The sequence below is a fragment of the Phoenix dactylifera genome, unplaced genomic scaffold, assembly GCF_009389715.1.
Source record: "Phoenix dactylifera cultivar Barhee BC4 unplaced genomic scaffold, palm_55x_up_171113_PBpolish2nd_filt_p 000631F, whole genome shotgun sequence".
Classification (NCBI taxonomy): Eukaryota; Viridiplantae; Streptophyta; class Magnoliopsida; order Arecales; family Arecaceae; genus Phoenix; species Phoenix dactylifera.
Genome location: NW_024068024.1, coordinates 1,833 through 73,921, shown reverse-complemented (window position 1 = coordinate 73,921; position 72,089 = coordinate 1,833). Strand labels below are relative to the sequence as shown.

The following is a 72,089-nucleotide window of genomic DNA, read 5'->3' as shown; positions in this document are numbered from 1 at the left end:
TGAGACTAGTTGGTTATGGCATCGTAGGTTAGGGCATGCTAGCATGGATTTAATCTCTAAATTAATTACAAAGGATCTAGTCAAAGGACTACCAAAAATAGACTTTGAAAAGAATAAAATTTGTGCTGCATGTCAATTAGGGAAACAAACAAGAAGTTCTTTCAAGTCTAAGAACATAGTCTCAACATCAAAACCCTTAGAACTAATTCACATGGATTTGTTTGGACCCACTAGAACTGCTAGTCTAGGGGGTAAGAAATTTGGTCTTGTAATTGTTGATGATTTTTTACGTTTTACATGGGTTTCATTTCTTGCACACAAAGATGAGTCCTTTCCCGCTTTTATCAAGTTTCATAATAGGGTTTCGAATGAACTCAATCTTAAACTAAAAGCAATTAGGAGTGATCATGGTACCGAGTTTGAAAATCAGTATTTTGAAAAATTTTGTGAAGAAAATGGTATCAATCACAATTTCTCGGCACCTAGGACACCCCAACAAAATGGGGTGGTAGAAAGGAAGAATCGCACACTAGCAGATATGGCTCGTACCATGTTGTGCGAATCGGATCTACCAAAGTATTTTTGGACTGAAGCAATAAATACTTCATGTCATATTTTAAATCGTGCTTTAGTTAGATCCATCTTAAAGAAAACACCTTATGAGTTGATAAAAAGTAAGAAACCAAATATAAGCTATTTTCATGTTTTCGGTTGTCGATGCTTTATTTTAAACAATGGAAAGGACAATCTAAGTAAATTTAGTGCTAAATCAGATGAGGGGATCTTCTTAGGTTATTCCTCATCTAGTAGAGCATACAGGGTCTTCAACAAGAGAACTCTCATTGTTGAAGAATCCATTCATGTTGTTTTTGATGAAGCTAATGGAGATTCTTCTAGAAAAGAAGAAGATGGTGATGCAGGTATACTTGAAGACCGAATGAAGGAATTCTCCATACAAGACAAACAACATGAGGATGAGATCAAAGAAGATACAATTCAGCAAGATGAAGAAGATCAACTTCCATCAAGAAATCAAGATCTTCCTAAGGAATGGAGGTATGCACATGGTCATCCAAAGGATCTAATCCTTGGTGATCCTTCACAAGGAATAAGAACTAGATCCTCTTTAAGAAACACTAGTAACTATCTTGCATTCGTTTCACAAATCGAGCCTAAATCACTAGAAGAAGCTGAAAAAGATGATAATTGGATGAATGTTATGCAAGAGGAATTAAACCAATTTGAAAGAAATGAAGTTTGGACCCTAATGAAAAGACCCCCTAATGTTTCAATCATAGGCACCAAGTGGGTGTATAGAAATAAACTAGATGAAGATGGAATAGTCATAAGAAACAAAGCTAGACTAGTTGCCAAAGGTTATAATCAGGAGGAAGGAATAGACTTTGATGAAACTTTTGCTCCTGTTGCTAGATTAGAAGCTATTAGACTACTTTTGGCATATGCATGCTTCATGGATTTTAAACTCTATCAAATGGATGTAAAAAGTGCCTTTTTAAATGGTTATATAATGGAGGAAGTTTATGTAGGACAACCTCCAGGTTTTGAAAATCACTTACATCCATATTATGTGTATAAATTGCATAAAGCATTGTATGGACTTAAGCAAGCCCCTAGGGCATGGTATGAAAGATTAAGTAATTTCCTAATTGAAAATAAATTTAAGAGAGGAAATGTAGACAAAACCCTCTTCATTAAAAGAAAAGGAAATGACTTATTGCTTGTACAAATTTATGTGGATGATATAATTTTTGGTGCTACTAATGATAGTCTTTGTCAAGAGTTTGCCAAGCTTATGCAGGGAGAATTTGAAATGAGCATGATGGGTGAGCTCAACTTCTTCCTTGGGCTACAAATAAAACAATCAGAGGAAGGCATCTTCATCAGTCAGTCCAAATATATCAAGGAAATGTTGGAAAAATTCAAGATGAAGGATGCAAAGGAAATCAGCACACCCATGGGCTCAAGTTGCAAGCTTGACAAAGATGAAAAAGGTAAAAGTATAGACTGCAAATTGTACAGAGGTATGATAGGCTCTTTACTTTACCTTACTGCTAGTAGACCAGATATATTATTCAGTGTTTGTATGTGTGCTAGATACCAAGCATGTCCTAAGGAATCACACTTACAAGCTGTTAAAAGAATTTTTAGATATCTAGTAGGGACATCTAATGTAGGCTTATGGTATTCTAAACAATCTGACATAAATTTAATTGCTTATTCCGATGCTGATTTTGCCGGGTGCAAACTCGACAGAAAAAGCACAAGTGGCACATGTCAATTCTTGGGTGCTAATTTGGTTTCTTGGTTTAGCAAGAAACAAAATTCAGTTGCCTTGTCCACAGCTGAGGCTGAGTACATTGCAGCTGGAAGCTGTTGTGCCCAAGTTCTTTGGATTAAGCAACAACTTGAAGACTTCGGTATCAAAATGGACAACATACCAATTAAATGTGATAATACAAGTGCAATCAATTTAACAAAAAATCCTGTCCAACACTCTAAATCAAAGCATATAGAGATTAGGCATCACTTTATTAGGGATCATGTGCTGAAAAATGATGTGATGATTGAATATGTATGTACTGAAAATCAATTGGCCGATATTTTTACAAAGCCCCTTTGTAAAGATAGGTTCAACTATTTAAGGAATGCTTTGAGCTTGTATGATCCTAGTAAATAAATTCAACTTGTATTGCAATGCTTTGCTAGTAATCCACCTCAAGGTCAACATAAGTGAAAGCATGAATCCATCTAAGCTAAATGACGAACTGTTTGACTTTCCGGAGGATGGTTACCCTCCCTTGGACTCTTCATGGAGATATTTTCAGAGCCTATTTCATAGGCATTCGAAATTTGGTCAAACATTCCTCATTTCAACATTAATAATTCAAAAATCATTATCAAACCTCTATAGGATGTATTATTAAGGGGGAGGATCACAAACAAACTCATTCTGTATTCACCAAAAGAAATCATATTGATTAGTGTGATTGAATGAAACAAATTGGGAAAAGATAAAAATCAGTCTGAAATTTTTCAGTGCCGGAGACGCCTCTGGCAAATCGCAGAGACGTCCCCCCGGCGAGACGTCTCGCCTTAGTCGCGGAGACGTCTCGGGGACCAAACGAGGTTTTTTTTAAATAGGTCGAAACAGCTCGAGCCGACCCGAGCTATCCCTTTCATCCCCGACAAAAACAAAAACCCTAGCCTCCATTTTCTCTCCAACGCAAACCCTAGCCTCTTTCTCCTCATTTCCCTAGGTTTTCCATTCAATGGCACCTAAAAGAGCTAGGAGGACTGGTGGGAGGCGTCCTAGGGCAGCGACCGACGGTGAGGAACGGAGGGAAGAGCCTCCCGCGCCGTCTCCTCCGGTTGCTCCGCCAACCACGACCATTTTCTGTGCAAATCGCACAGTAACGACCGGTAGGTACATAGATTTTGCATTTCTAGATAGTGAGGGGTTCTCTATTGGAGAGAGACTCCGTGCCCAAGGGTGGGAATACCTCTGTACCCTCAATACCTCGACCTACCCCGGCCTAGTTAGAGAACTATTTAGCAATATGGCCTTACGGGACTTAGGGTACACTGCATATGTCCGGGAGACATTGGTAGAAATTAATGAGGATATTCTATCCACTGTTTTGCAAATTCCTAAAGATGGTGAGGCTCCGACCTCACATCCCCAAAGGGAAATAGCCCTAAACTTGCTTCTAGGAAGAGAGGACTGCGGCCCTCTTGATGTAGTGAACTCACAAGACCTAAATGCCGAGATGAGATTACTTTTAAGTATTGTCAACCGGGTCTTGTTTCCTAAAACCGGTCGCTTCGATTTCGTTTCGGAGCGAGATTTAGTTATTATGCACCATATCCTACTAGGGATTCCCCTAAACTTCCCTAGACTTATGTTGAACTACATTGCTACATGTCATAGGTATTCTAGGTTTAGCATACCTTATGGGATGATCCTTACCCTACTCTTCAAACATTTCAAAGTACCCATTCCAGAAAATGAGCCCGCAAAATCCTTGAGAAACACCGACTATTATAATGAGAGCACAATGCGTAGAATGGAGTTTCACAAGGTAGATGGGTCATGGGTCAAGGTACCAAAGAGAAAAGCTCAAACCCTAGAGCCTGAGATCCCACTTCAGGAGCCTGACCATCACTCTCCTCCACATAGCCACATGGACTATCCTGATGTACCCTCCAGCTCAGCTGGACCTTCCACATCCATGCCACCACCTCCTCCAGTCAGTGGGCCCTTCTCCCTATCCGAAGACCAGATGTGCACTTTAGCATCTGTGATATGCCAGCAAATGAGGGAGAAAATGAGATCGATGATCTCTACTGAGTTGGCCCCCATCAGAGCTTCACATGAAGGGATTCTACAAGAGCTGAAGGAAATTAGAGCTCAGATAGAAGCTACAGAGCAACAACTAGTGGGTGTGAGTGCCACCCAAAGCTTCAGATCAATTGAGCTACAAGACAGCTTGAGGACCATTTCAAAGAGTCTTCAAGAGTTGACAAGCCCAGGAGGAAATGTGGGCACTTTGGTTGCCCAACTTAGAGGAAGAATTGAAAGGGCAAGCTTAGAGTTTGAAGCACTTGTGGCAGCCTTTCATCAGTCCCAGGGTGAACAGTTCAGAACACTGCTAGATTCAATCAATGCATTTATAGATGCAGCTGCTAGGATCTATGAGCAACGTCGCCGATGAGGGACATTTTGTAGACATCTAGGGTGTTGGGAACCCGCCCATGCCGCTGATATTTCAAAAATTTTCAGATGGCAGCGGAATCGGCATGCACGGGTTCGACGTTCATCGCCATGAACGTTGTTTCGAGACCTTTCGTAATTAAGTAAGAATTAAAACTTTTTAAAACTATTAGGAAGATCAAATCTTCACCTTGCGCGGGTAGATGATCACCGCAAATCTGAATTCGTGGTTTTGGAAGAGGGTTCGCTTGAAGCCGTTCAAACGTCCGGCCTCTACGGGTATCCACACGAAGCAGGATCCGATCCAAGCTCTCTATCTCACCGGGGTGCTAGCTCCCTTGCAGAGATAGCTTTGATGGCTGATGTACTCCCTCTCAATCAACTCTTGATTGTGCTTAGAAGGAGGAAGAAGAAGGATGAAGAAGAGGAAGAAGATGATCCCCTACGCAGCCTTCTCTTGTTCCTTGCGTTGGATGAAGGAAGGGAAGGGAAGGAGGCCGCCAACACTTGGAGATCTCTTCCCTTGCTTGCGGCTGCAACTAAGAGGAGGAGAGGGGGCTTCCACGGCTTGAAGAGGAGGAGAAGACTCTACTAGGGCGCCGGCCCTAGTGCCTCTCTTATAGCCATCAAGGGCTCCTCCAAAGTAGGAGCCCTAGATGATTTTCCAAAGAGGGAAGGGGGGCGCCGGCCCCTCTCTTCATGCCGCACACAAGGAGAGGAGGAGGGGCGTGATCCCTCCTTCTTGTGATGCCCTAATCCTCTTCCAAAGAGGATTGGGTGCCTCTCTTATGGTTTAATCCCAATCCAATTAGGATTAGCCAAATTGGGTTCAATCTATGCTAGTCCTAATCCAATTAGGACTTGAATGAATCATGACTCAATTGAACTCTTCAATCCTAATCCAATTAGGAGTCATGTTGATTCATTAGATTAATAATTAATTTAGACTTAAGGAATCCTAATCTAATTAGGATGTATTTAATTTTAGTCCTAATCCAATTAGGACTCTTATTTGAATCCGAAGTCCTAATCCAATTAGGATTTCTAGGAATCCTACTCCAAGTAGGAATCCTATTTTAATTCAAAATTCCTAATCTCATTAGGATTGTAGGAATCCTATTCCAAGTAGGAATTCCAATCCTACTCCAACTAGGATTCCCAGTCCTAATCCAATTAGGACTCTAGGAATCCTACCCGAAGTAGGACTCTTGTTTCAAGTCCAATTAATTAATTCCCTTGGTTCCTTCTTCAACTTCTTATCAATCAAATTGATTACTTGTGATTCTTAATCATGATTTCAACCATCGGATCAGTCAATACTTCTAGTGTGTGTGACCCCATAGGTTCTACTCTGACTGGTAGTGAGATATATTGTGATCTCTATCTCAATATCATTGAAAACTCCTTTCAATGGGTTGGAACGATTCCAACTCAACTCATTAGGGTTTATCGATCATCGAGATAATTCCTGTGAGTCCCACCATCCACCAGTGACACCTAGCAGCATGTAGTGGCTACCCAGCAGAATGGAATGATGAACCTCTAGGTGCAGTTAACATGTGATACAGTCCTACTATCGTGGATCCCTACAGGACGGAGGTCATGGACAACTCGTCAAACTCCATCGTCTGTCATATGTCAAGATTTATTCGACTCGAGTTCGATTGTGGAAAACTCTTTTTCCACTTTATATTACTGCCCTGGCCAAGGTCTTAGAACTCAGTCTAACAAATCACATAGGATCACTCCTCTTCTATCAAGGTCGATAGATTCCTTATAGGTGCATACCCTACTCCTACAGTGAACTTACTGCAGCCAATCTACACTGCATGGACCCATATGGCTAGAGACCATGTATGTGTGCAGTCAAACTACAATAACCTCACTGTGAGTAGCCGAAGCACCGCAGGTCAAAGGACCAGTCACACTACTGCAACATCAAGCAAGTCACTGACGAGTGGATAGACATCCAAGTGACTTCTTGTCTTGGTCACGCTCAGTACCCTTGTTCTCTAACAAGCACCTGCACTATCACTTCAGTGTCCCTACACTGTGGACTCAAGTCTCGTCCATCCAGAAGGAAAGTGATCTGTGCACTGATCGGATCGATCACCGTCCTCGTGATGATCCATTGATCAGGAGCATTTAGAAATTAATCACCAATGATACATGGCTCAAATTCTCAACTCTTGAGAATATGTATCATCATCTTATTAATTTCTTGGACGATTCATAGACACATAAACAATATGAATGTAAAGATACCTTTTATTTATTCAATAATAAATAGTCAAGTACAAAATTATGTCCCTAGAATCAACAATGTGTCAGCCAATTTGGCTTCTAGGGCATACATCTAACATAGGGATCTTCTTTTTGTAAACCCTAGGCTATTTTGAAACACTTTTTGTATTAGAAATCAATACTTGTAATGATTTCTTCTTTTAACTTTGTACTGACTTCAAAAGTTTACAATGATACATGAATACAATTTCTTTTGACACTTTGTGTACATTGCTAACTCTGTGTATGTGATTCTGTGATTGTGTATGTGATTCTGTGATTGTGAATGTGCCTCTTGATGTGCCATAAGAATCTCATAACATACCTTAAATGTTCAAATTTGACACAATTTATCAATGCATATAAAACAGGGGGAGCACAACTTGAATATCCTTGAGTGGCTCATGAAAATATGCTGAATTTTACTAGGAAGTATGCTTTAAGCACCTAAGGATAATTTGTCCCCTTCATTGTTGATGACAAAAAGGGGGAGTAGATATAATAGAACTTAATTATGAAATGCAGAAAGGGGGAGTAGACCCAATATGGATATTGGATATATTGGAATGCAAAATTTATGGTGGAATGCAAAATTGAAGAATTAGAAGAGATAAAATTGAAGAATATTGGCTTTAAGATAATTGTCCTTCTGGAAAAGAAAGGGGGAGTCACAAAGAACTTAGCCTTCAATTATCTTTAGCATCAATATTTCATTTTAACTTGATTCAAATTCAGTTGATATGCTAAAATTGCTCAAGAGCTATTAAGATCAATTTTATGCATAAGGATAGAATTGAAAATTGACTATTTTGAATTATGCACATTGTATCTAGCTCCAATCAAAACATTAGACTTGTATATCTGATCAAATACTGTGTATATGGTTAAATTTCGAATTTTGCATATACTCAGTGTTTTGTCATCATCAAAAAGGGGGAGATTGTTGACCCCCTAATGGATTTTGATGAATACAAAACACTAGAATATAATTCCATTTATCTTAACAATTTACTTGAGAATTTTAGGTGATTAATTAAGAATATTGTTAAGAAATGTCTAGGCAAGTTCCCATAATTTTTATGAATTTATTGAAGATTTTTTTTGAGTTGAAGAAAACAGATCAGGGACAGCCAAGACGTCTCCGGGTTGTCTCAGAGACGTCTCTGGCACAAACAGGAAGAACTGGCATGTCGGGAGACGTCCCCGGCACCTGGCGAGGCGTCTCGCAGGGTCGGAGTCGACTCTCTCAGCAGCGGAGTCGACTCTCTCAGTGGCGGCAGAAAGGCTGATTTCAAGTGATATGCGCGAGCCGTCCCCACAGTATGCGGAGTCGTCCCCGCAAGTAAAAAGCTGAGTTTCCGAGTCGTCCCCGATGTAGCGGAGTCGGCTCTCTCAGGGTTTTCCAGAGGATGTCTTTTTCGGAGTTAAGGCAGCGGAGACGTCCCCTGAAAGAGCGGAGTCGACTCTCTCAGAGAATTCCAGAAGACATGTTTTTCGGAGATATAACGGCGGAGTCGTCCCCAAGGCAGCGGAGTCGTCCCCATGCAAAAAGTGCAAACAAGCCGAGACGTCCCCGTAAAGCGCCGAGGCGACCCTCTCAGAAAAATAGAAAAACAAGGATTCAAACCGTTCATCATCGGAGTCGTCCCCGTAAAGTGCCGAGTCGACCCCAAACAAAGTGAAAAGTAAACTTATACAGCCGAGACGTCTCGCGTTGAAGCGGAGACGTCTCCGGAGCGCCTGGGACGCGACTGACAACTTTTGCAGGTTTGGTTTGAATTTCAAATCTCTTTTACTTTATCTCTAACGGCTATATTTGCTTTTTGGGCTATAAAAGGGAGCTCTTAAGTGCTTCTCAACAACTCTTACCAACCCAAAAGAAAGATCATTCAAGAGAGAAGAAAGAAAAAGAGGTTCAAGGGAGTTAGTGCATTCAAGTGAAGAAATTAAGTGCTTTCAAGATTCCCAACTGATTTCGTACTCATCCACTCTCTTCCGCTCGGCATTCAAAGCTCACACTCAAGCCTACGCGATCCACATCGGAAGAATCATCATTTCCCACGCTTCCAACGGCAAAAGGATTCTTCCGGGTTTTATTGCTTATCATTGTCATATTTGCATATTTAGAGCTTTCCAATCTTTTGTAAAACTCTTTCAATATTGTGCTTGTTCCAGTCAAGGGACTTGGAACAAGGAAAAGGCGTCCCAAGCCTAGGTGAAATTGGGGGTTATAGGGTTTGTTGTTAGCCCGGTGTAAAACAACGAGTTGGGTAGTGCACTCGCAAAACTACCGGACTGTAATCTTGGATTATAGTGAAAATTCCCAAAGGTGCTTTGGGGAGTGGATGTAGGAGCAGTGGAAGCTCCGAACCACTATAAAACCTTGTGTTTGCGATTGACTCTTCTCATACCTCTTTCTTTACTTTAGTTCATACATTTGTGTGTTTTACTTTTAATTAGGCGAAAAGTTTTAAAACACCCAATTCACCCCCCTCTTGGGTGACCATCTCTGGGCAACAACAAGCTTATAAATTTAATGCCCCATTAATATTTTTGAGCTGGAACAGCCTTGGGATCAGCCATTGAAGCTTGAGTTGTCTCAAGGGAAACAACTAGAGCCTGAGCGGCCCCCCAAAAAGGCTGCAAAAACTAAGACAACCACAAGAGCAACTACAAAAATGACCTTAGAAGCGCCGAGTGGGATTGCTTCCCGGAAAGTCTCCGAGGTAGGTGGACGATCAAAAATGGAGAGGGCAACAATCACCTCCACCTCGGGTGATCCCTTCTCATGGTCCTTTCCTCAATCCGAGTAGCTTCTATCGAGCCCAATGCGATAGGGAGCTCAGCCTCAGTAGCAAACAAGCTTGTCACCGTCTTCTTCTTCTTCCTCTTCTTTGATGGGTAGCTTCACTAGGCCTCTTCTTCGAGATGTCGAATAGCTCACCAATGTTGAACTTCATCGCTACAAGGACAAAGACAAGCAATTTAGTCAACCAAGCATCTATATTTGGAAAGAAACAAAAGCAAAGAAAGTTACCCTTGCTAGAAGCAGCGCTGAGACCGCCTCACAGAGCAGCTCAGCCAAGGCTAAAGGCTTTATCTGACAAAGGATGTCAATTGATGCTTGCTCCTTGTTCGATAAGAGGGGAAGAGGCTCGGTGCTTTCATCCTCCGCATCTTCCTCCGTATCGAAAAGCCCCACAATCCTGTTGAGGTCATGAAGAAAATTTGGCCCTTCTAATCATGTATAAAGGAAGGGTCGAACAAAAAGATGTTGTAGATTTTTTTTGCAGGAAAAGTGCCACCATCTCTTGTTTCAAGGATGTATCTTCACTTGGAAGAAGATTTGGAATAGCCCTATGGATGGAGCAATCTCATGGAGCCTCAGAAAGCTAAAGAACCTAATGATGATCCTCCAGGCATTGAGGACGAGCTAGAGAGGCATGAGCTGGTAATGAGCTAGCAGCTCAATAATGATCAAAGAAATTGGGAGCCTTAGCTCCGCCCTTGGATTCTTCTTGTAGAGGAGGAGTTAATTATCCCAAGGCAACATCACCTGATCAGAAGAATCGATCAACTCCAAGGAGAAATTCTGAGGAACGAAAAACTCAACTTGGATCCGGTCAAGTTCGGGACTCTTTTAGGAAGATCTTTTCAACATTAGGACCGAGATGACCTCAGACTGGGTTCCACCTAAAGGCACAAAAGTCTGGTCAAGAGAGCCCTGACTCACTCTCTCATTTTTTGTGGACCATTCCTCTAGAGACGAATCCATCATGGCGGGATAAAAAAAAAAAGAGGAAAAATAAAAAGTCTTGAAAGGGCTGAAGGAAAGGTTGGAAGGAAAGCTTGGAGGGAAAGCTCAGAAGGAAAGGAACCTATCGGAGACCTACATAGGTAGAAGAACTCCAGTGAGGCAAGGAAACTCCGGTGGAAGCATGGGAAGGAAGTAGCCACAGCAACTTGGTCGCAATATCTCCTCTCTCTCTCTCTCTCTCTAAGTACCAGAGTGCAGAAGATCAAAATGGGTCACCACAGTTGGTCAACATCACCAACAGATCTACATCTATCGCCCAAGCTAAGAAGTTAGCTTGATCTTAGAAGTAGGGGGCATGTGATACGTTGTGGAACCGACTATAGATGATGTGGTAAACAGACCAATCAAAGCTCGCCACAAAACCTTTGACCAACTAGTCAAAGCCCATCATATGAACAACCAAGAGGCATGCGTCTCCCTCCCATAGCTGGTGATGCCTCAACCACGATTGCAAACGGTTTCTATAACAACATGACGAACGAGCGAGATGTGGAGAACCATAATGCATTACCAAAAACAATCAATCCACACTCCCGAACTCTTCGGCGACGAGTACCAAACTTCATCTATATATGCCTTTCTTGTGGAACCCTCCAGGTAGTGCTCTTAAGTCCTCTTACGCCCTTTTGCTACCACTCTCACAACACCTTCGTTGTTCCCTAAGAGTTTGTCTGGCTTAGGCATCGAAAGGTCCCTCCTGAACACTTTCTCAAAAGAGGACTTCCTTGTCTTTGCTATGTCAGGCTAGATCATACGTCAGAGTGAAGGTTCGAGCATGGTCTCCTCCTTCCTGCACCACTTTAAGAGCGACCAACATTGGAGCTATCGCCATTCGAGTACAAAGGCCACTACATTGCAACCTTGGAGATACATCGTGATCTTCAATTAATCTCTATTGTTTGAACAGCTGATTGTCCGAGCACTCTAGTAGCTTAGCTAGCTCAACGTATCAGTCGGACTGACTTCCAGTAGTAGTAATGGTATTTTTAAGTACTTGATTTTATAAAAGTATTCTCTATGCAATCTAATTTTATATAAGAGGAGGTGAATAGTTAGCTTTGCGCAAAAGAATCTAAAAGAAACCACTCCCATAGGTTTAAAAAAGTTAAAGGGATGGCTCATAATTTGTTTTTTGTGTAGTTAGATAGGTCAAATATGAGAATATTAATCAAATTTGATGTTATATGGCACAATAATTGGATTTGTTAGTCAGTTTTAGTGCTAAACTTTAGGTAGATATTAGCCTTTAGATTTCATATAGATGAGTCCATCATCATTGGATTTGATAGCCTTTCTAGAGGCTTCCATTGATTTTAACCACCGGACCCAACATGCATGATAGCAATGTCGTTGGATTTGGTCGTCTGTACAGAATGAAGATGGTCTAACGCAGACGGAGGTGGGATGATTGCTGAATTCTTAGAGATGATGCCGGGCTGATTTTTTTTTCTCTCTTTTTTTGCAATAGCAGCTAGGGTTTCTAGCAGATGGAAGGGAGAAAGATGATGGAAGATGGCTAATTGGGTTCAATGGGTTCAATGATTAGTGGTTGAAATGGAGGTTTGGGCTTGATGAGTTGTGGGGCGGATTGGAGTTGGTTGGAAACCAAAGTGAATTGGGTTGGAATGTGAGGCTTGGAGGTGTGAAAGGGGAGTTAGGAGCCCTAAAAGAAGGACTCTAGGATATCCGAGATGCGAGTTTCAGTTGGCGGGGATGATTGAATTGTGTCCTAAAAGACAATCGTCAACCTGTTGATGATTGAATTATATATGAATTAATGAAAGTTATTTGGCAATGTTTCATTACATATTTTACATCTTCGTGAACTCAAGTAATGTAATGAAGTCCTTAGGACTCTATTCAATGATAAAGAAGGATTTATTTACGAATCCTTAAACTAATTCGCGACCAAACGATATACTATCACTAGGACAATAGCATTATCAAGAATAAGTTGTTGTGTGCCATATACGTTGGTTGTCCAAGGAGTGCAGAAACACTGATATGTCACACAGGCAAAGTATAGAAGTACATTTCACTGAACGTAACTAGTTCTGAAACGCTCTAATGTCAAGAAATGTTCCGAGTGGATTTGGATATAAGTCAGACCTGAGATCACCACGGTGACTTGCAAGCAACTCACTGTACTTTGGTATCGAACTATCTGAATTTCTAATTTAGTGATGGAAGGCTAATGGGTGCAGTCAAGTACTTGCGAAGTCGGTGCGTGAGTCAAGATGGAATTGATCCTTCCTGGTGATAGGAGAAATGCCCTTGTGTTCAATTTAGCAAAACCTTGGCCAGGGTAATCCTTGTGAGGAGTCACAGAATTTGTAAAGTTGAAACACATTTTGGATGTACTGATTAAAGAGTTGACAGAACTCTGAAGTCATCCTAGGCATTAAGAGTCATAGGGATTAATTATAAGGTAACCATAGTCCAAGGGTTCCAGAATATCGCTTTGCAATTATTCGGCCTATCCAGACGTCGGGTACCATTGTTAGATGGTCACTTCGATTAGTACAGAAAGTCGTTCTTATACTACCGGCTTACGTTCGAACCTATAGGATCACATGCATAGAAGTTTCTAGGTTGATCAAATGATTGATCGACGATTAAGAATCGTCCAAGGGTACATTGGTCAATTCGATTGACAAATTATCCTAAGCAAAAGTTGCAGTAAAATAATTATTGAATTATTGAAGGATTAATTAGCAATTAGATTGCTAATGAACTCAATTGATTGAATGATTGAGCTTAGGTTAAGCAAAATTGAATAAGATTCAATTTGGGCTACATCAGGTTTTGACCTAATTGGATTGGGTTCGATCCGAGTTGATTAGACTCGACCCAATTACTCGGACTTGACCCAATTGGATCGGGCTTGACCCGAGCCTATTAAAAGTCCTTATTTTTGATAAGGATTCTAAGTTCAAAAATTTAGAAATTAAAAGAAGAAGAATCCCTAAATTTTAGGACCCTAGCTTTCTTTCTTAGAGAAGAAAGACACCACATCATTATCCCTAAAATTAGTGGCGCCTCTCCTATTTATTTTTGGCCAATTTTTGGTGTGAAGAAAGAGGAGGCGTGGGGCTATTTATTGAATAAATATGGTGCTCAAACCTTCCTAAAGAGATTAGGATGAAATCCCTAATTTGTAGGGATGTATGGCGCAAAAAGAGAAGGTGGCGTGCGGTTGAAGTTGGGGCGCATAAACCCCTAATTTTTAGGAATTCAAAGTGCACCAAAAAGAGTGATAATCATCTCCTCTTAGATGTCGTATTTCACAAAATTTTTGGGATTTTTATCAGCCAAAATTCATTGGCTAAATGAGGTGTGAGGCGTGGGGGTCTTTTCGCTATAAAAGAACCCCCACGCCTAGGGTTTGTGTGTGAGAATTTTTTGAGAGACCTAGAGGTTCTAAAATATTTTGAAACTAGCTGCCTCCCCTCTTCTCCTTCCTCTCCTTCATCTTCATCCTTCGTCCCTTTGAAGAAAAGTCAAAAGTTGAATGCTTCGAAGGAGAAAGGATCAGCCATTGCAGCACCTCTGCGCGAGCTAGCACTCTCGCGGAGGAAGATCTTCCTAGAGCTTCGTGTGGACTATCTGTAGAGGTCGGATGCGTGTGCGGCTACACTAGGTGATCAAGGCATCATCAAAGTTCTCAAAGCAAAAAGGTATGAGATCTAATCTCATTAGCAATTAGGATTAGAAATCAACTAGGTTGCTGAAATTCTGCATGACTATATGTTAGATATAAAATCATGTATACTTGTTTAGAATAAATGTTTAAAATTCTGGATCTATTTTTGTTGTAGAGATATGATTGTTAGCATGCATAGAAATTAAATAGTTTAATTCATGCTTTCCCTGTAAAATTTTTAAAAATATATGCATGCGACCACTAGGGTTTCCAATAGCTTGGAGGTGTGAAAGGGGAGTTAGGAGCCCTAAAGGAAGAAGGACTCTAGGATATCCGGGATGCGAGTTCCGGTTGGCCGGGATGCGAGTTCCGGTTGGCTGTGAAAAATTAGGATAACTATGAAATGAATGAGAGAGTCTCACCCTCACTGAATCCAATGGTTGGCATGAAGAGTTGGATGGCGTCTCACCTATCTTTCTTCAGCCCTCTTGGCATCGCACTAAGCAAGAAAAGAGTCTCTCCTTTCACATGAAAACTCACACAATTTTTCAAAAACACACTAATCTGAATTTTATTCTTCAACCTCCCCTTTATATAGAGTAAGAGGTTGGAAAAATAAGAACTCTTATAGTCAGAATTTTAGGACTCCAACTAAATATGGACTCTTTTAAATCAAATCAATCATTTGACGAAATCAACTGACGAAATCAACTAACGCAATCAACTGACAAAATCAACTAAACCAACTAAGACTCCCAAATAACTAAGACTATTTAAAGACACATGAACTAAGAGTCCAAATTAGTTAGAACTCTTTCAAAAGACACATGGACTCAATAAACAAAACTCCAAATAATCTAGAAGTCCTCATGTCGCATGGGGGAGAGTCCAAATCAACTAGGACTCTTCCCCAAATACCACATGGACCAAATAGACAACTCCTAATCACTCGATGATCCCTCAACACCATGGACTCAATGTAATTTCATGGTGTTGAAACCCAAACTCCAATTGACTCAACACACCAAACAAAAAGGAGTTAATTTCTATATGACTCAACACAACCAAACTAGAGGACCCAATCCTCACATGCCCAAAGAGATTGGGCTTAATGCTCCTGCATCATGGTCTCAACCTTTAGATTTAATGCATTTTATAGCCTTCTTGTGGGCTTTTAAGATACTAGTTAATCTTGGCCATTAGATTTAGCGCATACAAAAGCATCATTATAATCACGATAGGATTTAATAGTCTTTTAGATACCCATGAGATTAAATTTGATCTTGCCCATTGGTTAGGATATAATGAAAAAATGACAGTTTCATTTAAAGTTGGTCATTTATTTTTTGTGCTATATTCATGATATTTTTAGATCACATCTAGTCAAATTGGTTTAAAGTCTACAATTAAATCTAATCTTTGTTTGTTTTATTAACTTTAAGGACCATTAGATCTATTATTTTTGAACCATAACCATATATTAACAAACAAATAACTTATTATCCACATGATTTGCTTTAAGTTCTATATCAATTAAAATCAATTGTTTATTAAGAACAAACAATCTATAAAAATTAGATAGGCTTCAAGAATATTTCGGTAATAAAACCACATCGGGCAATATAGTAATATAATATATAATATTATTTTTATAATAGATCATTAATAATTATAAATAAAATAGTTATTACATATTTTTTGAGAAATAAATAGAATTTGAACCTTGGACCTCGAAGGAGGCAAGCCTTTAGAGGTAATAATTGTATATTATATATTTTAAATATAATATAAATTATTATAACATTCTTGATATAATATACTAAGCATTAATAAAAAAAATTGAGTATCTATTCTAATGCATGCGATAGTAATTTTATAACCAGCCCAATATGCTAATATGTTGTAAAGTATTATTGTATAAAATAATGTAAGAGTTGGACTATAAATTTTGTGTTAACTATTTATAAAAGGTTTTAATAATTGTATAATCAATAATAGACCGTGTAACTTGCATATCCAAACTATCGAACACAATCTATACTCTAAAAATATCTACAAAATATTATGTATTTTAGTGGTCTCTTACCTTTTCATGGAGAATGTGTTGAGAACAAAATGGTATCAATGTAAACTACAGGATAGTGAACATAAATTGAAATTTTATTTTGGGCATCACGATCCACACATCTTAAAACATTAATAAATTTAAATTCACTAGTTTTTAATTGAAATATATATATATAATATCTAGTTATTAAAATCATCCATTTCGACATCTACTTGATAATTAGGTTAGAGACCAGCCAAACATATAAATTTTAGTTACTAGGCATTTTTATAGTGTGACTATGTTCAAGATTCGTATATTCAATTTGGACGATGAGGATGCGGTGACCACCACATACTTATAGAAAACTCTTCCCATAATCATGCAAAATATCTTATTATTATATCATAAAGGAAGTAGTAGGATTAAATAATCAATTAACTAAATTCTTAATTAAATCAATTAAGATTCAACTTAGAGTATCACAAAATATTATCAATATCCAATACTCTTACATCCAACCACAATAAATTTCTAATATAAAATAAATGACTATAATTCTGCTTCTAATTACTTTCTCTCGAAGTACAACCTCATACTAGATCAATTTTTAGGATCTATAAAAATAGTAAGATATCGAATAATGAGCTTAACAATTCAGTAAGAAATAAACACTTTAAGTAGATAAATCAGAAAATAAGATAAATAATTATTTATAGAAAATAAGTATATAGAATTTATCAGTTTAAATCCAAATTCAGATATGTAGTACTATCAAAATATTATACATGTCAATTTCAATATTTCTCAAAATTCAAATTTTGTTTATAAATCTAAACTTCTTTAAAATGTCAAGATTATCTCATTAGCTATCAGTTATGCCAACATTTTTTCCGTCACAGGGTCATGATACCAAACATCTTCTTGTGACAAAGTCGTTCAGGATCGCATATCTGCTCGCGGGTATACTACGCATCTTCTTGTAGCATAAATCTTTCAAGACTAATCAAGTGCCAACGTATTATCCTCTATTGGCAAGATTCTTAACCTAGTCAGGTTGAGAGTTCAAATCAATTATACCTTTTCATATTTTAATTCGGAAAAAATCTATGTAATCATGTAGTATCGAAACTGTTGCTGGGGGTCCAAACCAAGAACGATTGGCACAGCGGTGTGAACGGGGTTCCCTTGGAATTACTTCGGTTGCGCTCCGCCTTCCGCCGGGAAACCTGCAAGCAAGCCTCGCACCACCACCGGGGTGGTGGGGGCCCTCCGACGATCAAGTTAGGAAAGATCAAAAGAGAAGGAGAGGTAGCAGGTAAGATGATACTCTGGAAAATCTTGCTTCCTCTCCCCCTTCCCCCCCAGCCGCATATATATCAGGCTGGGGGGTTTTTTTGGGGATTGGTCATCGTGTGGCGCGATGGGGTTGCCACTGACATGGTCGTTACAGGGCGTCGTGGGGCAGCGCTGGGTACCGCTATGGCAGGGCGTAGTGGAGCTCCGCTTTGTACGGCTGTTACAGGGATCGTGGAACAGCGCCGGATACGGCCGTTGCAGGGAGTAGTGGAGCAGGGGGCCGGGGCGTGCCTCAGGGGAACAGTCTGTTGTTGTCAGAGATTGCCGACTCGGGGTCGGATTGCTGGATCAAGGGGCAGCCGACTCGGGGTCGAGCTGCGGAGCCGAAGATATCCGACTCGGGGTCGGATCGCTGGATCAAGGGGCAGCCGACTCGGGGTCGGGCTGCGGAGCCGAAGATATCCGACCCGAGGTCAGATTGCTGGATCAAGGGGCAGCCGACTCGGGGTCGGGCTGCGGAGCCGAAGATATCCGACCTGAGGTCGGATTGCTGGATCAAGGGGCAGCCGTAGTCTTCCTGGGCGCGCGTGCCGGTCACGTGGGGCATGGTGGCTAAGTTCCCCCGTAACAGTAGCCCCCCACTTCCGAGCCTGGAACCAGGAGGGGAACGGGTGAAGGGAGTGACGCTTCGAGATTGCCGCCATCCCTCGGAAAGGCGCACGCGCTCCGAGCTCCCCGCCTTCTTTATGGCGTATGGCGGTTGTCGCTGATCTGGCGGTCTGCGGATTTCGGCGGACATCCTTCCTTAATGGCGTCGATTCGCCTTTGGAGCGCGAACGAACCTTCGCCAGCCAGGCGTCCGAGGGTTAGGCCTCAGGGAATTCTTCCGGCGCTAGGCCAGGCATCCGAGGGTTAGGCCTCAGAAAATTCTTCCGGCGCTAGGCCAGGCATCCGAGGGTTAGACCTCAGGAAATTCTTCCGGCGCTAGGCCAGGCATCCGAGGGTTAGGCCACAGGAAATTCTTCCGGCGCTAGGCCAGGCATCCGAGGGTTAGGCCTCAGGAAATTCTTCCGGCGCTAGGCCAGGCATCCGAGGGTTAGGCCTCAGGAAATTCTTCCGGCGCTAGGCCAGGCATCCGAGGGTTAGGCCTCAGGAAATTCTTCCGGTGCTAGGCCAGGCATCCGAGGGTTAGGCCTCAGGAAATTCTTCCGCTGGTCGGCCAAGGCTGGCGCAAGCCGAGGCGACCGGTCGGGGCTTCAGGCTAGTCTGCTCCCGGGATGATCATCGGGTTAGCCTGGCATCCGAGGGCCGAGCCTCGGAAAATTCCGCTCGTTGGTCGGCCGAGGCTGGCGCAAGCCGAGGCGACCGGTCGGGGCTTCAGGCTAGTCTGCTCCCGGGATGATCATCGGGTTAGCCTGGCATCCGAGGGCCGAGCCTCGGGGAATTCCGCTCGTTGGTCGGCCAAGGCTGGCGCAAGCCGAGGCGACCGGTCGGGGCTTCAGGCTAGTCTGCTCCCGGGATGATCATCGGATTAGCCTGGCATCCGAGGGCCGAGCCTCGGGGAATTCCGCTCGTTGGTCGGCCAAGGCTGGCGCAAGCCAAGGCGACCGGTCAGGGCTTCAGGCTAGTCTGCTCCCGGGATGATCATCGGGTTAGCCTGGCATCCGAGGGCCGAGCCTCGGGGAATTCCGCTCGTTGGTCGGCCAAGGCTGGCGTAAGCCGAGGCGACCGGTCGGGGCTTCAGGCTAGTCTGCTCCCGGGATGATCATCGGGTTAGCCTGGCATCCGAGGGCCGAGCCTCGGAGAATTCCGCTCGTTGGTCGGCCAAGGCTGGCGCAAGCCGAGGCGACCGGTCGGGGCTTCAGGCTAGTCTGCTCCCGGGATGATCATCGGGTTAGCCTGGCATCCGAGGGCCGAGCCTCGGGGAATTCCGCTCGTTGGTCGGCCAAGGCTGGCGCAAGCCGAGGCGACCGGTCGGGGCTTCAGGCTAGTCTGCTCCCGGGATAATCATCGGGTTAGCCTGGCATCCGAGGGCCGAGCCTCGGGAAATTCCGCTCGTTGGTCGGCCAAGGCTGGCGCAAGCCGAGGCGACCGGTCGGGGCTTCAGGCTAGTCTGCTCCCGGGATGATCATCGGGTTAGCCTGGCATCCGAGGGCCGAGCCTCGGGAAATTCCGCTCGTTGGTCGGCCAAGGCTGGCGCAAGCCGAGGCGACCGGTCGGGGCTTCAGGCTAGTCTGCTCCCGGGATGATCATCGGGTTAACCTGGCATCCGAGGGCCGAGCCTCGGGGAATTCCGCTCGTTGGTCGGCCAAGGCTGGCGCAAGCCGAGGCGACCGGTCGGGGCTTCAAGCTAGTCTGCTCCCGGGATGATCATCGGGTTAGCCTGGCATCCGAGGGCCGAGCCTCGGGGAATTCCGCTCGTTGGTCGGCCAAGGCTGGCGCAAGCCGAGGCGACCGGTCGGGGCTTCAGGCTAGTCTGCTCCCGGGATGATCATCGGGTTAGCCTGGCATCCGAGGGCCGAGCCATTACGATCGCTCTGAGATCCAGGGCCCTTCCTCTAGCGCCAACTGTTGCTGGGGGTCCAAACCAAGAACGATTGGCACAGCGGTGTGAACGGGGTTTCCTTGGAATTACTTCGGTTGCGCTCCGCCTTCCGCCGGGAAACCTGCAAGCAAGCCTCGCACCACCACCGGGGTGGTGGGGGCCCTGATAAGTGCTAAATAATGTACAAATTTATCTATTTTACATAGCACTTATTACTATTGTTATGCACATATTTTAAATATTAACAAAAGAAAATGTGTTTCCCCTCTCATTTCATTTGAATAAATTATTAGAGGTAATTCAAGTTTGGTTTAATTTTCTATATTAATTTAGTCTAATGTGTGTGCAGGTCGAGTCATCCCATTCACGAACTAGTCTCAATCTGTTCCATGTGTGGACTACTTTCTCCCACATGTGCATGAAGCTACCCATTCCTTTGTCCACGTCATATTTTCCGTGTGCACCAAGCTTCCCAACTTAGCAAAACAAAGGCCTCTCCCATTTTCTCCACGTGTCCAAACTTTCTTTATTTTAGATTCAGAACAAAGCCCTTCCAACTTACCCGAGTGGACCCCAACCACTTTTCTAAAAAAAAAAGAGAAGAAGAAATATAAATAATAAAAAAATTCAAACATCCTACTCATTCCCGTATTCATCTTCCACATTATTTTATTTTATTTTATTTCTTCTCTTCCCCTGTTTCAGAACAAGCCGCATGATCCTCCGCATCCTCCCCCGCTTCCGCGTTCAAAGAACTCCACCCAGCCGTCAGCATCCAAGCTCCCGCTTCCAATCAAGCACCCGAAGAAGGAAACCCATCTCATCTTCTTCCAAATCCTCCGCAATCACCGAACCTCCCAGCCCCTCTTCCGTGATCCCGACGATCCCGCACTGCAGCCAGCGACCATTCCGAGCGAGTAGAAGACCAACTCCTCCGCGATCACCGTGCGTATCAACCAGCAAAGCCAGCAACGTCTCCAGCCAGCCGGGCGTCTTCCGCATCAGGCATCCGCCTGCATCCCCGCCTCCTCACAGCTGCCGTTCTTAGCGAGCAAAATCCGAGATCCACGCCCTCGTCCCAGCTCCTTCCGGATCGGCGTCCGTCTCTAGCTCCTTCCCCTTCTCCGTGATCCAGGCATTCCGCATCAGCCTCCCAGCGATCCCGCGGCACCCCTCATCCGGAGCCATCCCCTTCCGTTTCTAGCCATCAAGGAGCACGAGATCCGGCCATTCTCCTATGGATTGACGCCTTTCGCCCCATCCATCCGCGATTTTCCCTCCAGCATCACGCCCCGGAATCAGCCGGCCGTGATCTCTTCTCCCTTCCCGAACGAACACTCCGGACAGCTATAAAAGGAGGGGGCTGAGGCGTTCGGTGGAGAGGGAGCTTGGGGGAGAAGAAAGAAACAGAGGTCTCCCCTGTTTCGGTGAAGAAGAAGGAGAAGAAAGCCGAGAGAAAAAAAAAATAAAAAAGAAGAGAGAGGGGAGGAAAGAGAAGAGTTTGTGTTATTCTGGGAAGAATGGGAGGTGCTCAATTTCATTTGAAGATGGGAGGTCGTCCGGAAGCCATGCTCGGCTAAACATCTAGTCTAGGGCTGGATGAAGCCCTAGCAATGTATCAGGGCAATTGTAGTTCTTATTTTTTTTATTATTTTGGAGTCTGTTTAAATTCTTATTTCCAATGAAATATTTCTTCATGATATTTAAATTTTGAGCATGCTAGTTACTAATCATGTTTGCTAAAGTAGTCTAAGATGATCCATGCCTAGGAAGATGAAGTGTGCTGCATCCTAGATTAGCATACTTAGGTAGACACTTCATGCTATACCGAAGATGGATCTTCCTAAAACTCTTTATGCTTTTATTTTATAAGGCTTGTAGCCGAAATTGCATGCCTCTCCAAAAGGTAAGATTAAGAACACAATCCTTGATGCAATGCTATGTGGTGGATTCCAAACCCTAGATCTATTTACTTTGATAAAATTTCAATTCGTACTCATAGTTTGATTTAGTTAAATCAAGTTAGCAAATCCTTCTTTTTGATTTATTTTTAAAAGAAAAATAATTTGTCTCCAATCCCTGTGGACCGACACCCGTAATCACTATCCTACAGGATACGTGCTATTGCGTGGTTTATTTTTGAAATTGAAATAACCGATCAATTTTTTGGCGCCGTTGCCGGGGATTGCTAGCATAGTTATTTTTCTTATTAAAAAAAAATTATTTAAAAATTAAAAAAAAAATTCTTAAAAAAAAAAATCTATTATTGTTACTTTTCTTATCTTCTTTTTCTCCCTTACTAATTTTTATTTATTTTTTTTTTATTTGATCAGGAATCGAGGAAAAAAAATCTGGGATGATCAAAAGGAGAACTGCCGGAAAAAAAAAATGCTGTAGAGGTTTGCGAAAAAAAAAAATTAAATTGCTGGGAAAATTCCCTTTGGTAACCTCTAAACTTTTCTTATTTAAATTAATTATTGGTTTGAAATTTTGTGGTGATTGTTTGATTTTAATTATAGCAAAATTGTGAATGCATGCTTGATACACATACACAAATCAATTTGCACATAGTAAGGGCAATCACCCCAACAAGATAAGAGCCGGATTTCATCACCGGACTCTTGCCCAACTTAGGTGAACTCAATCTCACATAGTGTCATCTTTAATTAAAATCAATTAGACGTTGGCTCCTAGGGACATTCGAGCTCAATAGGACGAAGATCACCGAAGGTTGCACCAATTTCGCTCTGTGGCTTAGTTGATGTCTAGGCAAGCTTTGTCCCTATAAGGGAGACAGTTCATCTGTTCGAGGCAAGTGGGTTTTAAGTGGGACCTTTGCGAACGCATCGTGACCCCTCCACTTACCTGGGAGCTTACCTGGTCAACTCGGTTCATTAGACCGGATTGGAGGCTTAGGTGCCCTCTTCAAACCAGTTAGGAGCTGTCTAGTGATTTTAGGACAAAGACTAGGATTGATATGCTTTTCTCTTTTATTGCATGCTTGATTGATCGAGTACTAGTGTATGCACGGTAGTCGTTCTAAAGTACAAAACCTATTACCTTTTGACCCTGAAATAGAACGAACCCTTAGGAACATTCGAGCTAAGATCAAAACATTAGGATCATCCCCACCTCTTAAGATGGCTGAAGAACAACCCAAACTCTTGAGGGAGTACTTTACTCCCACCATTTACACTTCCCCATCTTGCATTCGATTACCTGAAGTAGCAGCGGTACAATATGAAATAAAGTCTAGTGTGATCCAAATGCTTCCATCTTTTTATGGGCTCACCAATGAAGATCCATATAAACACCTAGATGAATTCCTTGAGATTTGCACCACTGTCAAGATTCAAAATTTCACTGATGATGCTTTAAAACTTAGATTATTCCCCTTCTCCCTTAAAGATAGAGCTAAGCAATGGCTGAATTCTTTAGAGGCCAATTCGATTCATTCCTGGGGTCAAATGCAACAAGAATTCTTAAAAAAATACTTTCCCATAGGAAGAACGAACCAGTTTAGACGTGCTATCACAAGCTTCTCTCAAACTGAGGGAGAAGAATTTCATGAAACTTGGGAGAGATTTCGGGACCTAATCCATAAATGCCCACATCATCAAATACCTAAGTGGCAGCTAGTGCAATGCTTCTATGACGGATTGACTGAACGAAACCGTCAGATGATTGATGCCGCATGTGGGGGGACATTCATGCTTCAAAATGAGCATGAAGCATGGAAATTATTTGAAAATCTTAATGAAAACTCCCTCCACCATGCTTCATGTTCTCGTCAAGCACCCCCGAGTTCTCAAAGAAAAGGGACCATTTGTGAAATAAGTCATTCTATGGACCTGTCTAGCAAGGTAGATGCATTGTCCCATAAGATTGACCAACTGATGATAGGTGGGCATTACATGAACTCTTCCCAAGCACAAGTGTGTACTATTTGTTCTAGCCCATCCCACCCTATTCATGAGTGCCCTTCAGCGCCCCAATTTCCCGAACTCGTGCAAGAACACATCAATGCTGCTCAAACACTGCCTAGACCGGGTAATGACCCATTTTCCAATACATATAATCCGGGATGGCGAAATCATCCAAACTTTTCTTGGAAGCAGCAAGCTTTGAATACTGCCCAACCTTATTCCCAAAACTTTCCAAACCCTCAGAATTTTCAAACCCCACAAAATATTCATCCCTACCGTCCCTCGACTCAATTTCAACACACTCCTCCTCCACCCCAAAGAAACACAGCCTTTGAGGAGAAAGTGTTGAACGCCCTTCAAGGTTTGGAAACCATTACACAATTAGTGCACTCTCATACGCAATCAATCGCCAAGCTAGAATCCCAAATGGGTCAACTAGCTAATGCACTAAACAAGCGAGAGGAAGGAAAGCTTCCAAGCCAACCACTAAGTAATCCTAGGGGACAATACATGGCTCAAGAAAATCAACTAAATGCAATTCATCATGAACAAGCCAATGCTTTGACTACCCTAAGGAGTGGACGTGTAGTAAACAATAAGATTGGAGAGGACAACAATAAGGAAGATGAAGAAGAGGATAGAAATATGTCAAATGAAAAACCTTCTTCTTCTTCTTCACCTAGTCCACCTTCTGCCAAAACTCATATCCCAAAGGCCCCATTTCCTGAAGCTCTTACTTCACCCTCTCCATTTGGCAAAAAGGGAACTTCACTAGAGGAGATGATGGAGGTTTTCAAACAAGTGAAGATCAACCTTCCACTTCTTGATGCTATTAGACAAGTTCCCTCCTATGCCAAATTTCTTAAAGACCTGTGCACCCAAAAGCGAAAATCTAGGACACATGTGCCCAGAAAGGTCTTTCTAACTGAGCAAGTGAGTTCTATTCTCCAACACAACACCCCTCCGAAATTCAAAGATCCTGGTGCTCCTACCATCTCCTGTGTCTTAGGAAATAATTTCATTGATCGAGCACTCTTAGATCTAGGGGCAAGTGTCAACCTTTTACCTTATTCAGTTTATGAGAAACTTGGGTTAGGTGAGTTAAAACCAACTTCGGTATCCCTTCAATTGGCTGATCGATCTGTAAAAATACCACGTGGGATAATTGAAGATGTTCTTGTCAAGGTAGACAAATTCTATTTTCCAGTAGATTTCATCGTCCTTGATATGGAACATGAACCTAATCCTAAGAAACAAATCCCCGTGATCCTTGGGCGCCCCTTTTTAGCAACAGCCAATGCGTGCATAAATTGTAGAACGAGGGTAATGAATATATCATTTGGGAACATGAAGGTAAAATTAAATGTGTTCAATGCAGACGACCAACCCGCGAGGAAAGTTGAGTGTTTTATGATAGACAAAATAGATGAACCCATAAAAGGAGATGCAAAAACTACCTGACTGTGTCTGGCTGAAGACAATAAACTTAGCGCTTGTTGGGAGGCAACCCAATTCTCTTAGATTTCTTTAACATTGAGGACAATGTTAGGTTTAGGTTTGGGGGTATTCATCTTGATTTTTATCCCAAAAAAAAAAATAATAATAATAAATAAAAAAAATAAAAAATAATAATCATTTTTTTAAAAGAAAAAAATAAAAAATAAAAATATTTTTTTTAAAAAAAAATGTGTTTATTTTCATAAAATAATAATAAAAAAATTATTAAAAAAAGTTTTGTTAAAAAAAAAAACCCTAATTTATATACATTTATGCGAGAATGATGAACACACAAGGTATATAAAATCTAAAAAGCCCAATGACTAGTGGGAAGTAATACAAATTTAAGTTCTTTTTATTAAGTCTCTCTTAGGGAGTTGTAAGCTAATTAATACTTTGGAATTTCACTACACACTGGCCGACTCTTCTAAGGTCTAGGCTCGACATTATGTTGAGAGTATGGTAGCAACCTTGGACCCTGATGAATCATACTTATCTAATCCAAAAAAAAAAAAAAAAAAAAACCATCAATAAAAATGGATTTAGTCAGGAACATCGAAAAGGGCTACCTATTGTCAAAGGTCAAGTGGGCTTGTGATGAGAACTCCGAGCATAAGTCCGTAGGGGAGTCTTGATGCCCGACACCTTATGCCAACTGGTGTGAGAGTTGTCGACTGATTGCTCGTTACACGGAGAAATCACCACAAGAGTAAAAATGCACAATTTATATATCTTTCTTAAAAAAAAGAAAAGAAAAGAAAAAAAAAAAGGAAGAAATGCTGTATTGACCGAAAAGACAATAGTGTGAAAGCCGTCGTTGTAAAAATTCGAGAAAACTGGAATATTACAGATAAAGCCCGTGAGGTACCAAAGTAAACATCCACAACTCTCGAAATCCTGCAGATAAGATGATTTTGAATCAGTGAACAAGTCCTTTCGACCAATCCTTGGAAACTACTAGTCTTTGCAATATTTTGTTGATCCGAACCCTTAGCTTGTGTACGGTCCAGATTTCACCGAGCACTCCAGTATAAATAAGTCTTACAACTCCCTAACGGAAACTTAATGACTTCAACTTGAATTGCATCTTGACCTAGAATTTGGGCTGATTTAGTAAATAAAACCGTGTGTGTTTTGAAATTCTTATCATTTATGTATCTTGAATTAGATTTTAATATAAAAAAAAAGAGTTTTTGAAATTCTTTACTAGTATGCATTTGGAATTTAATTTTCACTTAATAGATCAAAAAAAAAATAATAAAAAAAAAAGAATAAAAATAATAATAAAAAAATATAATCATAACAATAAATGATTTATTTTAATATTGAAGTTTGTGGGTATCTTCACTGGAAACCCTCACGAGACTATAACTCGTCCACTAAGGTAACCTAGGGGTTTAAAGCCTTGTTGCATATGGTAAATGCAATCGCGATGCCTGCGAAAGTGAGTTAGAGTTTCTTCTTTTCTAATTTTATTTTGCTCGAGGACTAGCAAAATGTAGGTTTGGGGGTGTGATAAGTGCTAAATAATGTACAAATTTATCTATTTTACATAGCACTTATTACTATTGTTATGCACATATTTTAAATATTAACAAAAGAAAATGTGTTTCCCCTCTCATTTCATTTGAATAAATTATTAGAGGTAATTCAAGTTTGGTTTAATTTTCTATATTAATTTAGTCTAATGTGTGTGCAGGTCGAGTCATCCCATTCACGAACTAGTCTCAATCTGTTCCATGTGTGGACTACTTTCTCCCACATGTGCATGAAGCTACCCATTCCTTTGTCCACGTCATATTTTCCGTGTGCACCAAGCTTCCCAACTTAGCAAAACAAAGGCCTCTCCCATTTTCTCCACGTGTCCAAACTTTCTTTATTTTAGATTCAGAACAAAGCCCTTCCAACTTACCCGAGTGGACCCCAACCACTTTTCTAAAAAAAAAAAGAGAAGAAGAAATATAAATAATAAAAAAATTCAAACATCCTACTCATTCCCGTATTCATCTTCCACATTATTTTATTTTATTTTATTTCTTCTCTTCCCCTGTTTCAGAACAAGCCGCATGATCCTCCGCATCCTCCCCCGCTTCCGCGTTCAAAGAACTCCACCCAGCCGTCAGCATCCAAGCTCCCGCTTCCAATCAAGCACCCGAAGAAGGAAACCCATCTCATCTTCTTCCAAATCCTCCGCAATCACCGAACCTCCCAGCCCCTCTTCCGTGATCCCGACGATCCCGCACTGCAGCCAGCGACCATTCCGAGCGAGTAGAAGACCAACTCCTCCGCGATCACCGTGCGTATCAACCAGCAAAGCCAGCAACGTCTCCAGCCAGCCGGGCGTCTTCCGCATCAGGCATCCGCCTGCATCCCCGCCTCCTCACAGCTGCCGTTCTTAGCGAGCAAAATCCGAGATCCACGCCCTCGTCCCAGCTCCTTCCGGATCGGCGTCCGTCTCTAGCTCCTTCCCCTTCTCCGTGATCCAGGCATTCCGCATCAGCCTCCCAGCGATCCCGCGGCACCCCTCATCCGGAGCCATCCCCTTCCGTTTCTAGCCATCAAGGAGCACGAGATCCGGCCATTCTCCTATGGATTGACGCCTTTCGCCCCATCCATCCGCGATTTTCCCTCCAGCATCACGCCCCGGAATCAGCCGGCCGTGATCTCTTCTCCCTTCCCGAACGAACACTCCGGACAGCTATAAAAGGAGGGGGCTGAGGCGTTCGGTGGAGAGGGAGCTTGGGGGAGAAGAAAGAAACAGAGGTCTCCCCTGTTTCGGTGAAGAAGAAGGAGAAGAAAGCCGAGAGAAAAAAAAAATAAAAAAGAAGAGAGAGGGGAGGAAAGAGAAGAGTTTGTGTTATTCTGGGAAGAATGGGAGGTGCTCAATTTCATTTGAAGATGGGAGGTCGTCCGGAAGCCATGCTCGGCTAAACATCTAGTCTAGGGCTGGATGAAGCCCTAGCAATGTATCAGGGCAATTGTAGTTCTTATTTTTTTTATTATTTTGGAGTCTGTTTAAATTCTTATTTCCAATGAAATATTTCTTCATGATATTTAAATTTTGAGCATGCTAGTTACTAATCATGTTTGCTAAAGTAGTCTAAGATGATCCATGCCTAGGAAGATGAAGTGTGCTGCATCCTAGATTAACATACTTAGGTAGACACTTCATGCTATACCGAAGATGGATCTTCCTAAAACTCTTTATGCTTTTATTTTATAAGGCTTGTAGCCGAAATTGCATGCCTCTCCAAAAGATAAGATTAAGAACACAATCCTTGATGCAATGCTATGTGGTGGATTCCAAACCCTAGATCTATTTACTTTGATAAAATTTCAATTCGTACTCATAGTTTGATTTAGTTAAATCAAGTTAGCAAATCCTTCTTTTTGATTTATTTTTAAAAGAAAAATAATTTGTCTCCAATCCCTGTGGACCGACACCCGTAATCACTATCCTACAGGATACGTGCTATTGCGTGGTTTATTTTTGAAATTGAAATAACCGATCAGGCCCTCCGACGATCAAGTTAGGGAAGATCGAAGGAGAAGGAGAGGTAGCAGGTAAGATGATACTCTGGAAAATCTTGCTTCCCCTCCCCCTTCCTCCCCAGCCGCATATATATCAGGCTGGGGGGTTTTTTTGGGGATTGGTCATCGTGTGGCGCGATGGGGTTGCCACTGACATGGTCGTTACAGGGCGTCGTGGGGCAGCGCTAGGTACCGCTATGGCAGGGCGTAGTGGAGCTCCGCTTTGTACGGCTGTTACAGGGGATCGTGGAACAGCGCCGGATACGGCCGTTGCAGGGAGTAGTGGAGCAGGGGGCCGCGGCGTGCCTCAGGGGAACAGTCTGTTGTTGTCAGAGATTGCCGACTCGGGGTCGGATTGCTGGATCAAGGGGCAGCCGACTCGGGGTCGAGCTGCGGAGCCGAAGATATCCGACTCGGGGTCGGATCGCTGGATCAAGGGGCAGCCGACTCGGGGTCGGGCTGCGGAGCCGAAGATATCCGACCCGAGGTCGGATTGCTGGATCAAGGGGCAGCCGACTCGGGGTCGGGCTGCGGAGCCGAAGATATCCGACCCGAAGTCGGATTGCTGGATCAAGGGGCAGCCGTAGTCTTCCTGGGCGCGCGTGCCGGTCACGTGGGGCATGGTGGCTAAGTTCCCCCGTAACAGAAATAAATTCATAACAAATCAATATTTCTGATCATGCATCATCATAATATTTCAAAATAAAGTATATTCAATAATAAAGTATTGTTCAACAAATTCATGCATCAAAATTTAGTAATATAATAATTTTATAATTTGATGATATATCCAAAAAAATACTATATTACTTATCTCATAATTACACCGACAATTTCAAATAATTTCACAAAATTCTTTCTTGTCAAAATCCCCAATTATATATTATATCATAGTATTTCCTATGTGGATTCAACTCTAATAATCAAAGAATATCAATGGAAAATCAGCACAATGATGGAAAGATAAGAAAAAAATGTGGAAAAAAAATGAAGTTGATCAGGCAGCGGTACCTTACGGCATGGGTCGGTCCGATTAGGTTAATCCAATTGATTGAATCACGGAACAAGAGTCATGATAGATACCGACAACTAATGATGGAGTCTGATAGCACGCGCGATAAAAGTTGGGAAGCAATGTGGGCGTGGCAACCCAGGTAGCTCGAAACTCTTTTATCAGAGTTGTTCACGAACATAGGGAAGGGATCCTTGTTGGGTCCACCCAACACTAGAGAGCATAGAGAAATAGGGTAGAGAGAGAAAATAAGAGAGTCAAAAATATTTTCGATTCCCCCTTTCCTTTTTTTAAAAAAAATCAAAGCATAGAAGGGCATCCTCTAGGTGCTTGAAGAGGAGATCGGCCTGGCAATGATAGTGGTAGGTGTTGGCCAGAGTACCGGCAACTAGGGCTAATAATAGTGCTAATAGTGGATAGGTACTCGATGATAGCGTGTGGCCAGGGGCTGAGAAATAGATGAAACAGGGCTGACAAGGTCCTAGATGGGTCCGGGGTGATGGTGAAAGAAGGTCGCAGCCCATGCCGCAATCGGACGGCTACGTATGGCTGGCAACGGCAACAACTAGTGAGCAAAATAGAGGAAAATAGAAACAAAATAAGAAAAAAAAGAGGGGAAAATCTGGTGGGTTGCTGGCACAATCTCGACCGACGATGAACGCAAAAGAAAGGGAGCAGGTCAGAAGACTGAACGGATAGGAAAGGAGGACTTGTTATTTTTTTAATTTAATTTAATTTTTTTATAGACCGGCTCCTCACACTACACGCATATGAGTACAGCCAATAAAGTAAAAAAAAATGCTGACGAAAAGAGTAAGAAACATCTGCCTGATTCACCCAGAGAAAACTCCCTCTTACCTCTTTGCCGGCATAGATTTTCCTTTGCAACCGGCGGTGGCGGTCCGCATCCAAGGAGAAGGGAAAGAAGAAAACTAGTGACGGTCAGACTTGAGGCCGGCGGTATCAATGATGTGGGTCGAAGGCGATGCAGGAGGCTTAAATAAGGCCAGCCAGCTCCCATCGAGAGTTTCTCTTCTCTGGCACGTGCGATGAACGCACACTGCAATTTTTCCTCTCTTTTTTTTTCCAGTTTTGGGCCAAGAAAATCTTTTTTTCCACCTGCCCTTGAGGTGTTTTTTTGCATCTTCTTATGGGACTTTGATATTCAGTAATGTTTATGCCAACCTGCATTCCCACATGGGAATGATGGGAATGAGAAAATGATACCCACTTTTGATTCTTATTCTAGCAAAGCAGACATGGGTAGGTGGCATGGAAGGAGCATCCCATGTAAGGGAATATTTCAGCCGTAGTTGATACGAAGAAATGAGGATTCAGTGGCAACCCTGGGATCATAAGTAAATTGTTGGTTCGTTCCTAGGTACCACAGAGATGAGAATTTGACTCTTTCAGATACAAGAAAGTTGAAACGTGAGATGAGATGACGTCTGCCATCCATTGACGCATGTTTGCAACTTGGCTTTTCTTTGCCTCTGTTCTCTTTATTTATGAGGAAAATAAAAGAGAACTAGCCTTCACAAGCGAGCAAACATTTATCATCTAACATAGATTTAGAAGAGAATCTTTATGTACAGAGCCTTCCATCTCTCTCTTCTTCCACATGAAATGCAAATGCTCAATTCTAGTAGAGAAGGAAACCAGGACTGATGCAAGAAATTATCGGTGGTTCCGAATATACTTTGGACGCCGAATTTTGCTTCAGATTCATGTGATCTTGCTTTTGTTGATTTATTCTACTTCTAAGTTTCTGTTGATTTATTCTACTTCAAAGTTTTAGCTATAAGACAAAAAAACTAGACCATGAGATTAAGATGGATTAAATTTTAATTAGATTGGTGAGTTTCTCTGCTGATTAACGATCCAATATTGAAACACCTTTTCCAGCTAAAGAAAAAGGAACAAAAATAAAGAAACCTTAATTTACTTCAGAAATGAAATTTTATTTAGCCTTGCAGTGCTTGTTTTTGGCTTAACTATGTATTTATTGAGGATAAACTACTCTACTTCTAATCAGAACCCAATCAGGCTTAGGTTGATATCAAAGAGATGGATCAATCTACGTCAGATATTCCTGCTGAAGTTTTTAACATTTTATTTTTTGATTCCCACAGATATATTTATTCTTGATTGGTTTAATAAATTCAGTTTACCAAAAAAGAAAACAGAGAGAGAGGGAGATGGATCAATCAACAAACAATGACAAAGCGAGAGATAATTGCATTTAGCTTCAACATAAATAAGCATTCAAGACAAAGAAAGGTCGTCATCACCAACTGGAAATAAACATGGCTCAAAACATACACATCATAAGTTAATAGAGGATAGAAGCTTCGTGTAGTCAGTATGTCATTTGACTAGGGAGCCAAAACATGGAAGGCAAAAACCAGATCTCATTCACCATCTTCACAACCTTTTTTATTTCACAAGATTAGAACACATCCAGGCTGCGTAAACTCATCTTGAATGCAAGAGGCTTTAGTTGGTTTTGTCACCAGGCAAATCATCTTCATCATGGTAGATGTTCTCCGCCATCTGCCAAATCTGAAGGATGTTATCTTCAGCTACACTGGCAATGACCCATTCGTCGCGTGGGTTCCATGAGAAATCAGATATTTTGCTCGTGTGCCCACCATGAATGAAGAGAAGCTCAGGTGGGCCATCCTCTGCATCTTCTGGTGTTTGTTCCTCATCAATCCTGTTAAAAAAAATGCTAAATTGGCTTTAGCAGTTACACCAATGAAATAAAGATAAAATTATATGACTCCATGTTTACATGACGTACAAATACTTTGAATCTTAAAGATGTTTTGAACAAGGCCTAGCAGGTATGCTGAGCTTAAGAATTAACAAAATGGAGTAACTACTGGTTGCCAGCTTGCTTAGAAGAAATGGTCATACGTCAAAAAGATAATTTCGCATTAACAGGGTACTCAAATGGCTGTTGGATGATAAGAATACTTTGTATCAAAGGCGTGCCCTGATCCAACAAGAAACAGGGAAAATATAGACACTAGCCAAAATATGAATTCTCGAATTTAACCAGATAAATATAAGAAGCAAATATCTTGATGCTGCAGATCATTTTATTTAGAAAAGGTGCCAGATAGACACAGAAATCCAGCATGTTTAAACTAGAATATCCAACAAAACACAAAAGACATTATAATAGTTTTTTGCCTAGAGATAACTAGATCTGAACATCAGAAAGTCTCTACCCATCAAACAAAAACCTCCAAGTTTACAAGATTGAAGATCTTGTACTCCTTTGTCTTTGTGGATCTGTTCCACTTGCCCGATGTAATTAAGTAACCACGAATGTTTAAGTTACTTCAAGCACCCCAGGTACCCTTATAATGGAAGGGGATTGTTGGGCTAAAGGTGGACGTCCACCAACAAGGCTCACCGCCCTTGATAGATTGTGAGACATTGCATGAAGAACATTTTCTACCACATTCATTCAGGTGCTCGTGGAAATGACTTCTTTACAGTCAATTTATAACTGCAACCTTTTTGGATTGTTTAATATCTTAGGCTTTCTTATACCTCCCCAACTCCCCAAATCAATGAAGTTCGTGCTTTGGGCATATTAATTTTTTGATTTTTATTTTACTCGGTTCCATAGTACATCAAGCTTCAGCAAATCACTAATAAAAACATAATACTGAGTACAATTCAAACTACTGATAACATCATGAAAAGAAACTGGCCTTATCCACAAGCCTGTTTGATCACGACGAAGAGACTGTTTATCACCTGCTCTACATCAGTGCCTTTTTGCTGCATCTATTGAAAATCCTTTTTAAGACAACCTGAATTTTCATGAGGAGCCTACTTCCATAATAGTATTTCAGGCTTCATGGAAGAAATCAAAGATCAACAAAAATTTTCAGACTACTTGTTTTGCCGCCAAATCCGGATCGAGGTCGGAGCGCAACTCGGATAACCCTGAGGTTGGCTAGAACCGAGTTGAGCAGACAGGTCGAGGTGTCGGGCGCTAGCCTCCTCCGCCGATGACTTGCAAGAAGTCCGCTTGCCGGCCGGCGGGAGACCCTCCAATACCTAAGTCAGAATAGAAACGCAACAATGTGGAAGAAAGAAGATTTCAACATAGTGTGGTGCTCCGTGAATAATATCCGGTGCATGTTCTTGCATGTGATTGCCTTAGCTGAGGTCTCCCAAGCTCCCCTTTATATAGGGGAGCCCGATTTGTCGTTACCGAGGCTGGCATGATGCATTCCAGGTGCTAGGCAGCGGCCAATAGTATGGCCTTGGCATGGGCAGCGTATGGTACTGACCGCACGCCGGAAACCAAGCTGTTGCAATGGCCAGTCGTTATCGCAATGGTCGATGGCCAGGACTGTCAGTCCTTGTCGGCACGAGTCGATTGATTCGTCGTTTGGAGCCGAGGCTATCCACCTCGATCAGTCGACTCCTCAAATGGGGTCGAAGTTGTCTGAGGTTAGCTTATTCCGAGGTTGCAGTAAGGCCAGTCTTGTCCGAGATCGAGTGTCCAATATTTTTTCCATTACTTGCCCTCCAATTTCAAGGCCAGACTGTTTTCTGGTTCGGGCGATGAAAGTCGAACTGCCTACTCAGCCGAGGACAGAGCCATCATCAAATGGCAATAGATGTGTCGATTGGCCTCCTCAAAGCGTCGCTGGGTACACGTTGCCCCGAGGAACCATTAATTCAGGGTTGTCCCGAGGCATCATAAATGTGAGGCCATTTCGAGGCGCCATTACTACAGCGATCCTGGCAAATCGTTCGCACCATACCTCGGGGTGACACGTGGCTTTATCTGCTTAGGTAGCCGAATCGACGTTCTGATCACGGCCGTTCGAGCCCCTATAAAGGGCGGCCCCTTCCTTCAGTTGGCACTTCTTGCTCCTGGTGCTCCTTCGCCTGCGTACTCGACCGGGTGGTGCTCTAGCGAAGTCTCTCGTTCCTGGCTCCGGCGTCCGCATTCTTCTGGTTTTCGATGGGTACCTACTCTTTGGCTACTCAACCCTTTTCTTTGTCTTCTTCCTCGCTCCCCCATCTTCTCCTTCATCTTTTCTTATCACCATGAGTGGATCCAAGGCTAATGCCTCGGAGGGGAGTCGGTCGTTCGGCCACTCTTCTCAGGGCTCGGGAGTCATCACCTCCGCATGAGGCTGAGTCTGAAGTCCGGTTGGGCCTGGATTATGAGGTATCCATGCTTAGTCAGGAGAAAGTGGACCTCATCCGAGCCCAGCATTTCGTTCCCCCCGAATTCACCTTTGAGCTCGCTAGTCCCAATGTCCGGGTGACCAATCCTTCCCTTTCTCGACTCAGTTTGTACGAGAAAACTCCGAGGGTCGAGCTGAGACTGCCTCTCCACCCTTTCTTTGTCCAGCTGATGAAGATCTATAGCCTCATCCCAACCTAACTGGTGCCGAACTCCTGGCGGATCCTCGTCAGCTTTATTTTCCTTTGTCTCTTATGGAACATCCGAGCGTTGATTTTTCTCTTTCGAGGGTGCTTCACTCTAAAAAGGCACCCTTGGGACAGCAGCTGACATGGAATGCCGTACCGGCCCGTACGGGCCGATACGTACCGGTCCGATCCTAGACCGATACCGGAACCACAAGAAATCCGGTATCTCCCAGTTCTTTTAGCCGAACCGGCCGGTACCGCTTGGTATCGGCCTCGTATCGGTGCGAACCGACTGGTTCGCACCGGTACGATGTTTTTTTTTTTATGAACCACAGCGCGAGGCGCTGTGGTTTCTGAAACCACGAAAGAACGGGCCACTTCTTTCAACAAAAAAAAAAAACTGTGGCCTGTCGGCCACAACTTTTTTTGATGGGAAAGAAAGAAGTGGCCGGAAACAAATAAGTGGCCGAAGTGGCCTCTCAGCCACTTCTTTTTTGTTGTTTTTTTTTTAAAAAAAAGATCTTTCTTTTCACAACACAAAAACCGAAGTGGCCTCTCGACCGAGAGGCCTGTCGCCCTGTCTGCACCTCGCCTTCCTCCTCACTTGTTCGGTTATAAAAACCGAACGAGAGGCTCTGTCCAGAGTAACTCAAATCCAGAAGTGTTTCAGAGAGATTGGCTTGTCCAGTGTAACTCAAATTCAGTGAGCCTCTGAAGAGTAATCAGAGACGGGAAGATTTGAGAGATAGCCCACAAATTGAGGAGGAGGTCCTGTCCAAAAAATCCAGCGAAGACTATTTAAGGTGCGGTTTTTTTGTCTTATGTTATTTCATTAATTTTGTTAATAGATAACTTAAAAATAGTTTATAAATTACTTAAAAAATAAGATAATGTGAAAATTTACTTTATTAGCTTAATTTTTTGATAAGTTGTACATTTATGATAGAAATGGAGCCATCAAGAAAAACGAACCCTACAAAGCGTGATATTGGCTGGTCTTATGGGCGAAGACTTGGAAGAGAGGGGCAACGACACCCGTTTCAATGCAACTTTTGCGACAAGATTTTCAAGGGAGGAGGGGTAGCCAGGTTGAAGCAACACTTAGCCGGAAATTCCGGTGAGGTTGCTACGTGCCCGAATTGTCCTAGCGAGATTCGTGTGCTGATGAGGTAGAATCTCGCTGAGGTCAAAGAAGCGAAGGAGATGGCTTCCAAAAAGAAGGCGGAGGTCGATCGCCGAGCGGCAGAGCCACCTTCCTATCACTCTAGGAAGCCAGAGGAGGTTGAGGATCTAGATGAGGAGGAGGCAGATATTTAGGCGGCCATGCATGTAAGCCTGGATGATCAGTGGCAGCAGGAGGAGATGGCCAGGCATAGGGCTCGATTTGGGCCCTCTGCATACGAGTCAGGCAGCGGTTCTGAGAGCACTAGACAAGATCCAGAGTTCTTGAGGACAACTTCAGTCAGGGAGGGCGTCGGCAAAGAACGTGGCCGGATTGCATCTATGCTAGGTAGTTTTGGTAGCCGAAAGAAGTCATCTAGAGAAATTCCACAAGGAACGACAATTCATGATGTAGATCCGCATGCTCTCCCCAGCAGAGATTCAAGGCAGCAGAGGGTATACACAATGTGGATGAAGGATAAGAAGAAAACTATGTGGCGAGCTATTGGATTCTGGTTTCACTTCAGCCACATCCCAGCGAATGTGGCAGATAATACATACTACAGGTCTGCAATTGCCGCCATACAAGCTGCCGGTCCCGGTGTAGTTCCTCCAGGCTCGAAGGACATATACGGTGAGCTTCTTGACAACAATAAGGAGCTGGAGAATTGGATTGACGCCTACAAGAGCAAGTGGCCCATATATGGACTAACCATCATGTGCGATGGTTGGACCGGTCCGACCAGGCGGAGCATCATCAACTTCCTGACATACTATGATGCTAAGATTTTCCACAAGTCGGTTGATGCTTCGGCTTATGTGCACAACACCGCGTACATGCTGAAACTTATGGAGGATGTGATTGATCTGGTAGGAGAGGAGAATGTCGTGCAGGTTGTCACTGGTAATGGGCCGCAATATAAGGTTGCCGGGCAGGTCTTGATGGAGCGACGACCACATATTTTCTGAACCCCATGTGCTGCACATTGTATCGATCTCATGTTGATGGACATTGGAAAGATCCGTAGGGTGCAACGGTGGAGACAGCCCAACGCATTACCAGGTATATTTATAACCATAACTGGATCCTTTCACTGATGAGAAAGTATGCAGGGGGGAGATTTTGAGACCAGGAGTCACGGACTTGGTGACGAGACAGCCATTCTGGCAGCGGGCTACTACAATAGTAAGGCTATCAAACCATTATATGAAGTGCTGCGGGCCGTAGATAGCGAGATCTACCCCCAGATGGGATTTTTGTATCACATGATGGTCAAGGCAGAGGATCAGATTATGGAGGCAGATCCAGCACATGGCCGGTCGTACATCAACATCATTGAGCAACGGTGGGGAGCGCAAATGGGTAAGGAATTGCATCTAGCAGGTAAGCTAAGATATAATTATAGTGACAATTATAGTGACGGATGTAATTATATAATTATGCTAAGATAGTCTCGTATATGTGCAGCATACTACCTAAACCTCCGGTTTCAGTACAGCATAGATGGAATTGGTATGGATGAAACACTTCTGGATGCTTTGTGTAATGTGATTTACAAGATGGAGCATGATCCAGAAAAAGCGGCCCTATGTCTTGAAGAGGTAATTATGATTTAGTAATTACCAGCATGTGTAAGTATATCGGCATCTTCAATTATTAACATGGTAGAACATGCTTATTTTTTATAGAGCAAATTATTTAGAGAGGACAGCTACAGTTTTGGCCAACGAGCGGCTGTCGTCAGCAAACACAATATGAATCCAAGTACGTGACACATCAGAAAAACATTCACCTGGTGTTACTTAGTTACTATTATAGAACTATCATATATGTAATTTTTATAAATATTTTTGCAACTGAATGGTGGGTGCATTTTGGCGGGTCCGCGAGAAATCTAAAACGAATAGCTATCCAGATCCTCTCCCAAACAGTCTCCTCTAGTGGTTGTGAGCGCAATTGGTCCACCTTCGCCTTTATCCACAGCAAACAAAGAAACCGTTTGACGCAAAAGCGCCTCAACGACCTTGTTTATGTGTATTACAATTTGCAATTGAGGTTAAAGTGCATTCAGGAGGAAGCGCCTCAACGACCTTGTTTATGTGTACAGATCCGATTTACGGGACCTTCACCGATGATGACAATGATCCACTACTCGGCTGGCTTGTAGGCCAGCAGCATAAGCCCGAGCTTGACGAGCCAGGATCGCCTCCACGACCAGCTAGCTTCATAGCCACCAAAGCTAGGGTCGATCCAGAGCAATGGGCTGAGCGCAATATTCCACGCACTCCCAGAGCTGATCAGACGCAGGCACAGGGGAGCCAGTCACCACATGATTGGTACGAGACACCCTCCGAGAGAGCTAATCGAGAGATGCTCAGCAGACAAGGGCGACATAGCCAGACAGAGAGGGCCAAGAAAGAAAAATAGGGTCCCAATGGAGAGTGTCAAGGAAGAGACTTGGATAGCAGCGATGAAAGTTCTGGTGGTGATGGATTTTTCTAGCCATGGAGGGAGCGGAGGACAGTACTGGGTACTCATGAGACACAGCCGGAGGGTGGTCTTTATTTCACCGGTGAGTCCCAATTTATGGGTGCTACACAGGTCAAAGAGTAACTTGAAGACGTGAGTTCTGGGGTGACGTCGAGCGGAACAGTATGACTATTGAACACGCCGTAGGTGGTTATTTCCCGTGAGTCAGAATAGATACAGTTGGATAATATAGATATCACGGGACCTCCTCGAGGTCGTTCAGGAAACAGGATACGACTGCAAATCCGACAGCATACGGATACGGAATTCTATTAATCCACAAGCATCAGGCCTGACGAAATATGGATATGGTGCATCGGAATTTGCTTCCGTTCATATTTAGATGGCCCCTACACAATCAGAGGACACCTCTCAGAAGCCAGAGCCGTGAGCGAGAGATCCAACAGTTCTTAATAACTGACGCACGTTTCTTCTGATTGGGTTGATTTGCCTCCTCCTGATTATACTTATGATCCGGATATCTACGAGAGCCATCGGCACTCGTCCCAATTTTAGATATCCAATAGTGCTTTAAATGTATGTAAATGATTGTATCTTAATTTGAAAATATTTTATGTATATCATTTTATCATTTGGAACGGGAGGAAAACATAACATGCATCATCTATGTTTCAAATTTCAACCCTAAATTTAAACATAAAAATATCAAAATCATGAAAAAGCAATAAAAAACATCAATATTCACTTAATTTAAGATCCAACGGAGACAACATTTAAAAAAAAACATCAAATTTATGGCTCGCGGTACCGGCCGGTACGTACCGGGCCGGACCGGTACGCTGGCTCGCGGTACCCGGCCGGTATGTACCGGGCCGGGCCGGTACCGTACCGGGCCGGGCCGGGCCGGTACCGTACCGGGCCGGGCCGGTACCGTACCGGGCCGGGCCGGGCCGGTACCGTACCGGTCCGGCCGGCCACCGGTACCGGTACGGCAGACCTTGGCAGCTGATGGTACTTCTCTCTCCGAAAAGACCGTCAGTTAATCCGAGGCACTCCCTCCATCCACAAATGGAAAGGAATGTTTTTCTTTATTTCTTTCGAGCAGTTATGGCGGTTTGAAACCATATGGAGGACGCCTCAGAGGGATTTAAATCGCCCCCCGAGGTTATCTAGTGACAATCAAGGGGCCTTGAGCAAGCTCCTAAAACTCTAATCAAGGGTCCGAGCCATACAACTCCAGACCGACAGGGAGCTTGTGCACTCCCTCGACCCCACTGAGTTCTTCGACGAGGCCTTCGCCACGGTCGTTCGGGTAAGTTTCATAAATCTTCATTAAGTCACTTTTCTCGGTAACTAACCCTCCTTTTTAGTACGCCCCCGAGGTCGGCTACATACATGATAGGATCAAGATACTCTTAAGGAGCATCTCGGAGTTCAGGACGAGGGCAGAGACCGCCAAAGAGCACACCCATCTGGCCGAGGTGAAGGCGGAGGCTGCCGAGGAGTGGGCTCAGCGAGCCGAGCTGAGGGCGAGGGCGAAGACAACCGAAGACCAGGTCGAGTGAGCAAAAGCCCAAGCCTCAGCCACGCAGACCCTCTTGGTCCCCTTTTGGTCCCTTGGGGAAGTCTCCAGCTAGCAGACTCGCGATGGGAGGCCATGGCTTCCTCCGCATTCGCATACTTTCTGCCCACACCAACATTTCGATGAAGTCCGTTGGGAAGCGCTTCTCCATGGAGAAAAGAAAGTGCGACGGTCATATGCCGCTCTTTATTGCTGACATCGCGACCGACCGGTCTAAGTATCGGATCTCCAGTGTCACCGCATTGAAGTGGCCGATATAGTCCTTGAGGGACTCTTTCTCTTGCGACTTAATGTCGAGCAACACATCCAAGCTGCGGCGCCATCTCCGACTGGAGATGAAGTGTGCTACGAAGAGGCAGGCGAGATGCTCAAAGAAATGAATAAATTCGGGCCGAAGCCCAAAGAATTAGAACCGAGCTGCCTTGCGAAGGTTGCAGAAAACGCCTTGCACAACACGATGGTTGCATGCAACATCCTGAGAGTCTTGAAGCTCTCCAGGTGATCCAGGAGATCAGTGGTGCCGTCGTACGGCTCCACTTAGGGCATCTTGAACCGAGGTGGGATCAGTTCCTTTATGATCTACCGGAAGAAGGGATTCCGAGGTAAAGTTAAGGTCGTCGTTCGCCCTTGGAGCCTGTCCTTTGATGGCCTAGATTTGCCAGCCCATCTTCTCAATTCTCCTATCAAGGTCAACATCCCACTGGGGCAGGGACTCTACGAGGCAAACGGACGAGAGGCTCTAAATGGAGTCCCTACTAGAATAGGGGCTTAAAGTTCATCGTTTTCCATCTCGGTTGAGACTACTCCGCCGAGTATGCCGGCTCTGGTGAGACCGCTACGACTCTTGGTGTTGAGAGCGGTGGCTGAGAGTGGTGGCTGGGCTAGCCAAATTCCAGCTGGACCGGCTCCGATCGCGTCGTTGCCTACTGTAGGCCTTGGATCACCATGGTCAGAGCCTGCACTTGTTGAATGAGTAGGTCGAACTGCTCATTGCCCACAAGCGCGGCCGAGCAAATTCCGAGCTTTTTAAGGACCCTCGGGAGGTCGGAGCGCGGTGTTACAAAGCGTGCGATACAGTGCGGGCTCCTTGTGACCTCATCTCGATGATTTCTGCCTTCGTTAAATGTCGATGAGCTGGGGCAGGTGCCTTCCTCTAGCGCCAATTTATTGCCGCTAAATACGGATTAAGGTTGGAGGGCAACTCGAACGATCTTGAGATCGGCTGGAATTGAGTTGAGCAGACTGGTCGAGGTGTCGGACGCCGGCCTTCTCCACTGGTGACCTGCAAGAAGTCTGCTTGCCGAAAAATTTTCAGCAGATGACCCTCTGATGCCTAAGTCAAAATAGAGAGGCAACAATATGAAAGAAAGAAAATTTCAGCAGAGTATGGTGCTCTGTGAATAATATCGGGTGTGTTCTTACATGTGATTTCCTTACCTAAGGTCCCCAAGCTGCCCCTTTATATAGGAAAGTCAACTTTGTCGTTACCTGGGCCAACGTGATGCGCTCCAGGTGCCATTAGGGGTGCAAATGGGTCAGGTCAGACCGGATCCTGAGTGACCCCGATCCGACCCGATTTCTTGTTCGAATCCTAATTTTGGACCCAAACCCGACTCAATAAAAAACTGGGTCGGGTCCATAGCAGACCCAACAAGTCATTCGGGTCAAGTCGGGTTCGTAGCTATCATAAAAAATCTAAGCAAAAGCGGAAGAGTTAGAAACAAGAAGAGAAGGGAGGGAAAAAAAAGAATATTAGTAGAAGCAGGGGCTCACCAGATCAACGGCCTCGTTCTTAATCTCATCGAAACTGATCGCCTTGTCCCCTCCCATCTCCAAAGAACCTAGTAGTCCCGAACTAAGCGACTGTTACCCTCCTTTCCTCCTCTCTTCTGAAAGAAGAAAGAAAGAAAGAGGAAGAGGGGGAGAGAGACAGTGGCTCACGGTGGCCTCTGCTGCAACGCGAGCACCTAGCTTTATACCCCGAAGCCCCACCCCCTCCGTCAAACGCGGCAGGCCCCACTCCAAACGTCCGCGCCTGCCACGAGCAGAGCCCCTCCGTTGTCCTTTGTTTACCAGCTGACGTGCCTTCGAGGATGGGCTGGGATCCGGACCGAGGACCAGCGGGGTTGGGATCCGGACCGAGGATGCATTGTCCCCTTCCTCTTCACGTTCTTCCAACTCCCCTCGTTCACCGAGGATGCATTGTCCCCTTCTTCTGGATCTGGTGTCCTTGGTCACTCGGGTCCAAAGAAGACATTTTAATAAATAAAATATTAAATTTGAAGTCTGATTTTTCTGGTGGTGACGATTCTATTGAGGAGAGGTCTTACTTGGTATCCTTGGAGAAGTAGAAGATTTGGCTCTTTGTTGGATAGAAATCTTGGCACTACTTTCTTCTGCCATTCTAAGGTTTTCGTTGGTTGTGCCTTCTCTTTGCTCTTAGAAGAATGTTCCTTTGGGGCCCTTTCCGCTTGAGCAAGAGCCTAGAGGTGAAGGATAGAGCATGGAGCTTGATTTTTGAGGGATTGGCCAGAGGGAAGGCCAAGTGATTTTGAATGGTTGAGGGTTGTGGTGAAAAGTAAAAGAGGCAACTTGGGTGAGTATGTAAGCTACAGTCGTAGAAGCTAACTCTTGTCAGTTGGCTTTCTAGTAAGGTGTAAGCTCCTCTCATACAACTTACGAAGTTTTTTATTTATTATTTATAAGAATACTTTAATATTTTATATACAGGTCACTCGAGTTAGGTCGGGTCGGAATTCAGTAAACCAAGACCCGACCCGAAAATAGAACAGATCTAATTTTAGGACCCGACTCGGCCCCGCGGATCCTCCAATTCGGGTCCGGGTCGGGTCTAACCATGGTGGGTCAAGTCGGGTCACAGGTCAACCCAACCCATTTGTAGCCTTAGGTGACATACATTGGCCAGTAGTACGGCTTTGACGTAGGAGGTGTATAGTACTAACCACGTGCCGAATACAGAGCTATTGCAACGGCCAGTCGCTGTCACGACGGCCATGGTCAGGATTGTCAGTCCTTGTCGGCACGTGTCGATTGGTTCGTCGTTTGGAGACGAGGTTGTTCTCCTCGGTCGGATGACTCCTCGAATGGGGCTGAAGTCGTCTTGAGGTCGCAATGAGGCCGGTCTTGTCCAAGGTCGAGTGTCTAATATTTTCCTAATCAAGTTAGAAAACTCTCTCTGGGTTGTTTGGTGGAAGATGTGGCTTGAAAGAAATGAAGAATATTTCAATCTATTCTTAGGAAGGAAGATGACCTGATCAAAGGATGTGAAAAAAGCCTATTAAAATAGGCGGCTTCCCATTGCTCCTGCAAAATATTGTGATGATCTCTTTGTTCAGGAAGCTTGACTACTTTTTATTTTTCTTATGAGTTTGTATCTCTTGTTGCATTCATTTCAACATCTCAACATTAGAAATCTCATAAGATGGAAGAGGGCACCAAGCTGTTGTTGAATGGAAACTAAAAGAAAGATTTATAAGAAATTTCCCCTCTTGTTTCTAGAAACCAAATTAATAAATTAGAGTAGCATTTCTTATCAAACTAATACTAATATCTATCAACAACTTCAGATAGAATTTTCAAGGGCATTTCCCCATCTTTTATCCAGACTTTTGCATACAAATCCAAGAAAGGTCGCATCAAATCTTCTATCTACATGACCGAATATTTTGGCTAGAGTTAGACTGCACACTTTACATTTGCTCCTTGTAAAAGGAGTTGACGTAAAGTACCTACAAAATAATAGACCATCCAAAATGAAGATTCAAGTTGTTAGGCACAATCTACACTACAAAAGTACCTACAAACCAAAATTCATTTATTTTTGTGATTTCTAACTTATGCATCAACTCAATATAAAAATGAACAATATCAATTGCACTAGTCTGGTAAAATACATGATAAGGCACATAAATTAAAAATCCACTTTACATATCATGATCTATGCATCTTAAAATGTGGGTGGATGTTATTAAAATCATCCATTTGACACCTACACAAAAATACATGAATTTTGGTGTCTAAGAATTTTTTGTAGTGTAGATCATGTTAAAAGGTTTAGATCTAGAATTTGGATAGTCCATCCTTGATTTTGTATCGTCAACTCCTCTTTCAAAGATTTAACATAAAGCGTGTAGTCCAAGTCTTTTCGTTACCCATGAGTCAATATGTTGGCAGATTTTTTTCCCCTATGGTCTGTCTTTGAAATGAATAGTGTAGGTCTGTCTTTTCAGCTACAGGTAATCTATTATACCTCGTAGATGACTGGAAAAGTGGCAAGGTATGTGTAAATTTTCACAACTTCAAGGCTTTTTCACGATGAATCTGAGTCCCAATCTAATGAGACTTATCCAATCAGAGTATGTGATGATGGAAAATCCTCTCATCCATATAGGATTCTCTCTCTCTCTCTGTCACTCACTCTTCTTTGTTGGTGCTTCTCTAGCATATTAGTAGCGCTCCCTTCCCTCATCATTTGTACAGGCTTATACCTTCTCAGAGACCAACTATCATGTCTTGTATTAGTGGGTGCATGCATAAAAGAGAGAGGGGAGGAGGGGGGAGATCAACATGAAAGGGGTGTGCATTAGAGAGAGAGAGAGAGAGAGGAGAGAGAACAAAAGGGAGAGAAGAAGGGGATAATAGCAAGGACTGGGGGTGGGTGGAAGATAAAGAGGGGAAGGGAAGGTGCGCAGGACTGGGGAGTGACAAAGATGAAGAGGCAGAGGGGGAGGCGTGGGGACATCAGGGAGCACAATAAATCCACCTGAATGGGTAGATAACCTTATTGTCCATATACTCTTTTTACTTAGATGGCTCATATTTAATCCATAAAAAAAAAAATGGAGTGGAGCAAAACTCATGTGCCAATCATCTCCTTATGTACTTGATTTAGATAGACCTACCTAGTTTAGGTATTAACGTTGTTAGCTTCAATAGTTAAACTTACACAATTCTCATTTTTCTATACTGTGCTTAATGGACTACCACAAATATTAGGACCAGAACATTTATGGAACATCCTAGATATGTGTAGTAGTAGAAAGCAACAATCATAAACAAGAAAGGTTCTCCAATTAAAATTTCTTAAGCTGATAAATTTAAAAATAAAAAAACATACTAGAGAGAATACCTGCTAAGATCCCACACCATAAGCCTCCTACCAAGGCAGCAAGATGCTAATATAGTCTCATTCTTCGGGTTCCAACCAACTTGGAAAACTTCCTCTCTGTTTTTTTTATCACAACAAAAAATGAGTTTGTAAAGGATGTGCACATTCATATGCTCAGCTAATCAGATTACAGAGAGAAATTGAGCCAGCCACATTAAAAGACTGAATAACACATCACATAACAGTAAAATATTACTTACTTGTGGCAATCAAGGGTATGCAATGCAGTATTTATCTTGCGAAGGTCAAATAATTTAACAGTTTTATCAGTTGATCCAGTTGCTACCACCCACTCATTAAAGGGGTTGAATGCTAAGCAGTTAACCTGACAAAAGCATGATTTCAATGTCTGAGATATAAAGCTGCAGAGCTAGGTAATATATAATCACTTCGTTATTACAAATAAAAAGTTATTGAAGAAGACTGAATTTTAACGACACAGATACCATGAGCTTGTCAGTTTTGATGCAGGAGAAAATGTTTAAAAATACTTCATGACACATTGGCTCGCCTCAGCAGAAGTAAAAATTATATTCCTTCGAAGTCTGAGAATCATTTCAAAAAATATATATCCTTTTGTTTTATATTGCTCATTCATTCAAGCTAAACTAGATCTGTGATTTAAACATTAAACCATTTTTAACATGTTTAATGAAGCTTATAGATAGATTCATTCCTTACTAGTCATTATCACCACAGAGTTGCTACTCTCCCTCTCTCTATGAAACAGTTGCCTCAACTTTACTACATTTTTAACTGCTTACTTGAAAGCTTCCCTCCTCTTCAGCCTTAAGTAAATTTGTGCCAAAATCTATTTCCAAAAGCATCAAAATCAGAATTTTGAAAAGTAACTGCTGCAAGTGCGATGGAACTTTCAAAGCCAAGTATTACAAAGATTAAAGGCAACCAATTGCATCTGGAAGCACTGTTCTGTTTATATGCATAGGTGAAATCAAGGTTTATAGCAACAGCATAGGCACCCATAATAGCTTGGTACCATTTTGACGAATGATGTCTCTTGATACCAGAATAGTAAATTAGGGGTGACTTACGATGTCTCAATATGTACTGATACCTTACCAGGTATGATCCAGTATGGCCAGCATGGAATGATATTTGCACCAGTACTTATATCCTTAAGTAAAAAAGGCGGCCCAATGCAGAAGGCTTCCACCATTGCGGGGTTTGGGGATGCTCAGATGTATCAACCTTATCCCACATATGACTAATCCTTAGGTAAAAGATTATTTCTTGCTATATCACTATAGGATTTATGAAGGAAAAAGGAAGTGGCAGTCCTCTGAGTATAAATACACAGAGTCATGCACATATCTTAGCTAAACGCTTTGTGCAAGTTGCTTTTCATTACTTTATGTGCAGGGATAAATTAGTGACTGTTGAACCAATGACACGGCTCTATAATTATAGAAAGAACTGCGACATGTTGTCATTAGCAGGCCTGCAACATGGACTGCTGTTCTCATTTCTTTAACATGTTCCCGACATTGTGTGTTTGTCCTATAATGGTATTGCTTAAGAAGTTATGAGGTCTCTTTCAGTCTCATGAAGAAATTATAGAATAACAATGCACTAACTCATTTTTGTTACCACAATTGTAAATCAAACTCAACAAAGTATAACCAGGCTCATTTTGCAGAAAGACAACAAAAGGTAACAGGCATTGTCCCATCTGCTCAGGATCAGCTAACTAATCTCTTTGAGTTAAGCTCATGATAGATCTGACAGGCAATCATCAACAAAATGAATCATCTTCAAGAAGCATATAGACAGACATTCTAGTGAAAATTCAAGTTACATATTCTACTGCATCTTCTTATGTCTATATATGAAGCAAGAAGAGGGTGGGAAAGAGAACCATTCTTGTTGCTCAGGATACTCACTTCACCTTTATGAGCAACAACAGACTGGCTTGGCTTGGTAGCTGAGGGTGTACGCAGGTCCCATATGTGTAGATGGCGATCATCACCAACGGATCCAAACAGATACTCATGCCTTAGATGCCAAGCAACATCTTCAACAACATCTTCATGGAACTATATAAAGGAATTTCACAAATAAAAGAGATAATAAGAATCATTCACTAGTCATGAAGATATTTTCAAAGTTTGTAGAAAACTGTTTAAATCTAAAAGACTTTAGGTGACCATATAATACATCCAAATAATAGGCTATAAACAAATATTACTTTGCATCCCACCTGATTATTGGAGCAAGCATCAATAGTTACCGCATCTTTCAAAGATTAACATCTTGACAATGCCTCAAAAGAAAAGTTGCCACTTCTTTCAGATGAAAGCTTGATTCAATAATATGATTTTACAAATCAAATACTTATGGGTCCTTGATAGTATTAAAGGTAAAAGGGTTATTCAGCAATTGGGCTTGCTTTAAATTTCATGATTCGTTCACACCTATTACAGCTCATACAGATACATTAAACAGCAAACATATGTCATAAATTACATCCATTGACAATATATGACGGCAACTTTAGTGAAATTTGACCTCATTATACCTTTTAATCTTTCAATATTGCAATGCAGCAAAGTTATGCTAACCTTTTATTATTATCCAACTGCTGAGTCTCTCTATAAAATATATGAGTTACACTCATATGCTAAAAGATCCACCCTATACTTATAGTCAAATGAAAAATCAAATGCATCACTGGGAAACCAGCATAATATATCATATTTAACAGAATTTCCATGTAAAAACTAAACAAGTAAAAAAAAGATTTTCCTAAAATTAACCTTAAAAATCTGTAGACAATCAAGGGCCTTATTTTTAGGAGTTGCATTGATGTCCCACAAGCATATTTGAGCATCATCAGAACCACTTAGTAGAAACCCTTGCTTAAATATGCTCCAAGATAAGCCATATCCTTCAGAACTGTGACCCCTTAACCTCAACTCAGGATTGCATACACCATCAAGAGGAGGCTTTGATGGATGCTTGCTGTAGTCAAAAACATAGACCTCTGCACTAACTGTTTTCGTCGCAATAATGAACTGGTTTTGAGGCATATAGCGAGCACGATTAACCTCCCCATCATGATTTATCTGCTGAATAATTTGCACCTGAAAAAAAATGAAAAAAAAATGTTATAGCATCCTAAGTTGTTTCGTACATTATATAGATAATCCAAGCATTCTACTATGATAGCTCTGTCAACAAGTAGGATGGAGAAACGAGCACCAAACAATTGACCTATGCCCCAGAAAAAAAAGAAAAGAGAAAAGCGGCATTACTATGGAAAATTGCAATTATGGCAAACTAATCAGAAAACTCTTTTTCTTTTTCTATTTGTCCAAATTAGCACTAAAGGGAACAAATCGGAATCAATTTATGTATATCTTGTTAAGTAACGAAAACAACCAGCATGACTTTACCAGACAATTCTTTGTTTCATTTTGATAATAAGCACTAAAGGGAAAAATAGCATGTCCCTTATCTGAATCTTACCAAATAGAGAAAGCAACCTGTTTGTTCTATTATCCAAAAATAAAAATGAAAGAAAACAAGCTCTTCTTTTAAGATATATATATATATCCTCTCAGTGAAGCTGTCATGCACCATGAGTAACTTCAGCTTAGGCCTGAGTGATCTGAAATCTGGTTACAGAAAATTGAAATGCCTTAGTAAAACATCATCATGCTGATTCTTGAACAATGGAAATGAGCTATGGTCAGCCATCATATAAAACTGGTTTGAAAATGTGAAGATTCTTGAAGTCACTGAAAAAAAAGTCTCCAGTAAGGCTACAAGATGCAGAAAATGGCATGTTAGATGCCAAAAGTCTAACTCAAGTTGGCATGCAGTTGCAGAAACACAAAACATTTAGTACTCGAAACATCAATGTAACTAAGAATATGTTATATTTAAATTACTCAAGGAAATTATGATTAAAAAGCAATTAGAAGGAAAACACAAAATCCCTCAAAGGATTAGAAGAAAGGCATGAAATAAGCTTTGAATCTAGTCTCACTAATTGGATCCTTAAAAAAAGATCTTTCCTTGATCATCAGAAAGAAAACCTACAGCAGATAATGACTTCAGTAGAAAAAAGAAATAATATAAGATGAAAGATCTTCAAGAAAAAAAAAGAAACAAAAGGAATTACATTGTAGACCATGGATTCTAAAAATCATTTAAGTAATTATTATAACACTATCATAAGTAAGCATGCATGCAGATGCATCTATCTCAAATCCACGCAAACACCTTAGACACTGGCCTCCCTTTACATGTTATGTACTCAGTGAGCATCTTTCCCTGCATAGCTTGGAAGCTGAGTTATGCAAAGATTCATATAAAGGAATGAAGGAAGTAATATAGACTCTACAGAATGAGATGAGGTAAGACAACTGGATCAAATGTGACGCCATTTGACGTATACAAAAAAAATATTTATACATTTGACTTGGATATGATGATAAATTTTTAAAATGGAAGCTCATGAGGACTAGGAGAGAAACAAAATGAAGTGCATGGTAAAAGTAAATTAAGAATAAAGGAGATCAATAAAGTTCCATAAACTTACATGGAATTAAGATCTAAAAGTCAGATTATTATGCTATAGGAGAGGATAGTGCAACCAGGATTTAAAAAGGTTATAACACTTTCTAGAAGTAATTCAGCTACATGTAGAAGATTATCACTGTGTATTCTTACTGAAACAATTGATGGATATATTCAAAATGAAGTGGGAAAACACATATTTTAGAGTATAAAGAGAGCTTAAATGATGGGATGATAGAGACAAGCACAAATAATGAATTTACTGACCTTTTAACAAATTTATGAGGCAGTAAGGGAAATTTACTTAGAAGCAAAATGCACTCAGCAGATTTAAGACCCTCTTTGAACATGCTTTAGATCCACAAAGTAGAACTATCTGCAAGGAGTCCTCTTAGCATATGTTTTGTACAAATGATATAATATTGGTCAATAAGACTAGGAATGGCTCAGAACTTAAACTGCAGTTCTGTATTAGGAAAAAGAAGATAGCATGGTCATTAATTAGGACAAACCAAACTAGAGCTGTTGGAGTGTACTGTGTAGCTTTTCCAAATATAACAGTAGTAGGGACTGGAGTTAGAATCACAAAATAAAAAAAATAACCCAAATAAATCACTTTTTCAATGAGATGTTTATGGAACAAATTAAGAACGAGTTACAAGACTAAAAAAGTAATTAGCATGCTGGTGATATTACCTAGCCAAACAGATCACTTTAATTGTTACAAGACGTCCTTAGGAATGGGTAAACCAGATCACTTGCTTATTTGTAAACTCATACACCATTGAGGATATTAGTAATAATCATTAGCTTCACAAGCAGGCCTTTTCTTCACCATATGGGTCAGTTTCACATACTATTGTATGATCAATATCATCGTCAAACAATAACACTTGACAGATTAAAGATTTCCAAAGGAGCCCATGTGTCTTTACATTCCTCGGCATATGCAACTTTACATTGAGGTAACCAAGCACTTTACATTGAGGTAACCAAGCTAATCGCACAATTAATAAGCACTACAATTTTTGCACCCCAATATAAACAGCGCCACTGTATACATTCATGTTACGATGTTGAACCAGGTAATACATAATTTTGCAGATAACCAGAATAACATCAAATTTTGACGCAAAAACAAGATAAGACATAACATGAACTTTCATGAAACTGAAACCCAGATCTCATAAACAAACTGTAGATAAACATCTATTTTTTTCTTTAGAACATAACAAACCAAAGAGCTATCCCACACTTAAAAATGATATCCTTAAAAGGGCAATAAACTATTATTCCTTTTAAAATTAACCCAATCGGGATAGACTTCCTCCATCGTATTGCTCATTCTCTTCTTCGATTCGGGTTCATGCTCGCACTTGTCCTCTTGCTCTTGAAGAACTCCATACTTTATTAATTTATGAAAAAATTAGTCTCGCGGAAGAGGCCTCTATGCAATCTACTACTGCATATATTGCCTCAAGACCTACTAAAATATTCAATCCAAGCAGTGGTCCTACTCACGGTGGGAATAATAGGCATTTTAACAATGTCCAACGTCCCAATCATCCTTCAAGTGATAGCATCCTCCCCTCTCCTAATGAGCCTTCCTGTTTCTATTTCCCACATGGACACTCTTCATGGTCTACTCGCCCAACCTGTCACTGTCAAATCTATAATAAGGTTGAACATATTGCCATTGTTTGCTATTATTGTATGAACTATGCATATCAAGATTGCCATCCTCTAGAGAAACCTGCAGCTATGGTAACCTCTCCGTCACTCACTGATGGCAATGCTTGGTATTCTGACACTAGTGCTACTCATTATATCCCCACCGACCCCAACAAGTTATCCATCTCATCAAAATATGGTAGTTCTGACAGTGCCCAAGTTGGCAACGGACAAAGTTTGTCTATCACTCATGTTGGTTTATCTTCTATCACTAGCTGTAAAACTAAATTTCATTTGTCTAATATTCTTCATTGTCCTAAAGCTCCTACAAATCTCTTATCTATAAACCAAATCAAGGTCGGCGGAACTGTGCCGAACCGAGCGGTTCCAGCCAATCCAAGTCGTACCGGTGGCTCACCGGTATGATTTCGACAACGGAAACGAGACCCATTATCGGAGCCAGAGAAAAAGAAAAGAGAGAGCGAGTGGGGGAGAGAGGGAGAGGGAGAGGCCACGGGGGGAAGGGGGGCGGGGGCGGAGGCCGCAGCAGGTTCGAAACAGAGGTTCGGCTGTTGCTTAAAAAAAATCAAAATTTAAGTAAAGTCGACTTCACTTAAAAATTCTGAAATTCACGATCGGACCCCTGTTTCGAATTGGCTATAGTCTCGCCCTCCGCAGCCTCCACCGGCGTCCGCCTCCCTCCCTCTCTCCCCCTTCTCTCTCTCCTTTTCTCTCTCCCACGGTGTCGTGCCCTCGCTCGTCGGTACAAGCCCAACACAGCCCATAACGGCTCGTGCCACCGAAGAACCGATACGGTGCCCGGTACCGGTTCCTCCATCCTTGAACCAAATAATAATTGCTATTCTTACTTGATGAATCTAACTTTGTTTTCAAGAACAAAGATACAAAAGCAATGTCGTACCGCTAGATGACTAAGAATTGACTTCATCTTTTTTATTTTCTAGCAAAAGATGCACATTATCACTCACCAATAGCCCATGTGAGCTGTCGCATCTCCTTAATCTCTGGTATCATAGTCTCGACCATCTATCTCATGATATCCAATCCTCTAATTTGTCCTCTTTCAATTTCAAATAAACCAAAACAAACTCTATGTTCATCTTGCCAATTAGAAAAAAGCAGAAAATTAGGGGACCTTCCTCGGATCTTTCATGCTCAAACTTTTCTTATTATGTGTTATTTGTTGATGATATTCACTTTATTCATGGCTTCTTCCCATGTGTTACAAATTTAGTTTCTTTGACAGTTTTCTCTTTTAAAGCACAAGTTGAAAAAAAATTTAATAAAGTCAAAACCTTCCATTCCAATAGAGGTGGCGAATTCAAAAGCAACACTCTTAAGTATTTTTTTGTCTTCACATGGCATAATGCACCAATTTTCTCACCCCCATACTTTGGAACAAAATAGCGTTGTCGAAAAAAAACATCGTCACACTATTGAAACCGGACTTTACACTTCTTGCTCATACATCTCTTTCTCGAAAATTCTGGTTAGAAGCATTTGCTACCGTAGTATATTTAATAAATCGAATGCTTATTGTTTCTCATTTCAAAATTTCATCATATGAGAAAAATTTTCAAAAATTTCCCAACTATTCTCATTTACAAGCTTTCAGTTGTTTACATTTTTCTTGACTTCGACCATACAAGTGCAATAAACTAGAACTTCGATCCACTAAATATTGTTTCTTAGGGTATAACGTTGTTCATAAAGGGTATAGATGCCTCGATTTATTGAAAGAAATATATATATATCACGTGACGTCATCTTTAATGAACATGTCTTCCCTTTTTTCAACCATATCACTGCCTTAATCAACTTTTCACAACCCCACTTCTGCTCTTGATTCTCTTTCTATGTGGTTACCTCAACTCCCCACTCCTATCGACACTATTTGGACTAATAACTGCACATTCTCAGATCACTCCACAAGTACACATATCAATCTCAGAATATTTTCATTGGCAACAACATCCAATTCAACTACTACACCATATGACAACACAAGCATTCCAATCGAGCTCATGCCACCACCTCAATACAAGACCACCTCTTACCTTCCCTCCCTCGAATTTCCTCTACCACCACCACCCCCTATCACCAAACTCTACTCCCATACCAACCAACCAACCCACCACAATGCACCCATCTCATGACCATCCGATCTCAATCATGCATCTCCAAGCACAAATACTATATCATACCCACCACCCTCTCCAAACCACCCTTCTATGTCCTATCCTATTAAACCAACATGTTTATATACAAGCCTCAAAAAATCCAAAGTGGAGACGTGCTATAGATCTCGAATTTACATCTCTTCAGAATCAGCAGACTTGGACTCTTATCCCCTTTCAACCCAATATGAACATTGCCAGTTGAAAGTGGGTGTTTCAAATTAAACACAACCCGGATGGATGGATCCATCAACAAATACAGAGTTTGATTGGTTGCCAAAGGCTTCCACCAACAACCTAGATTTGATTTTATTGAGACATTCAGTCCCGTTGTTAAGCATACTACAATTAGAACTATTCTTGCAATAGCGGACTCATAATTGGCCACTCCATCAATTTGATGTAGAGTGTACCTCTTTACATAGTGACCTTCAAGAAACGATTTTTATGTCTCAACATCCTAGTTATATTGATCCATCAGAACCCACTCATGTCTGTCAGATGCGCAAATCAATTTACGGACTTCAGCAAGCTCCTCATGCTTGGTATGAAAAGTTTGGCTCAAAACTTGTGGAGCTAGAGTCCATTATTTCACAATCGAATCCTTCACTATTTATATATCATCATGGCAGCATTACATTATATCTTCTTCTTTATGCTAATAATATCATTCTCCCTAGCAATAATAATGTTGCTCTTCACAAGCTCATTATTAAACTTGCTAATTCATTTAAGATAAAGGATATGGGCTCATTGTCATACTTTCTTGGTATTCAAGTGGATTGATTGAATGATAAAATTTTTCTACATCAATCCAAATACACCCTAGACTTGTTACAACATACCAACATGCTTAGATGCAAACCATATTCAAGTTCTTGCTCTATTGAAAAGTTAGGCCACATGGATAGCCCTCCTCTTGATAATCCTTCATTTTATCGGAATACGGAGCCCTCCAATATGTAACCTTAACATGACCAGATATTGCTTTCTCAGTCAATCAGGTCTGTCAATTTTTACAACATGTAATGAAGGTCCATATGGTAGCAATCAAGCGCATACTTCGGTTTCTCAAAGACACTATCACTTTTGGACTTCAGCTATGACTAGGCCCATTAAATCTTCTAGCATACTCGGATGCAGATTGGCTGGTAGCCCCATTGATAGACGCTCTACAAGTGATTTTTATGTTTTCCTCGGATATAACCCTATTTCTTGGAGTGCTAAAAAGCAAACAACAATTGCTCGATCATCTACTGAAGCGAAGTATCAATACCTTGCCCAAACTATTGTTGAACTACAATGGTTATGTTTCTCTCTTGCCTGAATTGCATATTCCTCTCCACTCTATTTCTTTAATCTAGTGCGGCAACATTTCTGCCATCTCTCTCACCTTAATCTAATTTTACATGCAAGAACTATAAATATCGAGATCGACTATCACTATGTCCAAGAATTGGTAGGTCGTAAGCTTTTAGAAGTTAAATTCATCTCTGCAGAGCATTCGACTTTTACAGTCCAAGTTTTACATTCAACCAAATGCTCAACTTGAGGGAGGATAATAACATACCTTACATTCTCTCAATTTAAATTCAATTTTTGAATTTAAACTATTGTTGTAATCTTCCCCTTATTTTTCTCTTACTTTCTCTCTATTCAAATTCAAAATTTGAATTGCTGCTGTAAATTTCTCCTTATTTTTCTCCTATAATCATACTTGTACATGCTATATATATATATATATATATATATATATATATATATATATATATATATATTCAATACATACTCACAGAAATCCCAACCGATCAAGTGGGATTTTAGCCATCACATGTCTCTCTTTCAAACGTCACATAACTGATCAGATGAAGAAAACATGAAAAAGGGATTCCCAGATGCCAACCCCCAGTCAAAATTCTATTTCTACTCAGAAAGATAACTCCTTTCCCTCCAATCTAACATAAAACTCTAGTGATAAAAAACAAAGGAAACAAAAGATTGTATTTTTCCTTCAGGTTCCAAGCCCCAGTCAAATCTTCGTCCTTAAAACCCTAGTGATAAACCCCAACTGAAACAAAAGATGAGATTTTTCCTTCAGGTTGCAAGCCCCAGTCAAATCTTCGTTTATTTTAGTTAAAAAGATTATTCCTTTCCCCAAAATCTAACGTAAAACCCTAGTGATAAACCCCAATTGCAAAAAAGATGCGATTTTTCCTTGACAAAACGAGCAATTTCTATGACCAATCTAACAAGCCAACAGAACGGACTAGTACAAACGATAAAGCACAGATCGGAGTGAAATTAAGGGAAAAGAGAGGCGGAGAGAGAGAGAAAGGGAAATTGGTCACCTTCCCACTGGCGCATCCGAACCCTCCGTTCTCGCCGCGCTCGTCGTCGTACTGGCGGGCGTCGGCCTCAGAGTCCTCGAGGGGGAGCTGGACCTGGGCAAGCATCAGGTAGTTGGGCTCGCCGTCGGAGGTGTGGGTGCCAAGCACCATCTTCTGGACGGAGTAGTCCTTGCCGGCGGGCTCCTCCCTGTCCGACAGCCATTGGACGGTGAGGGAGGGCCACTCAAGGGCGTGGGTGATGACCAGGTCGTAAAGGAAGGGGGTGTTCTTCTTCCATATCTTGTACTCCTCGTTGATCAGCCTCTCCTCCACCTCCCCCCGGAACTCCTCCTCGTCCTTCGCCATCTCTCTCTCGGCGGTTCTCTTTGGGCTTTGGGTTTTGGTCAGTAGAAGCTCTTATTGGCGGGAAGCAGGAAGGAGTGCGGAGAGGCGTTTTGGAAAATTTGGAGGGAGGAGAAAGGATTGGCGGAATGCGACAGAAAGGGGAAAGAGGTAGGAGCTCTGGAGAAGTGCGAGAGAGGAGAGATGAGGTTTTTGCTGCCGCGCGAGAGGCGAGAGCGGAGAGCGAAAGCGAGAGAGAGAGAGAGAACGAAGGGGAGGTAAAGTGACGTCAAAAAGCTGAGGTTTTCGCTCGGGTCCGACCTGCTTCCAGCCCAGCTGGATCTTGTGGACTTTCCATGTGTCAGAACTCACAAATAACCAGTTATGGTACATGCCTACGTTAATATTGTGTTGCTAAAAATTTTTGTTATATTATTATTAAAATAAAATTTAAATTATAAAAATATTAAAATAATTAATTTAAAATTATTATTTTGGAACTCATTCCGTCCATTCAATCTTTTCTCCAAAAATAGCCACAATAAGTACGGCTAGATGGTCAGAGGCTGAAGTTTGACCGCGTGATACCCAAAGCCAAATTACTTTTGTAAAGTCCAAATCCGATCCATACTTAATTAAAATATTATATTTCTATCCAAATCCGATCCATACTACAAAAATCAGATATTGAATCATAGTAAATACATATTAAATAAATTATTTTACTCTGCTTCGAACTACTTTATAATTTTATGTGTGCCATCAATTGTGAACCATGCCGAAGAATAATAATAATATACGTAAATATCTCATGAGATTTTTTCATAGATAATTGGGTTGGTTTTAAATAGATAAATTATAATCAAATATAAAAAAATGATTCATAAGAAGTACTTTAACTACTATATATATATATATATAGAAATAGATAAAGACTAGGAGTTAGATTCATCAAAGCCATAACTTGGTCTTACAACATCCAAAGAATTTTGGTGGATTTAGATTAGAGTTGTGCAGCTAAACTATAGTGGGTTGAGTCATTATGAAGCTGGTTGGAAAATACCAACTTTAATGTAGAAGTGTTATAATAGAGAGAATCAAATTCAAATAATGGATAGGAGGGAGGCTAATTAAGAACTCAACGATGAGATGAAGACTAAGTACCCTCAAAATTTGAAAGCCTCAATTAAATTAATTTCGAGCACAAAATTATTTTAGGAAGTGAAGAATGTAATAACCCGATATGATTAAAACTAGTTTGGGGGGTGGGGGGCAGCCTGAAGTGGTTGGACCGATCGCACATGCCTTGCACGTGCAATAGAAGAGGAGGGAACTCTCGATAGAAGACCACCTTCTTCCCCAAACCCATTAGAAGTAAGAAGTCCTATGGCATGTTGGACTTTGGCAAGATCCTAGGAACTCTTCTATAAAACTGTTTTGCCTTCCTTCCAAGAACTCCACCATCGAGAATCCCTTTGGTCGTTGTCGATTTTGAGAGATTTTTCCTAGTTTTTCATCAAGAATTTTACTGGACCACCATTGATACCTCGTCGAAATCAAGGTATGACCTTTAATCCTTCCCCTCCTCCCTTTTTCCGTCTCAATGTCATTATCACTAGATGATTGGAAGTGGCGAGTCATTGGATTTTCATTAAATAGAGTCTTCCTTGATTCTGCCACACTCATGTTTGCCCTTTATTTCTTCCATCGTTGGTCACAACCGACAATGTTCTGCCATAGACCTTACTGAAGTCTGGCTTTCTAGCCGATGATGTCGAGATCACTGATGGCTCTCCATTGTGGATTGTGCATCGAGCCAACTTTCCATTCTTTCTTCTATTCTTTCCTTCACTAGTCAAGTACTATCACTGGGTTGCCACTACAGCCTGTTGCTACCATGGATGCCAACCCCAAGCCACCACCTCTTGCCACTACAATTGCTTGACAATCCCTCTTTTCTCCTTCCTCTATTTTGAAAGAGAAAGAGAGAACCTCCATGGTTTTCATTCCATTTCCCTTCTCTCTTTTTCTCTCTCCTGTCTCTTCCTCTCTCTCTAGTTAATCCAAGTGATAGTGGAAGGGGGTGGACTCTAGTAGAAGGTTTTAGGTTGTTGATTTCTACTTTTTGATTTTTATTGGGATGTTTGGACTTGATTTTGTAGGGGAGAAAATATCTATGCAAGAAGGTATTGAGCAAGGTACTTTACACTCTGGTTCTTAGATTGAGAGTGTGGGATGATGCATACCATGTTTGAGTCTCTCACTAATAGAGGTATGAATTCTTTAACACAATCATCTCCATAATTATGGATAATTTGGTGCATCCTCTCCTTGCTCCCCTTCGCACCATTAAGCCTTATAAAGAAAGAAATTGCTTTCTCTAGCCCGATGAAAAAAATATTTTTCTCGCTCTTTCAGCTTTGATTGTGTAATAGCTTCGTGAAAGCACCATGTACTAATGATTAAGATAAATAATTTGATTCCTATAAATAATTACCTATATGATTGTGGATATTCTATATAAAGGTACAAGTATAATGTGTTGATGATTTAATGTTGTTTGGATATTAATGTTCTTTTTTCTAATTCTATATAGAATATATTAATTAGAAAATCATGATTGCATGATCAGGCATAGGCGCTTGTTGACCCAAAAAGTTTAATTTTGATGATACAAAATAATTGAGTAAAAAGTTCGCTAATCAGTTATTGGGAGTGTACTAAAATTTTTGCATGAAGACAAGAAGAAATTTTTCAGTAACTATCAATATGGACAAATTAAACTTAATTATCTCAAGCTCTACGCAAAAAGATTTGACTTCAAGAACACCTTGAAGAGACCCTTTAACACTCACATGCAATCATAACAAATTTCAACTTAGGCTATCTCAAGAGTCGACCCTAGCATACTCTTACAGACTGATACGCCTTCATGAGTCGACACATGAAGATAACGAATCGATTTTTGTCAATGGACGAGTCGATCCCTAAGCCAAACGAGTCAAACCCACAATGGCCACGGTAAAAGACAACACAACAAAAACTACAGTTATTTCAAGTCGATCCCTAAAGATCATGAGTCGATCTCTAAAAAAGAGGAGTCGACCCATTTGTGCTTGACAACAATAACGGCTAGTTTTTCTGTAAATCAGAATGATTGTACAAGTTGTGTCAGCCTTGGGCCGAGGTGTAGCATTCCTACCACGGGCTGGAGTTTCCATAACTAATCCAACATCGAAAAGTAGACTCTAGATAATGAATTGCGCTTAATCATAATTGTGACATAATTAAATTGAATTTTGCATAATTGTAAGAGTGGAGAGAATAGGAGCATCTGGACTAGTCTACTATGTGCGAAGTGGTGTGTTAGTTGTAGGCTGAGATATGATATTGTGGCCACCAGACATGGGCGGAAGCATGGCATGTGTTTGGCCTACCATGGGCTAGAGCATGGCTGTGATTAGTCCAGTATCAAAATCAAACCAAGATGATAAATTTATGTTTAATTATAAGTGAATTGAATTTTGCATATTGTAAGAGTGGAGAAAATAGGAGCATCTGGACTAGTCGACTATGTGCGAAGTGGTGTGTTAGTTGTAGGCTGAGATATGATATTGTGGCCACCAGACATGGGCGGAAGCATGGCATGTGTTTAGCCTGCCATGGGCTAGAGCATGGCTGTGATTAGTCTAATATCAAAATTAAACCAAGATGATAATTTATGTTTAATTATAAGTGAATTGAATTTTGCATAATTGTAAGAGTGGAGAAAATGGGAGCATCTAGACTAGTTGATTATGTGCGAAGTGGTGTGTTAGTTGTAAGCTGAGATATGATATTGTAGCCACCAGACATGGGCGGAAGCATGGCACGTGTTTGGCCTGCCATGGGCTAGAGCATGGCTGTGATTAATCCAATATCAAAATCAAACCAAGATGATAATTTATGTTTAATTATAAGTGAATTGAATTTTGCATATTGTAAGAGTGGAGAAAATAGGAGCATTTGGACTAGTCGACTATGTGCGAAGTGGTGTGTTAGTTGTAGGCTGAGATATGATATTGTGGCCACCAGACATGGGTGGAAGCATGGCATGTGTTTGGCCTGCCATGGGCTAGAGCATGGTTGTGATTAGTCCAATATTAAAATCAAACCAAGATGATAATTTATGTTTAATTATAAGTGAATTGAATTTTGCATAATTATAAGAGTGGAGAAAATAGGAGCATCTGGACTAGTCGGCTACGTGCGAAGTGGTGTGTTAGTTGTAGTCTGAGATACGATATTGTGGCCACCATACATGGGCGAAAGCATGGCATGTGTTTGGCCTGCCATGGGCTAGCGCATGGCTGTGATTAGTCCAATATCAAAATTAAACCAAGATGATAATTTATGTTTAATTATAAGTAAATTGAATTTTGCATAATTATAAAATTGGAAAAAAGAGGGGCATTTAGACCAGCCAACATATGTGAAATGTGATATATGTCGTATCAACTGTGGACTAAGATGCAATATTATGGTTGTCGACCACAAGTGGAAATATGTTGTCTATTTTGCCTACCATGGGTTGGAGTGTGGGCAGGACTAGTCCAATGCCGGGATGATAATGTCGTCGAAACTAACCTGTGCTAACTATATAGCGATAAGTAATCTCACTGAAATATTGTTGAATGAAATTGTTGATTGGATGATATATAATATGTGATGTATGATATGCATCTCCAGACTAATTGAGTTGCTATATGGTTAAATTTGATGTAGATGTTGGCATGGCTTATATGTACGATATATAAATATATACACTGGATTGTTAAACACTTATTCAATTATCGGACTATTGATATGTAAATCTTACTATTTTTTTATCAGCTATATATATTTGCTAAAACTTATTTTTATATTCATGCTAGTATGCGTGCGTGGAGGATTATTATTAGGCTGTAAAGCTCAAATCACTTTTTTTTTTTTTATCAGAGTCGCACTATGCTTAATGTATGGCTATGATTTGAGATTCTGGTGAAAAGTTTAATATTTAGAAGTCATTGGTATCGGTCAGATAATTAAGAATTATAATAGAACAATGAATGACCGCTTATTTTATTATGTTATTAAAAGAGATTTATATTATTCAATAATATTGAGGTTATGACGAATTTTTGAGAAAACAAAAAAGGAAATATTGTATACCGAGGCAATAAAGGTCACAGCCGAGGAAACAAAGATCAAATATAGAATGTTGGATTTGTGCGGGAGTAAAATACCTACTCACGGGCTACTTGAGGCAATCGACTTTTGTTGGCACTTGGAACGTGCCACGAGAGCCCATTGTACCAGCTTCGCCACCTGCTTAAGGTTGAACAAGGCTGCTTGGGATGCCAGAATTTTTGTTGACACTTAGAACGTACCACCAGCAGAGTGCAGAAATTTAATAAAATATTTTATTTTAAAATAAGTTTTTAAATATATATTTTTTTTAATTTTAAAGGAATACGGAGATTCGGTTCGTATTGCTTGGCTCACCTTAAAACCCAAGCCCCTTTTTTGCAGGGTCGCGCCGGTCGGTCAGCTCTAAAACGTCCCGAGTCTGAGCTCAACAGCTCATTTCAGTATTTATCTCCTCTCGATCTCCTTCCGCTGGCCCATTTGCGCCCCAATCTCGAAACCCCTCTCTTTCTGGTTCGATCCAAATTCGAATCCATCAATCCATCAATCCCTCAATACTTCCTTCCCCTCCAATTCCGCTTGTTTGGAACAGGGGAGGGAGAGAGGGATCACAAGAATATTTGGGATCGTTGCCTTTTGCATCGAGAGAGTAGTGGAGATGAGAAGGTATCGCAATGGGGAGATATGGAACTTCGAGAGCCAGACGCCCGCGGGCGGCGCCGGCGTCATCCTGGGCCTCGACGGCGGCACCACCTCCACCGTCTGCGTCTGCCTGCCGGCGGCAATGCCCCTCGCCAGCGCCCTCCCCGACCCCCCTCCCCATCCTCTCCCGTGCCGTCGCCGGTTGCTCCAACCACAACTCCGTCGGAGGTATCGATGCCTTCCCCCGTTCTCCTTTTCTTTTGTATAGATCTTTTAATCCACATGAGCACAAAGAAAGGCGCCTCCTTTGGGTCCTGGGAAGTTTATTTCCATATGGGTGTTCGTCTTTAATGTGTTTTTATATAAATTAGGTCAATTTACAAACCAGAGATCGGCATTTGTTTGGTTCTTCAGGAATAATTGTTCTTTGCTATTGAATTTTAGATTTATGTTTCTATTTTATCCTGAATTTGGTCAAGTCTCCATATTTTTTTGATTTCATGTTGAGCATCTTGGTTTTTCCTTGTGTTTTTAAAGTATGCCATCTCGGTACCGTACTCTTTACTAGTGCCACCTTGTTACTGTATTGGACGCTTGGTATGGAGCCAATTCAGCATACTGTCGGTACACCCCTATATCATATATATACTAGTACCGGACCGGTACGATATGGTACGGTCAGAACTGTCCGATTCGATACAATATGGCATACCTTGGTTCATTCGTCATACTGTTACATTGCATGATTGTCTTTTATGGAACTAAAATGGGAGGTGTGGTGATCCCATGGCATGTTTTTTTCTTGCTTATGCTTCATCTTGAAGGCCATTCATTTTTTTTTTTTTTTTTGACTAGAATTCAATTTACATGGATTTCTTTGCTCTACAAAAGGATTAGGGCTTAGAAATCCATAGGAATATCAACGATTGATATTAGAGCCCAAGCTTGGTAAGACTAGTGATGTCTATAGGAACATTTGCAACCATTAGCGGGATGAAAGCTTGGTTCATTGTACCAGACTGGACCACTTGGTACCCGGTGTACCTTGTAATACTAGTGGCAAAATGATACTTGGTACAGGGAGGGTGGTATCAAGTGTCTGAACCATGAATCGACCTATGCCGACACTATGTTGTGGTATCAATACAGGCGCCGAAATCGATACTGCTAACCATGGTTGAAAGGTGAAATTCTGTAGCAAGTTGAATTTTGGAATGAGACAGAGAAGAGTGAGTATTGTTTCACTTCGATAGGGCCTGCATAAGGCATTGGACAAGAATGTTAGAAAGGTGGCAACAATAAGAGATAAAGATTGAAAGGAGCTAGATCTGAGAGTGGTGATATTTATCCAATTGTTTATGGCTAACATGGTGGTGCGCAACATCATGGACAGAGTAAATGCTAAGATTGTTGGAAATGTTGGAGAAGTGTATATGGAAAACACATGTTGAAACAGGCTCTTCCTGATGCGACAGTTGTATGACATGAGGATGAAAGAAGGGAAGAATCATCTACAACAAAAGGACATGTTCAATAGGCTCCTATAAAAGCATTTTGTTTAATTGAGCTAAAAATTGAGAGGTGAAAGCCCCTTTATTGCAGCATAGCCAAAAATTTCTTGCTTAAAAAATATCCTATTAACCAAGTGAAAGCAAAATAAAGTAGTGGATACAGAAGCTAAAATAATTAAATGAGACAAAAATTGTAATGTGTTAATGTAAAATACTGTAGTTTGTAGGATGAATAAAAGGCCTTACACCTTTTCTTGCTTAACCTTTACCTTCATAGGGCCTCAGTTGAAATATCATGGCCTCTCGTGCATCTTCTTCTGAACCATTGTCTTGAACCACAGGTTCTCACACAGTGTTACATGACAAGTAAATTTAAGAAGAAATTTAAAACTCCATCAATCATGATGATAGATTATGTAAAGCACATGGGGTATTTATGGTTTCTAGGGCCCATTGCAATAGCTAGGACTTCTCAGTGCCCTTAGTATTTAGCTCAAATTTGAAGTTCTATAAAAGAAAGAGAAATTGGACTCAAAATCAACTTACACTTTGAATGATCTGATTTATGGCAGTAGGCGTTAGATGCATCTAATGTGGTGGCTGGGACTTTAAAGAATTTTTAGTACATTATGAAATTAGTTGCTTATGAATTGCTCGTGTTGTTGATCACCATATAGATTATACATCATTAGGAATCGGATATCATATCATTCAGAGAAGGTCCGCAGTTTTAGTACCAAGAACTATGTTGATACCTGATCATACAGTATGGTATTGAACCTTATTGTATCGACTATATGCAAATGCGTACCGATTCAATATCGGTACAGAAATTTTTACTTTTTTGTTTTTTTTTTATTTTGGAGATTATTTTAAGCTTTATGATGTTTGAAAGGAAAGAACAAGAAAAAGGAAAGAAAGAAAGGAAGGATGGGAGACCTTATGATCCTAAAAGATTCCGATCGCATGATGTGAACCTATAAGGCTATTTTTGTCCAGATCATAAGATCCGGATCATTGATTACAAGTTTTTAGTAACAACAATTCTGATACCTTTTGTTATATTATCATATTTAGTCTTTTTATTAAATTTAATTTATGTAATCTTGAAAAAGGTGATCTTAGTGCTTTAGTTCTCATATTTAGTATTTTAGTTTGAGACTGATTTGGTGTTTATGCTGATTTAACATTCAGTTTCTTCTTTGAAAAATATCTCATGCATCTAATGATGATTTTCAGAAAATAGAGAAAAAACATTGTGGGCTTGGTGTTTTTATATATTTTAGGTTTTAGTTAATTCATGGCATGTAGCTCCTCTCTATGCTCTTTTCAATTTTTTTGTTTCTATAAATAGCGGTAGCTTTTTCATGAACTATAGAAGCTACTCATCACCATGCTCAGATTAGAGCATCTTTTTTTACATATGTTTCCTCATATATTGATTGTTTTCTATACTACTTAGAATCAAAATTTAGGTTGGCAAGAAGAAAAGGAGAGAAAGAAAGGAAGGAAAGAAGAAGAAAAAGGAACAAAAAAAAGGAAGGAAAAAGAAGAAAAGGAAAGGAAGAAACCAAGGTAAGAAAAATAAAAAGGAAAGAAAGAAAGGAATGAAGGAAGAAAGAAATAGAAAGATGAAGAAAAGGAAACAAAGAAAGGAAGGTAGAAGAAAAGGAAAGGAAGTAAGGAAGGAAAAAAGGAAAAACGGAAAGAAAGAAGAAGGAAAAAGAGAAAAAGAAAGGGTAGAGGACCTTAACTGCCCCAAACCGCTATAAACTAAGTGAAACTAGGCAGTTCTGCATGGTATGGCCCAGTTTGGACGTTTTATTGAGCTGAACTGCCAAACCGTCCGTATAATTGAACTGGTTCAGCTTGGTGCACTCCATACTTGGTGATTTGGGACGGTTTGGCCACACTGAATCTGACAGAAGATAATGGTCATTGACAGAATCTGCAATTTAGGCACCTCTTGGCTACGCCACATTTCATGTTTTCTTCTATGTAGGGAATTATAGTTAGAGGAGTAATACATAGGGTGGTAATTATGTTAGGTGTGGGCAGAGATAGGACCAAATTTGGTTGGATATATCATTGCATGATTCAAACCGGTGTTGCTTAGACACATATAGGAATCAGACTCAGACATGTATCCAAGTATCTAACTTAGCAAGAGAGAAAAAGGGAGATATGGGGATACATGGATAGAACATAATTTTAACTAAATTTTATATTTATAACTTTAAACTTTGTTTGCTTAAACATTAAAAAGAAAATATTAAAGAGATATTTGTTTGTTAAAATTGTTCAATGTGTATGTGTCTCATTCAAACTTCCGAATTAACTTAAAGATAACAAAATAATATTTTGTAAAGTTATTTGAATATCTACATCCTTGACTAATCTTTAGAAAGAATAAATTATCCCTCCTAATATCAAAAATATAGGATCAAACTTATTGTTGGAAGAGTTCATCTCTCTTCCAAACTTTAATTGTAGCTGCTAAAGAACTTTATAAGTATCCAAGAATGTGATATGTATCCGACTCGATTATGTATTTGAAACGGATTTGATGTGAGTGCCCAGGGAACAGTGACTCAAACTTGATAATTTTTCTTTTGTTTTTTGGTTCTTGGAATTACAATTTGAGACAAGAATCTATTGAGTGGACGGGTGGTAGGTGACTGGTTACTAATTGGGGCATTCCTTTTGGAGAACAATTAAATTCTACAAACCTGTGTAGGTTGTTTCCTTCTTATTCTAGCGTGCGCTTGGGTATTGTAACCCCCCCACCACCAACACACACACAAACTCCTGTCCTAACTTGGACAAATGTTGTTCAATTTTGATGTTGAAATGCTTTTTAAAGTCCTGAGTTATAGCTGTTAGCTTGTTTTTCAAATACAAGTTTAATCCTGTTTACCTTTCAATGTGAGGCACCATACCTTTGTTTAGAAGGTTTTGAGAAAAGACAGATTCCTAAGAATACCCAAAATTAAGGTGCATGAGAATTAAAGGAAGTTTGCATTACCAAAGGATATGACCTTTTGAAAGAAATGGATGACAGCTTGTCATTCACAAAGCTATTCTTGATATGATAGTTCAATTTATCTTGCTTAATGCTTATGAGAAAAATATTTAACTGTTCAAAGTAAATATCAGAATTATTTTGCATGCTTTGATGATTCTTTTGAGTGTTTCATAACATAGTGGCAAATGCTTATATCATTTGATTAACTGATTTCAATTTGTTATAAGAAAAATGTCTAGTATATTTAAGTTGATAATTTGTTGTTAAACTGATGAATATTCAAGGAGTTGTTTTTATCATGAGTTCCACAGAAACTGCAGCCAGAGAGACCCTAGAGGAGGTTATGGCTCAAGCCCTTTCAAAGGCTTGCTCTAATCGTGCAGCTGTCCAGGCAGTTTGCTTAGCTGTATCTGGAGTAAATCATCCTATGGATCAACAGAGATTACTGGATTGGCTCAGGTCTGTTCCATAACTTATTTCAGGGAAGCAACAGAACTATATAACTCCTTTGACTCTTTTGAAGCATAGATTCTTGTAAATTTTTTGTCTTCTCCATGCCAACAAGACAACATCAGAATTTACTTATTGCTTATTCTTTTAAATAACAATGCTATTTTGAGTTATATGAGGAGGTATATATTTCTTCCCTCTCTTTTGTGATATTTCCTCCCAGCTGCTAGAGTTGGTCAGTTCTTAGACTTAAGTGCTACAGTTTTGGTTTAGTTAAATTGTTTCCGCTGTACCGGTACCGGTCGGCGTACCGGTAGCGGCCCGGACCGGTACGTACCGGTTCCGTACCGGTTCTTCAACAATAAACTACCGGTACCGGATTCCACGCTGATCTGGTACCGGTCTTAGGCCGGACCGGTACGTACCGACCTATCCCGGCCGGTACGGACCGGTACGGCATACCATGGTTGTCATAGTTATTGGATAATTTGCTTTACCAAGTCGAAGGATTGTACTACCGGACCAAAGACTATCAAATAAGTCTTCTTTCTATAAACTTATTAAATAACTTTCCCACTTTCATATCTTTTATCTGAGGTAGTACATTCGAAATCATATATGTAAAAAACATATTTTCTTCCTAATAGAAATTTAACTTTCGGACGACAAAGGCAACTCACGACAGTTGGGGTTTCATAATTTTTGAAACATTTCACGGTCAACTTTTTTAGGAAACTGAAGAAGTATCATATTTGGAAATCCAACTTTGTAATGGACTTTGGATATCCTTTCATGTAATTGTATCTAATATTAGGATGGAATTAGACGTTTTGACTGTATGTTTTCTACTTTCTGAAAGTAAGATGTTGGAAAAACATATTTCCTTTCATAGAGAATGGCTTTTAGTTATCTACTAGTACTAGAGGACCGCTTATCCTGCAGTTTTCTTGCTTGTGTAGATTTACACCTTGAATTTCTGACCTTATAAGAAGTCTCCATGTTCTCACCTTTCTTATTTCCAAAAAAGATGGATGATAGATGTTGGTTATGGTTGTTGAGCTGGCTTAATTTTCTTAGTCTTTCAGTGGCTTGTATGTCCAATTAGATGATGATTATTTATGCCAAATCCTTGAATTTTACTCCTATGATAATTAAGGGTATCAGTAAAGTATTGATGCATGAAGATGCAGCTACTTATCAATGCGAGTGTTTAAAGATGTTACATTTACATTTCCAAACAAAATGCTAATAGATTCTTCCTATTTGAGATTTTAAAATGAAAACCTTCTAGCGTAGCTTCATTTATGTGATTATACAGATTACATAGTTATTAATTATAGCCAGATAACTAGATAACTCTTAACAAACTAAACATTTGTTAAATTGAGCCGAAACAGAGATAATATGAATAAATGATTGTAAGAAATCTATAGTGCCAAATATGCTTTTGTCCCCCCACCCCCTTTCTTCTTCTTCTTCTTCTTCTTTGCTGATTGATTGGTCTACCATATTTGCAGGTCTTTCACTACACTGGCTGAATTCACACCTCTTTCAGCATTATTCTTTTTTTCAAACGCATACCATATGCAAATGAAAGGGCAATAATGGTGGATCTTTTTGTGTGGGTTAGCATTGTATCTTTGTTGTTTTTTGTTCATCGTTGGGAGTGGGCTGTTTTTTATTGTTTGCATCAATCTAGGTAACTAAAAGATGATCGAAAATTCTCTGCTGTTGTTAAATCTATCACTACTTGCATCTTTCGGCATATCCCGACTTTTTCATCTTTTCCAATTCTTTCATCTTGATTTTTACGGAAACATTATTTAGCCATGCCTTGCTGCACCTTTCAAATGATTTGAAAATTGAAACTTTGTGACACCTAAATTTGTTGTTCCTTGTACCAGAGACATATTTCCAAGCCATGTCCGGTTCTACGTAGAAAATGATGCTGTGGCAGCACTGGCAAGTGGCACGATGGGAAAGCTCCATGGCTGTGTACTGATTGCAGGCACAGGCACCATTGCTTATGGGTTCACTGAAGATGGAAGGGAAGCCCGAGGTGCTGGTGCAGGACCAGTCTTGGGGGATTGGGGAAGGTTTGTTTCAGATTCTTTTTCATGCTAATATAGGTTATGCTGATACTCATGAGTCATGTTAAATTGTGTATGTATCAAAGGTGCTTAGGGTGATCCATCTTCTATGATTGCTCCAACGGTACTTGCTTTGAAATGTGAGCAGTAACAATATTGCCCAACACATGCTAGCAATAAGTTTATTCTACATTGTAAATAGATTTGAATTTAAATGGTATGTTGGATTAGATTTTAATGAGCTTGTTGGCGGAGGCCGAGTTGGTTGAGTCAGTCCTGCCGCCTGCCAGCGTGGATGCGCCGGTTAGTAGGGTGGGACATATTGCGGTCACTAAGCCCACTGGCGAGGCCTGATCGGAGTCCGGGATGGGCGAGGCCAGGTCGGAGTCGACTTGAGACGCTAATCTGGTGCGGTTTAAGGAAATAAAGTAGCGCCTTCACTATAAGCGGTTGCTTTTAGTGTAATGGTCGGCGCTTGATCCTAACAACTGGCATCAGAGCTAGAGGTCTCGAGTTCGAAACTCGGGCATCGCGCTAGGGGGGATTGTTGGCGGAGGCCTGAGGGGCCGAGGCAACGTTGGCGGAGGCCGAGTCAACGTTGGCGGAGGCCGAGTTGGTCGAGTCAGTCCTGTCGCCTGCCAGCGTGGATGCGCCGGTTAGTAGGATGGGACATACTGCGGTCACTGAGCCCACTGGCGAGGCCTGATCGGAGTTCGGGGTGGGCGAGGCCGGGTCAGAGTCGACTTGAGGCGCTGATCTGGTGCGGTTTAAGGAAATAAAGTAGCGCCTTCACTATCAGTGGTCGCTTTTGGTGTAGTGGTCAGCGCTTGATCCTAACAACAGAGCTTGATACTGCATATTTTATGCTTGAAGGAATGAAACCTTAGTAGTATGAAATAAACTTTGATACTGTCATGCCCTGACCCTAGATTCACAATACGAGGGTGTGGCAGCCGCCACACACTCACAGGAAGTTGACTTTATAAGCATGCAACGCATTTTACCTATCAATGTATCAATATAACCTGGCAATCACATAGTTTGTATGCAGGCAGTGGTGATTATCAGAGCCACTAAACTATTAAGCTAAAAACATCGCATAATCCTGGGCCTGGGCCTCACATAATCCTCTCCTAATTAAAGTTCGTCCTTGAAATTTATGTACTGAAGACTGAAAATAATTAGGACGTAATATATCTGCTTTAATCTTGTAATTCCTAAGATTGATCACATCACAATACCTGGATTTGCCAAATTTATTCCACTATCGATGTATAATTGCAACTACTAATCATTTCTTTTTCTGATTCTCTTCCCAAAAGACAAAAGGTCTAACTTTGTTCTACATTACCTTGTAAGATGCTATTTCTACAATTACCTCGGATGTGTTATCTTGCGTAACTTCTACTAGAGATAGATGTTCATGCGCCATACCCTTAAGTTCAGAGCTTTTAATGTTCTTCAAAATTTAGTTCTTTCTACTGACCTTCTTAACAAGTCATAAAATTTCTAGACAATATGATTCAAAAGTTATTGTACTACTAAATCATTAAACATAAAAATCTCAGTGCAAATCAAAATCAAGAACTAGGATAATATATGTGAAATTAAAATCTAAGGAAAATAATAAATCATACCGTTATCTGATGCAACATTTTCTTTTCCTATATAGAATTTTCTCATACCGATGATTTGGTGTCTGGATGGAACATCTTATACTTCTCTACTTCTTTCCTAATTGATTGCATTCATCCATTAGGTTTTGGTATCTGTTCATCTATACATCATACTCCCATATTAACTATCGATGTTCCGATCATAAGTCCTCACAGCTGGCATCGATTCTTTGGTACGCATACCTGTAATGCTCTTTATCCTCAAAATTTATATCATTAATTTCTAAATTAAATTGATTCTTGGGTTGGTTAATACGAAAAGTGACTGATTTCTCTTCTG

General features: G+C 41.1%; 1 protein-coding gene, 1 non-coding gene and 1 pseudogene across 3 annotated transcripts; 1 reads left to right on the top strand and 2 right to left on the bottom strand.

Annotated features, from left to right (window-relative positions):
* Window positions 1–23,882: 23,882 nt before the first annotated feature.
* Window positions 23,883–23,988, bottom strand: LOC120106783. Its single transcript, XR_005508815.1, has one exon. It is a non-coding gene; the product is annotated as a small nucleolar RNA R71 (small nucleolar RNA).
* Window positions 23,989–32,546: 8,558 nt separating this feature from the next.
* Window positions 32,547–57,536, bottom strand: LOC103723090 (WD-40 repeat-containing protein MSI1). 2 transcript variants are annotated; one of them, XM_039119838.1, is made up of 6 exons: window positions 56,929–57,536; window positions 48,944–49,270; window positions 48,071–48,223; window positions 46,370–46,494; window positions 46,131–46,226; window positions 32,547–33,063 (listed from the first exon to the last, which is right to left on the bottom strand). In XM_039119838.1, the coding sequence occupies exons 1-6, from the start codon at window positions 57,271–57,273 to the stop codon at window positions 32,829–32,831; spliced, it is 1,281 nt and encodes a 426-aa protein (XP_038975766.1). In that variant the 5' UTR covers window positions 57,274–57,536; the 3' UTR covers window positions 32,547–32,828. The 2 variants fall into 2 exon arrangements, with proteins under 2 accessions (XP_038975766.1, XP_008812120.2); XM_008813898.4 differs by having other exon boundaries at window positions 32,547–33,048; window positions 56,929–57,532.
* Window positions 57,537–62,810: 5,274 nt separating this feature from the next.
* Window positions 62,811–70,336, top strand: LOC120106781 (annotated as a pseudogene).
* Window positions 70,337–72,089: the final 1,753 nt, after the last annotated feature.

What these genes read in the sequence shown, in the direction of transcription:
- LOC103723090 (XM_039119838.1), bottom strand. Translation starts at nt 57,273, where the DNA reads ATGGCGAAGGACGAGGAGGAGTTCCGGGGGGAGGTGGAGGAGAGGCTG. An exon ending in TCGGATGCGCCAGTGGGAAG is followed by an intron (nt 49,271 to 56,928) that starts GTGACCAATTTC and finishes ATTTTTTTTCAG; the next exon opens with GTGCAAATTATTCAGCAGAT. An exon ending in ATGGTGTGGGATCTTAGCAG is followed by an intron (nt 33,064 to 46,130) that starts GTATTCTCTCTA and finishes AAGCCAATTTAG; the next exon opens with CATTTTTTTTAACAGGATTG.